This window comes from Lepus europaeus, chromosome 15, assembly GCF_033115175.1.
Source record: "Lepus europaeus isolate LE1 chromosome 15, mLepTim1.pri, whole genome shotgun sequence".
Taxonomy (NCBI): domain Eukaryota; kingdom Metazoa; phylum Chordata; class Mammalia; order Lagomorpha; family Leporidae; genus Lepus; species Lepus europaeus.
This window is the reverse complement of record NC_084841.1, coordinates 348,228-406,930: the sequence shown is the minus strand read 5'-3', so window position 1 is coordinate 406,930 and position 58,703 is coordinate 348,228. Positions and strand designations below refer to the sequence as shown.

The 58,703-nt window shown below is 64.7% G+C and overlaps 1 protein-coding gene across 1 annotated transcript; it reads left to right on the top strand.

Moving 5' to 3' along the window:
* The first annotated feature begins 27,729 nt into the window (after positions 1 to 27,729).
* On the top strand, positions 27,730 to 58,068 carry SLC9A3 (solute carrier family 9 member A3). Its single transcript, XM_062212101.1, has 16 exons — positions 27,730 to 27,937; positions 47,416 to 47,718; positions 49,994 to 50,154; positions 51,633 to 51,711; positions 52,081 to 52,258; positions 52,680 to 52,900; positions 53,124 to 53,326; positions 53,595 to 53,684; positions 53,766 to 53,836; positions 55,132 to 55,261; positions 56,115 to 56,230; positions 56,614 to 56,743; positions 56,830 to 57,012; positions 57,099 to 57,171; positions 57,498 to 57,614; positions 57,830 to 58,068. The coding sequence occupies exons 1-16, from the start codon at positions 27,730 to 27,732 to the stop codon at positions 58,066 to 58,068; spliced, it is 2,502 nt and encodes an 833-aa protein (XP_062068085.1).
* The last annotated feature ends 635 nt before the right edge of the window (positions 58,069 to 58,703 follow it).

Sequence of the window (58,703 nt, the reverse complement as noted above, 5' to 3'; positions counted from 1 at the left end):
AAGCTGACTGTGCCCACATCCTGGGCACCTGACCTGGGCCACTGGGTTGGCCCTGCCTACTGTGTGGAATGCCCAGGGGGACACGTCCACACAGCCAGGCATCCAGCCGCTCTGCCCTCTGCCCTCACTGGCTCATCACTGTTCTTCTTCTTCTTCTTTTTTTTTTTTTAAGACGTATTTATTTATTTGAAAGTCAGAGTTACACAGAGAGAAGGAGGGGCAGAGAAACAGAGTGGGGGGGGTCTTCCATCTGCTGGTTCACTCCCCAGTTGGCCAAAATGGCCGGAGCTGTGCCGATATGAAGCCAGGAGCCAAGAGCTTCTTTCAGGTCTCGCCTGTGAGTGCAGGGGCCCAAGGACTTGGGCCATCTTCTACTGCTTTCTCAGGCCACAGCAGAGAGCTGGATTGGAAGTGGAGCAGCCAGGACTCGAACCAGCGCCCATGCGGGATGCCGGCTCAGCAGGGGGCAGCTTTGCCCACTGTGCCACAGCAATGGCCCCACGTCATCCACTGTTACCTCCTCAGCCCCAAGCACCTGGGCCAGAGCTTGTAACAGGTGAGGGCGATAGGCGAGGGCCTCCAGCGGGCCCTGGTCTGGGCTCTCCAGCTGTCTGCAGCTGCACAGCCCGCTGCCTGGCCTCTCCTCGGTGCTGTGCCTGTGGAGTGAGGGGCTCCCGGCGCAGAGGGCCAAGGGGTCTGTGGGTCTGCTCAGACCCCAAAGCTGCCACACACTCGGCACGGCACGGCGGGCACCCCTGGGATGCACCTTTCCCCGGGCGGAGCCGAGCGGCTGCAGAGTGGGAGCCTGGGAATCCGGGCGCCCCAGGGAGCGGCACTCTGAGCAGCCCTGCCTGACTGCCCAGCCCCAGGCACTCGCCCTGGACGAGGAGGCTCTCTGTGCTCTTTCTATGGGAGGGGCGTTGCTTTCTTTATTTTATTTATTTATTTATTTTGACAGGCAGAGTGGATAGTGAGAGAGAGAGACAGAGAGAAAGGTCTTCCTTTTTGCCATTGGTTCACCCTCCAATGGCCACTGCGGCCGGCGCATCGTGCTGATCCGAAGCCAGGAGCCAGGTGCTTTTCCTGTTCTCCCATGGGGTGCAGGGCCCAAGGACTTGGGCCATCCTCCACTGCCTTCCCGGGCCATAGCAGAGAGCTGGCCTGGAAGAGGGGCAACCGGGATAGAATCCGGCGCCCCAACCGGGACTAGAACCCGGTGTGCCGGCGCCGCAAGGCGGAGGGTTAGCCTGTTAAGCCACGGCGCCGGGTTTTTATTTTTTAATAACCAGGAACACGTGTGGTGCAGGAACAGGATGGTGCCCCAGCCATGGCAGGAAGACCCCCTGCTGTCCCCGCGCCCCACACGGCCCCACCCCTGGACGCCCTGTCTCAGGGATTCCCGTCCCTTCCTACAGGGAGGCTGTGTGTCAAACTGTCCCAGAGCGCTCACTGTCGCCGCGCCAGCACGCCCTGTTCTGTGATGCTGACCCAGGACATCTGGGCAAGGTCCACTCTGCAGCTCCCCTGGGTGGCCCCCCGGCCAGGGCACACCTTGCCCTCCCCCTACACGGGGCTCCACCCCTGTGACTGGGGCCTGAGTACCACTCTGGGAGCTGGGCACCCTGAGGTGACCACACCGGGATACACCCACCGCCTCCATGGCTGCATCCCATCCCCTAGTCTCACAGCCGGGGTGCTCGCTGCTCTTCTCAGATCAGGGCAAATAAGGGACAAGCAGCCCCCCTCTCCCTGCGGGGAGACCCTGGCCATGCTCTGTGGAGGTATCAGAAGGGCCAGTATGCAGGACACAGAGACTCAACTGGGGGTGGGGTGGGGCGGGAGAGACATGAACCCTCGCCAGGTGGCCTCCCAGGTCTCCCCCAACCAAAGCACCATGGGCGACATGCATGTTACTGTGTGTTTTCTTCCTGTTCTTTGTGCCAAGCAGGGGACCTTGCTGTGTGCAGACCCCAGCCCTCGGCAGGAGGTCAGTCCCTGGACAGCCATACCGAGAGGAAGCACACGCACGTGAGTGAGCTCAGGTATGGGGGGGGGGTCCTGAGACCCATGCATGGCTGGCCCCTGCTCGGGGGTCTCATGGCCCCGTGGGCCTGCGTACGTGGCTCTGCACCACGCGGCCAGTCTGCCGTCCACAGAATCGCACCTGCCCGTCTGCTCCCTTCCTGCTTTTCAATTCTGTGCAAGCAGGAACTGAAGGAACCTGATCCAGGTGAGGGAGAGACCTGTGTGAAGCTCTAGGCACCGGCAGACACGTGGGGAACGAGCGTGGGGTGGGGAGGGCACCCCCGACGCTGGAGGCCGAGCAGAGCGGTGGAGCTTATCGGAGGAGGAAGCTCTGCCCACTGATGGAAGGATTGCTTTGAAGGAGCGCTGTTTGCTCCTGCTGCGTTGGCTCTGTTTGCCGACAGGCCTCCCACCGAGTCCCCCGGCCCTCGGAGCGGGTCTGGGCCTCTGCCCAGGACGCTCAGGCTGCCAAGGCCCACCAGGATCAGCCAGTCTTTCTCAGCCCTGAGAACTTGGGGAGAAAACCCCCCAAACGGGGAACGCACCTTGAATGCATCACGTGAGGGAGGCCAGGTGCCTCGGTTTCCCTGCGTGCGGGTGAGGAGCACAGCATCAAGGTCGTCTGGGAGCTCCTCTTCCTGGCCCCCCAGTGCGTCTCTCACCCGCAGGCGTCACGCCCAGCTGTCCTGCCTTTGTCCGGCTTTGTCCAGCTTTGGCTGCTGGCTGCCCTCCCAGGCAGGCCAGCGTCCCCGCCAGCCCCAGCTATCGGTCCTCCCACTCAGCTCCTCCAGGGACCCCAGCGACGCTTGTAGATGTGGATCGCTACACCTGGTCCCTCTGCCTGCAGCGGTGGGTTGGTCACTAGTCCGGGACGCAGGCCGTCTCCCCCTCAGTGACTCCTCCAGTCCCGCAGGTGCCCGTCCTGTCCCTTCCCTCCCGCAGTGCTGAGCTCCCAGGCGGCGCACTGCCACCCCGTCTCCGAGGGCTGTCCTCCGGCCTGAGCTCTGCCCCCTTGGGACTGGCCCTGAGGGTTCTCTGACTTTCCAAGCCAGGCCCTGCGCCCTGACGTCTGGCTGGCTGGGTCTGCGTTGCCGTGCGCGCCCTGACGTCTGTCAGGCTGGGTCTGCGTCGCTGTGCGCGCCCTGACGTCTGTCGGGCTGGGTCTGCGTCGCTGTGCGCGCCCTGACGTCTGTCGGGCTGCGTCTCCTGCGCCTGTTTGTGGAGGGTGCTGCCTCTGTCCACGCCTTCTGGTGTCTTTGCCAGTTTTGACCGTGGACTCGGGCTGGGAGTCTCTCCGCCCCAGCTTCTGCAGAAGTTCAACAATTACCTTCACCGCTGGACAGAGTGCACCACGGCAACCATCCGGCTCGGCAGTTTTTCTTTGTGAGAATAATGCATTCAGGTTCCCTAGGAGGGGAAGGGCGACGCACCCTTTGGTGGTTTGCATTTCAGAAGAAGCTGTGGGGCCTGGACTGCGCCCCAGCTCTGCTTCCGACCCAGCTCCCTGCTGACGTGTCCAGGAAAGCACGGAAGATGGCCAAGGGCTCGGGCCGCTGCCACCCACTTGGGAGACCCGGATGGAACTCGGCTCCTGGCTTTGGCCTGGCCCAGCCCTGGCCGTTGCAGCCGTCTGGGGAGTGAACCAGCAGATGGAAGACCTCTCTCTCTCTCTCATTTTCTCTCCCTGCTCTACAATTCTGACTTTCAAATAAATAAATCTTAAAAACAAATAACCTTTGTTTCTTTCTCTTTGAGCTGCAGGTCACACTTCCTGGCCCCTTGCTGTGGGCAGGGCACAGGACATTCTCACAGCTGCACAGGCCCTGAGCCATGGGCCAGCCTGGAGCCGCCGGTCTCTGTGGTAGGCCCATTTCCCTGCCAGCTCCCGGCAGCTCTGCCCTCTCCGTGGCAGACGCAGCTGACCCTCGGCACCCTCCTTAGGCTGCTCACGGTTCAGGGGTCAGGCACACTTTGGGGGTTCACACAGGCCCCCTGTCCGCGCTGCCTTCCTTTGGGGCGAGCCCTTCACTGTCCAGGCAGTGCCCCTCAGCCACAGAGGCAGCAGCAGTAGACGAGGGAGCCCGCACAAACCTGCACGCACAGCTCTCTGCAGCCTCACCACAGCCACGGGGGAGCCACGGAAGCCTGCAGGGGCACACGTTTTTCTGCCTTTTCCAGACTGGGGGAGGAGTCGGCCCTCTCCCTGGAGTGTTGCACCCGGCTTGCTTTCACCATTTCCCTCTCGGGGAGGCCACTGGCTTCTCTCTGGGCTCGGCTTCCTGAGGCCCCTCCAGCGGGCGGCGCGGGCTGGGCTTGCGTCTGAGGCCTGCGGGTCCCGAGCGCATGCCACGTCCTGTTTCCTGGGGACTCGTCAGCCTCGCAGCCTCCATCTGCTGTCGTCCGAGATCACTGCCCCATCCCTCCTGGGCGTCTCCAGCAGTTCCCAGCCCTGTGGCCGTGGCCCAGTCTCCTGCAGTTACGCCGTGGGCTCAGCTGGCCTGACCACCTTGGCCACCCACACTGTGGCAGAGCCGGAAGCTCTGTGTTTGTGTGAACGCATCGCCTCATTTGTAGGCCCCAACACGGACACACCGTTAAATTTTGACTCTTCGCAAACGGCTGCCAGCGGCGCAGGTGCCGGCAGTCTCCTCCCACGCACACGTCAGCGCCAGTCAGGGCTCGGAGATGCCCCTTAGCCGGTTACCGCGTGGCCTGTGGGTGTGGCTGGGGCACACACCTCCCACGGGTCCACAGGGATCCTGTGGTTTTGGTAAAATTGTGGGAGAGTCTTTGAGACTTCATCTGAAATCTCCCATTTCTTTATATAACTGCAGGCTCATGGATTCCAGTTTCATAATTCCTGACGATCGTTATTTTTTCAAAGACTTATTTATTTCTTTGAAAGGCAGAGAGATAGAGAGGGATCTTCCATTCAATGGTTCACTTCCCAAATAGCCACAACAGCCAAGGCTGGGCCAGGCCGAAGCCAGGAGCCAGGAGCTCCATCAGGGTTTCCCACGTGGGTGCAGGGGCCCAAACACTTGGACCATCACCTGCTGCTTCCAGGTTTGTAAGCAGAGGGCTGGATGGGGAGCATGGAGCTGCCGAGGCTTGAACGGGCACTCTGATGTGGAATGCCAGCAGTTGAACCCGCTGTGCCACGACACCAGATTGTCAGCTTTGGCAGGACGAGAGGTCCCTGGATTCCCTGACACGACCCAACCCTCTCCCTTGGGCTGCCCTGTAGCCGGGAGGTGGGGCCTTTGACACTGCCCGGCCCGGCCTGCAGGTGGCCCTGCCAGGTGTACCCCAAAGCTGCTGGGAGCTGCGGTGTTCCCGGCAGAGACCCAGCCCCTGATAAAGCGCCCATTAAACCCCAGTCCTTCACCGGCTTTTCTTTTCATGTCAGGCCAAGATGGGCGGCTGCTTCTCTTCCGGCACAGGGAAGCGGGCAAAGGCTTTGAACTCCTGTGGGTGGGGGTCCACCCCAGAAAGGCCACGGGGTGCGGGGTCAGCAAGGGACGGCGCTGGGCGGAGGCGGGGGGAGCGAGAGAAGCGGACTGCGTTCACAGCGGCGCCTGGGCCCAGTCTGCGCGGGCACAGCCCAGGAGATGCGCTGAGCCTGTGAGGAGCCCGTGCCCGGCATGCGAGCCTGGCGGTCTGGCCTTGGGGTCTTGGAGCTGCTGGCCTGGCTGATGGGCACCGTGTGTCTGTGTGCTGTGGCCGGCCAAGGCCAGAGCCTGGGATCCCCTGCCCCCCAGAACAGCAGCGGGGTCCCGGTGGTCAGCCTTCAGTGGCCCTCCGTGCGGGCCCCCTTCTTCACCGTGCTGTGGACCCTGGTGGCCGTCTCCTCCCTCCTGGGTAAGCCCCTGCGTCAGTGGGGTCTCTGTTGTCTGCAGAGGGGGCCTCTGGTGGGGCTGTGCCTGGCCTCTCTGCTCACTGCCCGTGCCTGAAGCCGCTCTTCCACGGGGACTGCCCATCCGGCACGGCCAACTTAAGGCCCCCCGCGTGCCACAGGCCACACACAGCCACGCGGCACCACCCCCAGATGCCCCAGATACCCCTCAGCGCTCTGCCCTCGTGGGCCGGGGGTGTCAGGAGGGCGAGGCCGGGCAGGGCTTTTGAGGGGACGCTGAGGCGGGACCACCCCAGAGCAGGTGCACGCATGGCTGCCACCACCAGCCGCAGTCCCCTGCCGGGGCTGTGCTCACACGAGCGGCATAGAGGTGCTGCAGTTGCTGTGGCTGCCAAGCCCTCGGCTCAGCACACTGGCTGGGCTTCCTACATTCGGTCACTGCCTGTCACTTTTCGGCGTCTCGGGGGAAATCAGATCTGGGGCCACAGCCGCAGCTTAGGTGAATGCCTGTCCACTCAGGGGTAACGACTTGGGTGAGGAGGAGCAGAGGGCGTGACGGTCCGGACACCCCACCGGCCTCAGATGGCCAGCCCAGGGGGAGGGGAGGCCAAGGACCGGATCCCAGCCCCACGGCCACTCAGAGCTGCCTGTCCTTCTCTAGGCTTGGCTGGGGGAAGGGGAGGGGAGCACACAAATGTGGGCCTGGCTGTGGCCCCTGCAGTCTCTGTTCCTCACGGAGGACGCTCTCTGGGGTGCCGACTCGGAGCCACAGCACTGGGCAGGTGTCACAGGGGCGCTGATAAGGGTGGCCTGGCGGTGATGTGTCAGTGAGGATGGCGGGGGCTTGGAGGGGTCAGGGCAGGGGGGCTGGAATTGGGAGCAGAGCTGGGATGTGGGCGTCTCCAGCAGTGTCCTAACCACAGGGCCACCTGCCTGCCCCTGTGTGACGTGTCTGTGCCCCAGCTGCTCGGCCTTGTCACTGCTGTCTCCTGCTCCTGTGAGCTGAAGCTGGGTTGGTTGCCACCCACAATGCCGTGGGAGCCTTGTGTGGCGAGGCCCTGTCCTGGGCACCCTGTGATGGGCTGGGCGGTGTCTGTGAGACCCAGCATGTGGCCCTGCTCCTGTGTGCCTGTGTCCTAACATGACAAGGAAAGGGGCCTCGCTGCCCACACTGGCCTGGGCCTCAGGCCTCTGGGGCTGTGGGACCTACACTGTCGCTGAGGCCGCCGGCTGTGCTGCCTCCTGCAGGTTCACAGATGTGTGCTGGTGGGAGGCGGGGCCGCGGGGCGCCTGTCCCTCCCCAGGGTTGAGTCTTCCTTCCCAGGCGATGAGTCTGGAGCAGTGGCTCAGTAAGTGGTCCCCCCATTCGTTGTGGGGCGTCCTCACACGCAGACACACGCGTGTGGTGCCGTGTGCTCCCCACCTGGCGTCTTTCCCCTCCCTGTGTGTGGGTGGCCGTGTTTTGCAAACAAGGATGTGTGACTGGGAAGCACATCCTTAAGCATTCACTTCGAAGGGCTTTTCTCTGTTCATCTCACGAATGCCATGGAAGACTGTGCTCGATGACGCAGGCGAGACAGGCGCGAGGCGGGGGCAGAGACAGGTGCAGGTACAGCTGCAGACGGCAGGCAGGGGACAGGCCCGCTGTGGGACAGGCCACAGGTGGTGGGAACGTGGCAGCCGTCCCACGGGGGCGGAGCACCTGGAGGACACTTTGGGGAGTGGTATTGCAACGAATGCACCCCCGTCTGTGCCCCACCGTGCCCGAACTCGGGGCAGCCGCTCTGCAGGGAGAGTGTGGAGGGGCGTGGCGCGGGGCTCGTTCCGCCTCTGTCACCTCTCTACTCCGAAAGCACAGAGGGGCGGGTGCTCCCCGAGCGATGTGTCCCACATCGGAACCTCTGGGTCCCGTGTCTGGCTCTGCTCCTGGCTTCAGCCGCCTGCTGGTGCGGACCCTGGGAGGAAGCAGGATAGTGCCAGTGGCTGGGATCCTGCCACTCACATGGGCATTTGGGGAGTGCACCGGTGGATGGGAGGTCTCTCTGCCTCTCAAATGAATAAATACTACTAATAATAAAACCCGGAAGGCAGAAATACAGTAATCCAAAGCCCCCAAGACTTGATGTCTGAAAAGTACCCATCAGACCCCAGCACTGAGCGCGCCGCGGGAACGAGGCTGAGTGTCCCCGAGCCGGGAGGCCAGCGTCGTGTCCTGTGTGGGGCCCTGGCCCCAGGCCCTCCCGGGCAGATTCCTCAGCGCCCAGTGGCCCTCACGGCCTCACGGATTAGCCACCTTGGGAGTCACAAGGGCTGAGTTCCAGAAGCAGAATCTGAGCCTGTGCAGCACAGGACGGCGGGGAAGTGCGAGGCACACGACAGCGCCGAGGCCAGAGCACATGGCCTGTCGTGTTCCTGGGCCTGGACAGCAGCTGGCACAGCCAGCCATGGGCCAGAGACGGAGATAGAGACAGAGACAGACAGGAGGGAGAGCTGGAGAGAGACAGAAACAGAGACAGAGGCAGGCGGAGAGGAGGGGCCGGCGCCGTGTGCTGGAGGCGGAGTGAAGCTCACTGCTCACCGCGGGAATCAGACACAGGCGCTCCCCCGGCCCGCACACCCAGGTGGACCGCTTCCTAGCAAACCTCAGTCCAGAAGGGGTAAAATCTAACCATCCTCCAGCCATCCGTCAAACTCGGGGCTCCAGAGATGCAGTCTAAGCCCTCCTTCCCCAGAATAAGCCCCCCGCTGTGTGGCTGTGTGCCTGTCCTCCAGGAGAGCTGGGAGCCCCGGCTGTGCGGGGAGGAAGCCAGTCTGCAGCCCCAGCACAGCGGGGGCTGTGGCTCCTTCGGCCCCTGGAATGCTCCCCGATTTCTGGGTGGGACCTGGAAAGGACTGTCCACTCCCATGGACGCTGGTTCAGAGCCACACTGTCTCCAAGAGACGCTGGAAATACAGAGGCCAAGGCCTGCCCAGACCTCCTGGATCAGAAACTGCATCTTGGGGCCAGTGCCATGGTGCAGTGGGTTAAAGCCCTGGCCTGCAGTGCCAGCATCCCATATGAGTGCCGGTTCGAGTCCTGGCTGCTCCACTTCCGATCCAGCTCCCTGCTGATGCACCTGGGAAGACAGTGGAGGATGGCTCAGGTGCTTGGACCCCTGCACCCACATGGGAGACCCAGAGGAGGCTCCTGGTTCCTGGCTTTGGATCAACTCAGCTCTGGCTGTTGCGGCTACCTGGGGCGTGAGCCTGCAGATGGAAGACCTCTCTCTCTCTCTCTCTCTGTAACTCTGTCTTTCAAATAAATAACAATCTTAAAAAAAGAAAAGAAACTGCATCTTTTTAAAGAAATTATTTATTTTAATGGAGATATGGAGAGAGAGACAGACAGACAGAGAGGTATCCTCCATCCACTGGTTTATTCCCCAAATGGCTGCAGCAGCTGGAACTGAGTTAGGCTGAAGCCAGGACCCAGGAGCTTCTTCTGGGTCTCTCACGTGGGTGCAGGGGCCCGAGTACTTGGGCCGTCTTCCACTGCCTTCCCAGGTGCGTTAGCAGAGAGCTGGATTGGAAGAGCAGCAGCAGGGACTTGAAGGGGTGTCCCTGTGGGATGCCGGGTCACAGGTGGCGACGTTACTCACTATGCCATGATGCCAGCCCAGAGTCAGCGTCTTAGTAGCACACCCAGGGCCGTGGGTCCTGATGTGCTTGACACCCGCTGGACGCCTGCCAGGGACAGCACATTCCTCGCTGGGGAAGACGGCCTCAGCCCCTTGGGACAGCAGCGTGCTGCTTGGGGACAGAGGGTGGCTGCCTACGGCACAGCAAACTCCGGTCACTTTCTCAGCAGCCTGGTACACACATTGGACAACCTCAGGCCATAATCTCCGGGCGTCCTTCATAAAACCACGGCTGGCAGGAGGGGAGAGGCCAAGCGTGGCCAGCAGGGGGCAGGCGGCCACTTCCTCCCTTGGCCACCAGCAAAGGTTCTGCCGCTGCCCGCTCCTGGGAGCAGGCATCATTTGGTTTCTCTCTGATTCATCAGAAACAGGGACAGGAGGTCAGAGTCCACACTGGGGGCAGCAGGTCCTGCAGGGGCCCCCGAGGCTGTCCCCACCCAGACACCTCCTGGAGGTGGCCCTGTGTCTCCTGTCTGGATTCTGTATCTGGCAGGCAGTTCACCCCCCCACACACACACACTCTGTGCTATCTGGACACGCGCCCACCCCATCGCAGCCGACCCTGTGGGACAAGGGGGCAGAGAGGCAGGAAGACGGGATCACGGGAGCAGGTCTCCTGCAGCTCCTGGCCCCAGGGGATCTTGTCACCACCACCCCAGATGCCAGCCCGGGGCCCCTGCCTCTGCCAGGCCCCCGTCGTGGCCGCACGCCGCTCTGGGGTCACCGAGGACACACCCCCAGCAGACAGCTGGGCTCCCTCTGAGCTGGCTCCACCCCAGACAACGCCCACGCATGTCCTCACCTTTCTTCCAGGCATCCCAGGCAGCCGAATCGCCTGTGGGCACTGTGGCTCCAGGTCCCACTTGTGGCTCCTGCCTGCTGGGTACACTTTTTTTTTTTTTTTTAAAGATTTACTTATTTATTTGAAAGACAGAATTACAGAGAGAGAGAGAGAGGGAGACAGAGACCCTCCATCCACTAATTCACTTCCAAAATGACCACATGGCTGGAGCTGGGCTGATCCAAAGCCAGGAGCCAGGAGCTTCTTCCAGGTCTCCCACACGGGTGCAGGGGCCCAAGGACTTGGGCCATCTTCTACTGCTTTCCCAGGCCATCGTAGGGAGCTGGATTGGAAGCAGAGCAGCCCGGTCTTGAGTCGGCACCCATATGGGATGCCAGCACTGCAGGTGGAGGCTTAACCCACTACACCACAGACTACACCCTGCCCGGAGTTCACCGGGTGCAGGCAGTGGGGGAGGAATGGTCACTGACTTCTTGCTGTACGTCCATGGGGCCCCATAGGGTTCTGGGGTGGAGAATTGGGGATAGCTCAAGGGGCCCACCCTGCGCAGGGCTGGGCAGCCACAAACGGGTTCTGACGCCAGGATGGCCTTCAGTGGGGCCTGCGCCCTGCAGTGGCCAGTGGTGGGTGCAGGCTGCTGGCTCTTTGAAGGGAGAGGCCGTTCCCCAGGAGCCTCACCTGGGAGGTGTCGGCCCCCAGCCCCCCAGCTACAGGCACAGCATGCTGGGTGCTGTGGACAGAGCACGGCCAGGCAGCACCGTCCGCTGTGGCCTAGGGAGCCAGGCTTCCTTCGGGTAGTCATGAGGTCACTGGCAGGAAGCTTCCGTAATCTCGAGCCCACCCCTGCACTTATCTGCCTATGCTGTGCTGTGTGTTTCTTTTCTATTTATAGCTGCCTTGTTCTATGTTGAGCTAAACTTTACAACCTGCCCGAAATTCCCTTGAGAAGCAGGCAGGGGTGTGTACCACCATGTGATTTGGTGAAAGGTAACACGTTTATTTCTCCCCATTGTAAAAATGCTGCTGTTTCTTCAAGGACCTGGCCAGGGTCTTGGTTCAGCGTCAGGCCCCGTGTGTGCACGAAGGCACTAGGCGGCACGGGAGGAATGGCAGGGGGGAGCAGAACCAGGGCCAGGTACCTGCTAGGAGTGGGTGTGGCCAGGGCCTGCCCTGCCCAGGACCTGTGAGACCAAGGGGTCTGCAGGGGCCAGGCCGCTGGGCAGGCCTCCGGGGGCCAGGCAGCCTCACGGTGTCTGCTCTCCTTGGGCCTGGGATGGAGACCATCTCCCACACTCCGGGGCAGGGGTATCTGCCCACTGTGGCTGCTTCTGCGGGGGTCCAGCTGCCGGTGAGCCTCCCCTCACGCCCGCCCAGGGCTGAGAAAGCACGCGGCACGGGGAAGCTCTGGCACAGCCCGGACCTTGCTCTGGGCCGGGAGCAAACAGGTGTTCAGTGGTGCGGCCGCTCAGCAAGGAATGTGGCTGCAATTTAGAGGCTGCTGTTTTACAAGGATGGATATAAAGTTTCTCCCTCACGCACTTTTTATTGAACAGCTTTATGGAGGTGCACTTGACACACAGTAAACCACATAAAGTGTTGATTCCAGAGGCCGGACTTGTGGCCGCCCCGGGAAACCTCCACAGCACCAGGGCAGGCACACTCCGGCCGCGCCCGGCCCACAGCCCGGCTCCTCCCACGCCGCCTGCGGCCCCGCTCCAGGCTCCAGGCTCTGTCACTGCCCATTAGTTATCATTTTTATGACTTCTGTGGAAATGCAACAGTACACTAGTTAGCTTTCTTGTCTGCTTTGTCTCACCCGGAATAGATGTTCGGAGTTTTACTTGTGTATTAACTTAGCCTCTCAGCTTTCCTTGATAGGGACTAGCGAGGGGTGTTCTTCAGCTAATTAGTGTATTTCTTTTTTTATTTTTTATTTTTATTTTTTGACAGGCAGAGTGGATAGTGAGAGAGACAGAAAGGTCTTCCTTTTGCCGTTGGTTCACCCTCCAATGGCCGCCGCCGCCGGTGCACTGCGGCCAGCGCACCGCACTGATCCGAAGACAGGAGCCAGGTGCTTCTCCTGGTCTCCCATGGGGTGCAGGGCCCAAGGACCTGGGCCATCCTCCACTGCACTCCCTGGCCACAGCAGAGAGCTGGCCTGGAAGAGGGGCAACCGGGACAGAATCCGGCGCCCCAACCGGGACTAGAACCCCGTGTGCTGGCACCACAAGGCGGAGGATTAGCCTGTTGAGCCGCGGCGCCGGCGTAATTAGTGTATTTCTTGCGAGGACCCCTCCCCCCATCTGACAACCTTTGCTCTTTAATTGGGAGCCTTTGGGCCACGTACACTCAGTGTGACGGGTGCATGCCCTCCGTCCGCTGTGTCTGCTAGGCTGTGTGTTCTGCACGTCTTGTTCCTGTTCCGTCTTGGATCATTTTCCCAGACTCACCTTTGCCTCCTTGTCGTTTTGTGTCTTATGGCCGAGGAAGCACCTTGCTCCACCAGAGCCCACAGCAGCCGACGGGGCACCAGCTCAGAACCCGTCTCTTCCCCACCCGCCTCTGCCGGGCACTTTTCCCTGCAGCCAGGCCAGGGTTTCCCGCAGCGCTGGCACCTGTCAGCACCGTGGGAACCTCTGCGTGTGGCTCCAGGCGGTTAGATCCGGTCCCAGCCCCCAGGTCTCAGCTGACTCTGCCTTGGACCCTGTGAGCAAGCAGGGGCCAGCAGGGCAGCCCACCCTGCACCTCACCCGCGCCCTCCAGGGTGGCCGCTCTCCTGGGCACACCGACACGCGGTGCTCCCTTCCCCTGTGGGTGGTCTGCGTGTTTTCTCATCCCGTTGCCCCGTGTGCATTTGTGCAGGTCGGGCGTGCGTGGCTGACCAGTAGCCAGCAAGCAGACCTGCACTGACATCACAGTGGAGCTGGGCAAGGGGGAAAATTCTAGAAATCAACTCAACTTGGTGGGGGGGGTCTCGCATGTGGGAAACACATCACTCTCCCACCTCCTTCCAGGCCCGGCTGCGTGACTCCTGGGGAGGCGGCTGGGAGGCGTGAGGCGGGACCGCAGTCCATTCCTCCTGCTGTGGGGATGTGAGGACAAGGAGTCGCTGTTCAGAGCGCTGGCTCCCGGGAGGACACTCCCTCTCCCCACTCAGAGAGCATGGCCGCTCCCAGCCAGCCAGCCTCCGCCCTCGGGGCTCCCAAGGCCTGGCAGGCAGGGGCAGGGGCCCAGTCGGGAGCTCTCTGAGGGCGAGACCCTCATTGGTGCACCTCTGTACCTCCGGCACCCTGTAGAGCCGAGCCTGGCTGGGCTCTGTGGCTCAGAGTGGAGAGACTGCCGTGTGCACCTGGGTCTCGAACTCGAGGCCCGGCAGATGCCTTCCGGGTCTGGAGGCTCCTTGGTGGCCCACTCAGAGTCAGGGGTCCCAGGCCTCTGTCTGCCTCCCCAGCACAGATCAACCAGCTGGACACAGAGCCATCTCTCGCTTCCGTCTCTCACTGGGGGCAGCAGCCACAGGGCCCACACTGCGCTAGGTGCTCTGAGCCACCCAGGGATGGCCGAGGCTCCCGGGGGATGCCGACGGTCCTGCCCACGTGGCCCCACTCGAAGGTGGAACTGTAGCATTGGGCTGGGTATCCTGGGGCGAGGGAGCAGATCCGACCCCTGGCCGTGGAGGGCAATGGGTCGCATGGGGGTGACCGGAGCAGCGAGGCCCTGAGCACGGGCAGCCTGGCCCAGAGACAGAGCCGCTCGCTGGGGTCTCCGTGAGCTTCTACTGCAGACACACGCCAGGTGTGAGGTGGGGCGCGGCTCGGCCAGGTGGCAACTGTGGCCAAGCCCATGGAGCGCGACCCGCGTCCTTTGGAGGCTGCCCAGCGTGCCCGGCCTCTTCCTACTCGGGGGGGGGGGGCTCCCTGAGGCCCAGGTCTCATGGACTGCAGGGCACCAACCCCACACAGGTGTGATCCAGAGCCCGGGTCCCCTCCAGCCTGAACCCCCAGCACCACGGCAGGGGCCCTACAGCATCTGCCCCGGCAGGCGACCCACAGGCAGATCTGGGCAGCCATGGGGTGGGCAGACAGGCCAGACCATTCCTCAGGGAACCAGAGTCCCACCCACCCTCGCACCACTGGACATACCGCACCCTGCTGGGTCCCTAGGAGGGACCTGGCACCAGGTCAGGGGCAGCTGCTCCTGGGGCCCCAGCACCGCCCTCCTGCCCCATCCTCCTGGCCCTTGGCCCCAGATACCTGTGGGATGACCCCCTGAGAGCCAGGATCCAGACCCTGGGTGCTGAACTTGCTCTGGGCTGTGGCCACGGCCTGGAGGCAGACCTGACACCAGGACCCTCTGCCACCTGAGCAGCCGGCCCTGGCCCCTCAGACCCGTGCGGATGCTCGGGTCCCTGCGCTGAGCTCCTGGGAAGGAGTGGCCCCACCTCGGGCCCTTCAGGCATAAAAGACCCCACCGCAGTTTCACACGCTCGGCCAGTGCAGTCCCTTGCAAGGGAACCCCCCCACCCCCGCCCCAGCTCTGGGTCCCGGGGCTCAAGAGCAAGGCCAGGGACCACCCTCTGCTGCCCTTGGCCTGCTGAGCTGGTGCCTGGTTCTCCCTCCCAGCTGGAGGACCCGCCAGGATGGAGACATGATGCTTCCCAGCCCCTCCCCCGTCTCCTGGTGGAGGCAGCCGCAGGTGGGAGCTGCGTCCCTGGCTGTGCAGCGCCCAGGACACACGCAGGGAGCCCTCGGGCCTGGGTTCCCCAGAGCAGGAAGTCAGCGCGGCTGTCTGGGCAGCAGAATGACAGGTGTCACAAAGTCCAAGTGTGCAATTCTGCAGACTTTATTGGCAGGAGGGGCCCTCCTGGCCGGCTCCCCCGTCCTACACCCGGTCTGGCAGCAGCACACCGTGTCCCAGCTGCAGGAGCAATTCAACCGCTCCATGGCTCAGCTCTGCCCTCCAGTGAGGGAAAGGGCGAAGGCGGGGAAGCCCCCTCGGGAGGCCCCAGGGCCAGGCCACATGGGCAGGGGCGGCTGGCACTGAGGTCGCAGCCCAGGCCACAGTGAGGAGACTGCACCCTGCCAGTGTCGATGCTGGGGTCGCGCCGCGGGTGCTGTAACCTGGGACAGGCCTTTGATAAGACCGGCAGCCGCTCCAGGCCTCGCCAGGGACGGCAAAGTCACTTTCCCCAACCTCGTCCTTCCTGGTCCCTTCCCAAAGCTGCCTGAGCCATCCGGGAACTGCTGCCGTCGGGCCAGCAGAGGACAAAGTGTCGACACTGCGCGTGCCCCGGCCTGCTGGAGGACAGGTGCCCACGGCCGCGGCCCAGGCACCGGCTCTATGGGCTCCAGGGCCGATGGTGCACATGCGGTGGGGTGGTCTGAGGCCTGAGACGCTGTGCTTGGCTGTAGCCTGCTAGCCCTCTCAAGTGGGGCAGGGGGTGGCACCCTGGCAGACCCTGTGCCTTCAGCTTTGGGCTTCGCGGGACCCTGCACAATGCCAGGGTGCACCGGAGCTTAAGGACAGATACCTGAGCCCTGGTAGGTGGCTCCCCCAGTGCACGTCCCTCGGGGAGTGTGGAAGACAAGTTTATTCCATGCCCAGGGCCCCAGCCCCCAGCCCCAAGGGCCAGGAAGGAGGCTGGGGGGTCAGCACGCTGCTCTCACAGAAGCCCACACGTGCACGTCAGCCCCTCCCTCTGCACCCACTCCCAGGCCACACTGTGCAGAGTCAGGGTCAGGGCCCCCCGAGGCTGCTGGTGCCCCAGCCGTCACACGTGGGGGTGGCCAGGTCTGGCTGAACCCGGTGAGAGGAACCTCCTGGTGTCCTTGGTGGCTCCTGAAGCCCCACAAGGCCCAGACATCACCCCAGAGCACAGGCCCCCGGGGTGCCTGACCTCGGGGCTCTGTCCACCTAGAGAGCCAGCGAGTGCTGACCCACAGGCCAGAGGTGAGCCATGGGAAAGGTTCCTACACAGCTTGTGGGGAAGAGGAAGCTAAGGACTGGTTAGTACTGGGGACTAGTTAATATGGGGCTACTGATCCCAGCAGGTCATCTGGCAGGGGCCGGCCGCACCTGCAAGCTGTCAGCGTGAGGCGGAAGCTCGTCTCTCATGCTGAAACTGGGCTCTGGCCTGGAACCTGTGCTCAGCCGGGTCCCTGTGGGCGGCGGCCACTGCGGTTCCCTTGCTGGGATGCAGCCACCGCCTGCTCCACCTCCATAATTTCAGAGCACATAAAAATGAAACGAGGGAGGAAGTGGAAGTGCGAGCTGGCGGCCGTACCCCGCGGCAGTGCTGGTCTCGTGCTCGCACTTTAAATCCCCAGCCTCACTTCCTTCCCACAAGCAGGGGTGGCTGAAGGTCATGGGTGGTGAGGCGGCTGCCCGTGAGCCCTGCCAGCCAGCAGCGCTGTGCGAGGTTGGCCCCAGCGTCTGGGGGTGCTCCCGTGCGTGCCTCTGCACGGATCCCGCAGGGAACCCTGCACACGCGGGCACCTGAGCGGCCCTCAGTCCCAGGGCGAGCCTCGCCGCTTCTGTCCCAGACCTTCCACACCACGCGGCCGCCTCCCCTCGTGTGGTCAGCTCAGATGTTGGGGGAGAGACTGGCAGCAGTGGCCTCATCCAGGTCCAGCGTGTGCCTGCGTTTGTGTAGGGACCCGGAAGGCCCCTCTCGGGACAGTGAGCGGAGGCTGCCCGCTCCCACGCACCTCCTGCAGCAGAGCTGGTCTGGTGACTCCCTGAGACTCCCTCAGTCTCCCTGGGACCCAGCACGGAGCAGGGAACAGCGGCTGTCCAGCCTGAGGCCTGGCCCAGGGAGGTGGCCAGGAGGCTGCAGCGGGCCATGGATTTGGGCAGGACCCGCTGGGGGCTGAGAGGGCCCAGGAGAGGAGTCGCCCTCAGGAGCTGTGGCTCTGGGGGGGGTCTCAGGCCATGTTTCCCAGCAGAGCAGGGCACAGTGCGGGCCACGCAGCCAGGCTGCACCCTCGCCCTTGCACAGAGCGAGTCCACACGCAAGAGCTGCCCTCTCACAACCCCTCCCTGGGAGGCCAGGCTGGCTGGGATGTGGCTCCAGGATGTGGGGACGGGGAGAGTCTAGGGGGAGGTCAGGGGCCGCCCTTCAGAAGGCTGGTTCACCTGACCCAGGGCTCCACACCTGCGAGACGTGGGGACGTGGCATGTGGTCCCTGCCCTCACACGTGCTGCCCAGGGCTCCTCAGAGACAGCAGGACTGGCCAGACGTCATGCGGTGTCCCAGTGACCACCAGAACGAGACCCAGGCCACGCCCCTCTCCCTGGGCCTCAGTCTCTGAGACCCTCCTGTACCTGTGAGGAGCCCCCAGGCCTGTGCCCTGTCCCTCAACACTGTTCTCCCGTGGCCACCACCACACTGCTGAGTTCCCATGGCCCGTGAGACGTGCCTGTGGCTGCATCCCCCGCCTCCTGGTTTGGGAAACAGGAAGGTCAGACCTGTCGGGGCCACCCTCTGCTCCCTCGGGGCTGCCCCATGTCCCTCTGTTCCTGTCCACAAGGGAGCTCCAGCTGCCTCCAGCCCAGACCCCACCAGACCCGAGCAGCCCGGCTCCCAGCTCTCCCACCTCTCCAGCAGCCACTGCAGAACCCCGCTGCCTCTGTCCTGGCCTGCCCTGAGGCTGACCCCCAGCACCTTCCACAGGTGACCACACCCCTGCCCTGCCCTTGCTGCCTGCCCTTCTCACCTGGGGCCTCACTGATACCTGATGAGGCGAGAGGTGGCCCTGCTACAGCACACAGGCCACCCAGGCTTGGGGTGTCTGAGCCCCTGGGTTTCCTGTCTGCTGCTGATGCCGTGTCCCACCCCCTGCATGGCACAGGGCTCTGCTGACACCAAGGCCAGCTGCCTCCAGGTCCCCACGCAGCTCAGCTGTGACCACTCCTGCTCTAACTTGGTCACCGGAGGCTTCTCGGGGTGTGTCAGCTCCCTGGTGTCCAGGGGTGGGTCCGCCCAGGCCACTCAGGGCAGCAGTGGTGGCAGGACCTGGGCAGGAGCTGTCCCCCCGGCCACGGCTCCCCTTCGTGTCCGGCGTGCCTTGTCCCAGCTTCGCCTGGGGAAGAAGGCTCGTGTCTGCTGCTGACCCACTTGGCTGCAGGCTACGTCAGAGCTGTTGGGGCTGAACGCCTGCCGTATCTGGGTGGCTTCAGATCAGCCCCCGGGAGGCAGCAGCAGAGGGAGCTGGGGCGTCTGGGAGGGGCAGGGTGCTAAAGGAGGAGCAATCTGAGGCTTCTCAGAATCACCCTGGGCAGAGAGGACGCTGAGGCCCGAGGGGTGACTGGAGGGACAGAGGCCTGAGGGGCTGACCTTCAGGAGGGGGCAGGGAGTGAGCACTCGGCAGCTCCAGCCACAGGACCTGGCAGCCTGGGGGCGGAGGGGACCCTGGCTGAGCTCCTCAAGGAGAGCAGGCCGAGAAGGAGAGGGCAGGGTTGTGCGTGGGGCGCTTAGGGGCTGCAGGGGGAGGGCTGTGCATGGGGTGTGGGGGAGGGCTGTGTATAGGGTGAAGGGGAGGGAGAGGGCTGTGCATGGGGTGTGGGGGGAGGGCTGTGTATAGGGTGAAGGGGAGGGAGAGGGCTGTGCATGGGGTGTGGGGGAGGGCTGTGTATAGGGTGAAGGGGAGGGAGAGGCTGTGCATGGGGTGTGGGGGGAGGGCTGTGTGTGTGGCTGATGGGCTATGGGGGGAGGGCTGGGCGTGGGGGTGAGGGGAGGGGAGAGGGCTGAGTATGGGGGAGGGCTGTGCATGGTGGGTGGTGGGAGCTGTGCGTGGGGGTATGAGAGGGAGAGATGTGCAGCAGGGGGCGAGGGGGGCAGTGTGGGGGGGGAGGGGGATGGGCTGTGTGTGAGGGGGATGGGCTATGGGGGGAGGGCTGGCATGGGGGTGAGGGGGCTGTGTGAGGGGTTGCAGAGCCAGACCCAGAGCCCAGGCTGAGCCGCAGAAGCAGGCAGGGCTGCTCCTCCCATTGCAACTGGAGGGAGACAGTGGTTGGGGCAGACACCTGTGTAACCTGAGGTAAGGGAGTGTCCCTATGGTCACCCCTATTGATCTCAGAGCAGAGCTAGGAGAGCAGCCTGGGGGACCAGGGACAGCACGTGGGGACGGCCAGCCTGGGCTGGAGGTGTTGTAAAGGGCTGCATAAACATTAGGTAGTGCAGGTTAATCTATAATTCCATACCTGCACTATCACCAGAGCCATTGTTTGATAAGGATTTAATGAGAAGGGAGACAACGCCTGATAAGAGCCTTCCCTCACTGTGCGATGCCAAGGTCAGGTGGAGGCAGCACTGACCCCTCTGCAGGGAGCCTGGTGCCCCCCCATGTGGCGGGCTCTGGGACAGAGCTCTGGGGACCAGGGTTACTGTCTTGCGTCCTTGTCCACCCCAGACCCCAGGCCGTGGCCAGCCCCTCCTGCTCCTAGCAGGCTGCTCACTTCCGGCAGGCAGGTCTGGACGAGGGAGAGGGCCAGGCGGGATGTGGTGCCTCGTAAACTGGGCCCTCCCAGCCATCACAGGGCCAAGCAGTGCCCGGCAGTGCGGTCAGCGCGTGGGCTGGCGTAAGAGCCTGGCTGGCAGCAGGAGGCGGGGCCTTCCGAGCGGGCAGAGGCGGCCCCCGTCCACCCCGCCCTCCGGCCTCGGCCCCGCCCTCCACTCAGTGACTTTGAGCCCGGGACGCAGGCATGTAAGACGAGGGACATGGTGCCCACCCCGGCACGCGGCCCCTCGGCGGCGCTAATCCGGGAGCGAACATGGAAATGTATTCACAGGCATGCGGTGTCCGCCAGAGAACGGCCTCACGTGCTCCGGCGCCGAGGGCCAGCTCCCGGCGGCGGCCTGCTCTAAAGACGCCGAAGCCCAGTCACTCCCCTGCCGTGTCCTGTCGAGCACATCTCCCGCAAACGTGGCTGCAGGGCGGCCCCCCCCCCCCCCCGCCCCAGCTCTGTGCCCTGCGGTCAGGCCCCTCAGGAGTGCGGCTACTGCAGAGCTGACCACTAGGGACACAGGGACACCCTGGAGAGGCTGCCCTGGGGAAAAGCAGAGTTCTCCTATGCCCCCCTCACCCCCAGGCCGCGGCTGCGCACACGGGGGCCTCACACTCCCCGCACCCCACACGCAGATGCCTCCCGCACCCCGCGCCACTACTGTACCCCCACACTGCGGCTGCCCAAGACAACGCCAGGTGATGGGCGCTCCTGTGTGTTTTAAAGGTCGCTTGGCCAACAAGTGGCTGGAGCCAGGCCAGGAGAAGAAGCCCCCACGGCTAAGCTACCCCTGGTGCCCCTGTGCCTCTGGTGGACAGGCCTCGGTCGATGGCCACTGCTGAGTCCAGTCCAGTCCAGGGCGGGCCAAGCTGAGCCACCTGGGGCTGCTGTCCCCTGAGCCCTAAGATGCCACTTCCAAAATGCTGCTGTGAGGTAGGGGCCCGAGGCCTGACATGTGGAGCTGGTCAGCAGCCTGCCAGCCCCCTCGCTGGACACACGTAGCACTGCCGCCTTCCAAAAGGCCCCAGCGCCTGCGCTCACCACCTGGCTCAGTGCGGGGTGCCCACAGCTGGTTTCACTCGGCCAGGCCCTCCCAGGCGCCCCCTGCCCGGCCATCACCCCCTGCTGTCCTCGGCACAGAGATGGCAGTGGAGTGGGGCAGCAGGGCCGTGCAGGTGGCAGGGCGTGGCCACGTGGTCCTGTGTCTGTAGCTAGCCCCAAAGCCGCCCCTTCCTGGACGTACAGTGGGATTAGGAGCGGAAAGGGATGGCCAGGCCCACGGCCGTGATTCCCAGGGGTATCGGGTGAAGCCCGCGGGGGCCACGCGGGGGCTGAGCAGCCCTCAGTAGCTGTTTTCCGTGTACTTAATACCCCTTCTCTAAACAGGGAAGTGCGGACACAGAACAATGAGCGTATTCATCCGTTATGAGCACGAGGGACTTGCTGAGGCCGTCAGGTCGTGTCGGGCAGACCCCCAGGCTGCCCAGTAGGAAGCAGGTGCAGGCAGCGGCGCGGGGCCACAGCGCGGGGCCACGGTGCAGGGCCACGGCGCGGGGCCACGGCACAGGCGTCCCTCCTTGGTGGGTTTTGCTGGACACGGAGGCCACGCTCATCGGGGCCCTGGGCTGGCCTTCACCTGGTGGGAGGGAGCATCCTGGCCAGAGAGAGCTTCAGAACTGGGGGAATAATGGGACACTGGGATGTTTCCATGGGGAATGTGGAGGTCCAGCTTAGTTAGCTCAGGGGCTCCACGTGGCCCGGTGAGCCCCTGTGGCCAGCAGAGCCACGGCAGAGGGGAGCAGGGGACCCTGTCCAAGTCCAAGGAAAACATGAGCTGCCACCGAGAGGCTGAGCTCTGAAAATATTATTCCTGAAACCAACACCTGCAGCCCACGCTCCTGGCCACGGGCTGTTTGGCCTTCAGGTCTGGAACTCGGGTGCCCACTGGGGTTGGCCAAGGCTGCCCTGGAAGCTCTGGGGGCAGGGGCACACATCAGGCCCCAGGTGGGCCGTCCAGGTGGGGAATGGCCCACGCCCCTCCAGGGCCACTAAACGGTGACTCAGGTTGAGCTGGCTCCCTATCCTGCCTCCGGATTGCACCCAATAAACTTTCTGGAGAGAAGTCGCTATTTGTGTCCAATGCGACCACGTCTCCTTTACAGCCCAATTGACCTCAGCCCAGCCGGGGCTGGCCCAGGACAGCCTGTACCCACCTGGGTGAGTGCTCCAGTGCCTGCAGTCCACACTGCCAGGTCTTAGGAGGGGTGGGGCTCAGGGACGGCACCCGGGATGGAGCAGCCTCCCTCCTGCCAAGGTGGGGCCGTGGCCAGGCCTGAGCCACGTGCCTGGGGGGCCAGGGCGGCTTCTTGGCTGCTGGGGGAAGGCCAGCTGAGGGGCCCGCCTGGCCCTGCTGGGACAGTGGGCTTGGCCTCCTTCCTTGAGCAGAATGAGTTTGTGAGAGACCCGACCGTGTGCTGTGGCCCCGTGACCCTGTCTGGTGGTCCCCGCAGCAAGAGGGCAGGGAGAGGCAGAAACCCTATCTCTGCCCCCATCAGAGGAGTCCGGCATGTTCCAGAAGGGTTGGGGTGTTGACACCTGCTACTGCCTCGGGTCGGGGTGAGCAGGTGGCCTAGGGCCCTTCTGTCTTCTCCATGGCCCTGTGTGTGACAGTGGTCAGCTCCAGGCTTTGAGGGGAGAGGCTGTGGGGGTGGAGGGCCCTTGGCTCTGAGCTTGGGACACTGAGTGCTGGCCCCGGAGCCGTCCTGTGCCGACCTGCTCTGGCCTGAGCGACATTCCGATCTGAAAGGCTAATTTGTGCAAATGAGTGTGCCCCGGCCCCTTCCTGGGAATTCCCCGAGCCCTCACACCAGGCAGCAGGCATTCCTCTCCGTGGAAATTTCCCACCGCCAGTGGGGGGGCTCACCCAGCTCCCTCGTGTCCAGCACTGTCTGGGATGTGGACGTTTCTTTCCTTCCCAGGGAGTTGGAGCCCACAGTGGTCCCGATCCTGGTAACCCCAGAGTGGCTGGGGCCAATGGCCACTGCCCAGGGGCTCCTGTCTGCTGGCCTGAGGTTGGGTAGAGCAGGGAGGTGGACCCAGGCCAAAGATTACCCCATCCCCCAAATAGAACCCCAAAGAACGGCATACGCGGTGTCTCTCAGTGGGAAGAGGCACTGGGGACAAGCCAGTGGGCTCCCATGTCAGCTCTAAGCTTCCTGGGTGACCAGCTTTGCCGTCAGGATTCCCACAATCCACAGTGGCTCATGATGGAAGCGACACAGATGGGTGAATGTGCGACCCGAACGCAGGCTGCGGTCCCCTCCTCATCCCTCAGCCGCTGCCTCTTACCAGCTGCAGGCCCAGCCCCGGGGCAGAAGGAACAGAGCTCCCCCCGCCCCGTCCTAGGTCCCCCCTGCACCTGCAGGACTGTGCCTTAACCTGGCTCACCCGGCCCCAATTCGCCATCACCCTGGAGCGCTGCACACCTAAGAAGTGCGAGGAGTGGCAGACGCGTGGCCGGGGCGATGCTGACTCTCACAACCCACGGGGAGAGCTCACTCATTCACAGGCACAGAACTTCCATTCTTCGGCGAAATCCTTCTGGATTCCTCTGGGGAGAAATGCTATCAAGAATGACTTAACACAGCTACGCCCGCCTACCAAGAGCCAGGGCACTTCCCACCCCCAGGGCTCTGCCCAGCCCAGGCTGGGGTCTCCAGGAGCACCGCTGCTCCCCAAGGGGCGGGGTCTCCAGGGACACCATGTGCAATCTGCACCCTGAGGGGTGGGGTCTCAGGGCCACCGTGCACATGCTAGCTCCCGGGATCCTCCAGGGCACACTGTGTCAACCAGGCACTTAGACAAAGTCCAGAGGCCACCACCCCCCATGGGCCCCATTGTCTTCTAGCCTCTCAGGCCCCACGCTGTTGAGCTCCAGTGCAGGTGAGGCGGGGCCCCTGGCCGCCTGGGACACAGGTGTTGTCAGGCCCAGGGGGCCTGGCCCCTATCCAGCAGTCCTAGCTGTTCCAGCGGCTTCTGCTCTGTGTGCCGTCCCTGTTCAGCAGGTCTGAGGTGCAAAGGACAGGCTGGCACTGCATACCACGGTCCCCCCAGGGCTTCAGGGAACTACTGGGGTGCACCGTGTGTCCCTGCAGGCTGACTCAAAGCGGTTCCCACCTGGGTACGGCCACCACAGAGGGGAAGCAGGCTCACAGATGAAAACGGATCTCGCCCAGCACAGGAGGGGATGCCTGCCACAGAGTCACCAGGAGAAACCACGTGAGACTTCCGGCCCTTCTGGTCCAAGGGGGAAGCCACAGACAGCGGCATGGACAGTGTGTCCACTGGGGCCCTCCTCCCTCACAGGCTTCCACTGAGGCAGGGTGAGGAGGGCTGACCATGGCCACGCAGCACAGCCGGAACGCTGAGCTCCGCCACCTGCAGCTCCTCCTGGCTCCCGGAGGAAGGCGCGCCGACCATGCAGCGGGCTCCGAGGTCCCAGGCCAGCTGCAGCCTCAGTTTGGCCGAGGGGCTGCTGCTGTGGCTTCGAGCTTCGGAGTCCTCCCAGAGGGTTGGCCCGGACACCAGGAGAGGTGGCCAAGAGCTGAGCTTCTGGGGACGGAGCAAATCCACAGGAGGCAGCAGGTGCGATGGCCCTAGCCTGACACTGACCCTAATCGTTCGCAGCCAGGCCATGTCCCCAGGGATGCTGGCTAGAGCCCCCGGGTGACCTGGGAGCCCAGGAGGAAGCCCCAGAGGAGGCCTGAATGATCACGCAAGTGTGAGACGTCAGGGACGCTGGCAGACCCAGCAACGACTTGGAACACGCAGTGCAGGCAGGTGGCAAGATTTGTGACCGCTGCTCGTGGGACCTCTCCTCCGTGCCTCCCCGACACTGGCTATGCCCAAGGGCCCACTTCCCGTCCCTGGTGGTCATCCGTCAGAGGGCATGCCTGCGCCACATGCAGAACCTAATGCATCCAAGCAAATCTTTGCGGCAGGGAAGTGAATTATAAGAATGCTTGGGGAGATTAACCAGGTCTGTGAGCAGGAGGAAACAACCAGGTCTGCGGCAGCAGCGGAACGAGTCTGTTATCCTCAGAGCCACATCTGGGAGAGCGACAGAACCAACAGGCGCTGTGGCCTGGGGCTTGTGAGTGACAAGAGACAAACTTCTGGGGCTCCTGCAAACAGAGAGAGGCCTGGGTGCCAGGTGGGCTTGGGGCCGCGTGGACTCCCCGGCACCTGGGTGATAACTGGACACCCCCCCCCCTCCCAGAAGCTCCAGTTTGTGAGTGAAGCAGCAGTCTGAGCCAGCAATGTGTCCAAAGGAGGCAGAGAAGGCCCCTGGGCTGCAGGGGGGGTGGGGCCAGGACCTCCGGGACCACTCAGCTGCTCTTGGGAGGGGCCTGGGGCTCTCCTGGGATTCGAGCCCAGCTCCCAGTTCAAGGAGGAAGGCAAGCCGGGGAGAACAGAAGGAAGACACAACGGCCAAGGAGATGGGTGGCAGACGCAGCCGACAGGATCAGGATCCGGCTGTGCCAGAGTCGAATAAAACCACCACCCTCTGCATGTGGGAGCCGTGCTCGAGCTTATCAAAGGGACCGGAGAAGAACGCAGTGGGAAGAACCTGGCATTTAGTAAACCAGATCCAGGAAACCTCTCCACCTTTGCTGTCGCCGGCCAGTTGCCCCTGCACACCCCTCTTCCCTGGGTTGCCCGTTTGTGGCGCCTCTCCCCTCGGCGCAGCCAGGACCAGGTTGGGGCAGTGCTGCACGGCGCAGCCAGCTAGGCGGACCCCGGATGCCGCTGCCGCGTGCGCAGGGAGGATGCCGGGAGGGGCCGGGAAGGAGGAGGGGTAGTCCTGGGCTTGATTGCAGGAGCTGGGAGGAGGACTCCTGAGTAGCACTGGCGCCCGCGGGTTGGACCGCAGGAAACCTAGACTCGGTGGCGCCCCGGACCCCAGACGGCTGCGCTCAGAGTCCCTCGAGCTGCGGACCCTGCCGCCCTGCACCCCTGCCGCCCTGCACCCCAGCCCTGGCTATCCCTGCCGGAGCCCCGGCATTGGGAGCCCCCAGCCCAGATCTCACCATTTCCTGGGCTCCAAGGGCCCAGACCCCTCCCCAGCCACGGCTTCCTGAGACCAGAGGGGAGGCTCGCACCCATCTGTCCCCAAGGGCTCACCAACCAGAAACCAGGGCGCGCGGCCAGCAGGCGATGATGGTTGAGTGGTTGGTGGGTGCCCACGGCCCCAAGCCTCAAACGCCTCCACGCTCCGCCTCCTTGCTCCACCGCCGGTACCGCCCGATTTTAAGTGAGGCTTGGATTCTGAGCAGTTTGTTTCAGCGCTCCCAAGAGGCGTTTGCAAACCTCGCAGCAAGTTTTCTTAATTTTGCAGCTCAGGGTTTGGGTTAGGGAGATGCTGCTGCTTTCTGGACTTGTGGTGGTGGTGGTGGTACTATTTCAACATGTTTGAGTGCATTGTGTGGCCATGATCCCTCCACAGAAGCCAGGGAAAGGGGCTGCCTGGGAAGTGTGGAGGGAGAGGGTAGAGCACACAGGGGCGGGAGCGCCCACCACACTGCCCAGGCTGAGTTGGTCTGGCCAGCTGGGCCCTCACGGTGTCCCTCCTCAGACCCCCCACTTTCCGGCTCCCACTGTCCATGACAGAGCCCCAGCAGCCAGCCAGGTACCCCCGTGGGCTCAGTGCCAGACCCCTCGTCAGCACATTAGCCCTGCAGCACCAGCTGCCCAGCCAGGACGCCCAGGGCAGCCCAACTCTGCCTTGGGGGTCACAGGACAGCTCCCATCAGCAGGGAGCTGGGGGGAAGCCAGGAGACGACCAAGCCCCAGCCTCAGCACTGCCGCCCAGGCCCCTGGGTGCTCTGAGTGGGCCCTGCCTACCCACCGGTGTCCCTGCGCTGTTGTGTGCCAGGTGCCTGAGCCCGGGGAGGGAACAGCGAGGGAGCCGGTGCTCCCGAGGGGCCAGGGCGGGAAGGGAGAAGGTGACATTGGAGCTGGCGGGAGAGCAGCGGGAGTCGGGAGCAGCGTGTCTGAAGCGTCCGGCGAGTGAGAGGCTGGAAACTGCGTGAGCAAAAGCGGAGCGCGGAGTTCGCCTCGCAGGCTGAGGAGCCCCAGTGAGCGGCGCGCGAGGCGCAGGCGGCGTCCGTGCGGTGCCCTGGAGGCCGCCGCCCGGGAGCGGGAGGGCTGAGCCGCCGCCCCCGAGCTCAGTCGCCCCTCGCGGGAACGAGCGGCAGCTGCGGTGGGCGGGGAGGGGCTGCGCCGGGGAGGGGCGCTTGACCCTCTGCGCGCTGTGGGTGTGCGTGGAAGGCAGCGCCCGGCTGGCTGCCCCGCTGGCCCCGGTCCCGCGCTGGAGCACAGGGAGCGACCTCGGGAGCCCCGCGGGGGATGCCGGAGGCGCCGGAACGGCCGGTCCATCCGCACAGCGACCGAGTCCGAGGGGCCCAGTACTCGGGGCTGCGCCCCGCCCCCAGGGGAGGCGGCCACCCCGGGCCCGGTTTGCCCTTCGCAGCGCGACCTCGCGGACCTGTGCCTTCCCGGCAGCGGCTCCGGAGAAGGCGCCCGGACCGGCGCGCAGGAGTTGGGGCCGGGCGTCCTGCGCAGGGCGTGCGCAGGCCGGGCGGGCGGGCGACGGTGTCTGCGCTCACGTGTGCGCGGCGGGGGCGGGAAGGCCCCGCCCTGGGGCCGCCGGATTAAAGGCCACCCCAGCTGGCGGGGACTGGGACTGCCGCCTCACCGGCTCGCGCAAGGCTCCACGCCGCCCACGCGCGTCCCACGGCCCCGCGCAGAGGGACCCCCCCCCACGCGACATGCGCGTCGGGCCCCGGCGCTGAGCGGCAGAGGCGATGTCAGGGCGCGGGGGCCGCGGCCCTTGCTGGGGGTTGCTGCTGGCGCTGGCGCTGGCGCTGGGCGTTCTGCCCTGGACGCAGGGCGCCGAGCAGGAGCATCACGGCGAGGTCCAGGGCTTCCAGATAGTCACGTTCAAATGGCACCATGTCCAGGACCCGTACATCATCGCGCTCTGGGTCCTCGTGGCCAGCTTGGCCAAGATCGGTAAGCGGCCCTGGGATCCCGTCCGAAGAACCAAGCCGGGCGCGGGCCTCGGGCTCGGCCGCGCCGCCGCCGCCTGGTCTTGGGTATCCGATGGGGAAGGGGCGCGTCCCGCGGAGTGGCGGCCGCCGCGGGTTGGAGCGCAGCTGCAAGTCCGGAGTCGCCGCCGGGTGCCGGGCGGGTCTCCGTCGGCTCCTCCTGCTGGCGGCCAGGCCCCTGTGGCCGGGTCTCCCGCAGGGTCTGGGGGCTTTAAGGCTCTGGGTCTGGCCGGGTTCGGCGATGTTTCGCTTCCAGCCCAGAAGCAACCCCGGGAACAGGGCGAGCCCCGCGCGGCTTGTCTGTCCGCCCTTTCTGTTCCTGAGCGGCTCCCGGGTCCGGGAAAGTGGGGCTTGCAGGGACCTCCGGGCAAGGTGACAGCAAGGTCAGCTTTCTTCAGCGCGGTAGAGATCAAAGTTTGCAGGGAGGGTCTTCCTGGAGGCGCAGGCTGGCTTGATTGAGCGGTGGAGGTTCTTGCTGGGTGGAGCCAGGGAGCAAGCAGCCGCCCCCGGGGGAGTTCCCACGGGGGGTCTGGTGCAAGGAGGGGCGGCTTAGGGGTCCCCTGCCAGCCTGGGGGCACAGGGAATCGCCGCTGGGGTGGGGGAGTTCACTGCTCCTGCAGACCTGGCCCCTCCACTTCCATCCCTCTCCCCCTCTCCCTCTCCAACGCTCCCAGCTCCTCCTGTCTCCTTCTTTGTGGCCTCCTGGCCCCCTGACCTGGCCGCTGGGTCTCCTCGTGAGAGTGGGGCTTGTGGCCTCGCCACCGTGCGTGCAGGGCCAACCCTGGCTGCTACCTAAGGCTACTGCCTGCTGAGGTCCAGCCTCCACAGCCTGCCGTGGGAGCAGCAGTGGGGAGGGCTCAGACAGTGGACGGGCACTCGCGAGTCAGCCCCACTCGAGGGGACCGGGTTCTGCCTGGCCCCAGAGCTTGCCGTTCTCTAGGAAGGGCCAGGTCCTCAGGTCTCCCAAGCACGCGGACTGGACCAGAGTGGATGTCCAGGCGGCTGTGGTGGCCACCCGTCCCCCTCCCCAGCACCACATTCCTGTGCACAGTGGTTCTAAGGACACAGTCTCCTTTGCAATGTCCCCGTCCTGGGGCGCATCTGCAGAGGGGCCAAGTCTCTCCCACCCTAAAATGTAAGCCAGGACCCTTGCTGCCCCCCCCACTGTGTGGCCGCCCCTCCTGGTGTCTCAGCAGCCTCAGAGGCCCCCACCTCTTCCCTCCCCAGGCCCTGGCTCTGACCTGTGCCCCGTCTCCACCACCTGGCTGGCCACACCAGCACCGTGGCACTCTCCTGTTCACCCAGGAGTATGACTGCCCAACAGGGGTCCTGGCATGGTCACCTTCCCACACCCCCTCCCTGTGAGCCCCCCCCCCGCCCCCTCCTCGGGTGACAAGCCCCAGCCTCACAAGCCCCAATGGTGTCCCTGTGCACACCCACCCCCCTCCCTGTGGCTCCCCCTCCTCCTGCCCCCTGCCCTGTGAACTCTGCACCTGACCTGCCTCCTCGCAGGTCTCCAGAGCTGCTCCCCACAGCCAGAGGCCCCAGCGCCATCGCCCGGCCAGGCGCGGCCACTGTGCGGCTGATCCTGAAGAAATGGGGGATCCTGGACTCCATGAACTCTTCATGTCCCCAGCCGAGGGCTTCATCCTGCTTGTGGGGCCGTTGTGTTGTCTGAAGCGGTCAGGGGTTGACCTAACAGGATGGCTGGGTGTTTGTGATCTCCCAGCATTTGGTCAGAGTTATGTAGAGAGGGGAGAGATGGAGAGAGAGAGAGAGAGGGAGATCTTCCATCTGCTGGTTCACTGCCCACATGGCTGCCAAGGCCAGTGCTGGGCCAGGCCAAAGGCAGGAGCCGGGAGCTTCATCTGGGTCTCCCTCCTGGGTGGCAGGGCCCAAACAGTTTGGCCATCCTCTTCTGCTTTCCCAGGCCATTAGCAGGGAGCTGGATGGGAAGTGGAGCAGCTGGACTCAAACCGGCGCCCCGTGGGTGGCCGACACCACAGACGGTGGCCTTCCCTGCACGCCACGATGCCAGCCCCTGTTCCAAGTCTCTGGGGCGGCACCTGCGCACCCAGTCTGGCTCTGGGTGTGTCCTTCGGGCAGCTGGGGACAGAGAAAGGCCGCAGAGCTGGAGCTGCCCGTTCCAGCTGCATGGCCCAGAGCCTGTAGAGGGGCAGGTGTGGGTCTGGGCTCCTAGAGGCTTTGCCGTGAGCTCCCTGCTCTGTGCCCTTGGGCCCCTGGGGTCCCCACCTGGCATGGGGTCTTCAGGAGATTCAGAAAGGGAGGGAGGGGCCGCTAAGGCTGGAGCTCCTGTCCGTGGCACAGGGCTGGTGGGCAGAGGGGCAAGGACGTCCAGGGTGCCTGCTCCCTGGGGTCTCCAACCAGCAGCCGCACACGGCAGGTCACATCCTGCCTCATCCTGTTTGGTGAGCTGGTGACCCTGGGCCAGGCAGGAGAGCTGAGGAGGCCAGGGGAGGCGCCAGGGCAGGCTGAGGAGGAGGCCAGGCTGCGGGGGTCCGTGGGGGAGGCTGAACTGGCTCTCCGCAGGCCTCAGAGGACTTTGGCCCCTACTTGGGGCTGTCGGGAGGGCGGGACTTGGTCAGCACTGGCCATAGGGCAATGGACGGAATGGGGACAACCCAGAGCTGCTCCTGGGAGGACAGCAGGGGTCCCAGGGCTGTCAATCGCAATGCAGAGGTGGGGGCTCCTGGCCCAGTCTGTCCCCCTACCCCCCGAGCCCCTCGCTTCTGTCCACTGCGCTGACCTCATCTGTCCAGATGGCCCGGTCCTGCCAGCTGGGGTGGCTGTGAGGACACTGCCAGGGTGAGGCACTCAGACACCTGCGGCCTGCAGGGGCCACCACGCAGCAGAGCTCGTGGGTCCTGCCAGAGAGAGTGACCCCCACGGCACCCCAGGCAGAGTAACCCGGGGTCTGGAGGGCACACCGAGGCTGGGGCTGTGCCAGGTGGTGAGTGGGTGAGGGTCCAAGGCCCATCCTGGACGCTGGCCCAAGGCCCGTGGTGCCTGGTGATTTACGCCCTGGCCGGCAGGCATGGAACGTGGGTTTGGATGGTGGCTGCAGACACGCACCCCAAGGGCCGGCCGGCATAGAGACTAGCAGGGATCCCTGGGGTGTGGGGCAGCGGAGGACAGAGGCCTTGGACAGGACTTCTGTGACCCCTCAGGGTAGCCGTCCAGCAGGAGCCCGCCTGGGCACTTCCCCAGTGTTGGCCCTGGGCGTGTGGCCTGCCAAGGTGGGGACCCTCGGGGTCACGGGAAGTGCTTGTCCCCAGTTCAGGGGAGTGGCGGTTCCAGGGGCTCCAGGTTTGGGCCGCTCCCGTGGGGTGAGGGTGGGGCCTCTGCTGTCTGCCTCTGTCTCTCAGTGCTGTCTGTGATGTTGCTGCTGAGGCCTTGGCCCTGGACCGTAGCCTTCTCCTTGGATGCGTGTACAGTGGCCTTTCAAGGCCCCTGTCCTGGTGCCCGGAGGTCTGCTCCTGCCTGTGTGGCTGTGACCTCTGTCTGGACCTGTGATGTCTCCACGTGGCTGCCCTGGGTCACAGTCCTAGGCTGTGGAGGAGCCGGGGTCCAGCGTGGGAGCTCGAGGTTTGTATTCCGTGTGCCCCGGGACAGGAGGCCCTGTGAGACACCCTGCCTGTCCCATAGCTTCCCCACGGCTCCTGCCCCTGCTGCTTTCCCACCTCCTCTGCTCCCCCAGAGGGCGAGGGAGGGGCTCTGGGCCCAAGCACGAGTGGCAGGAGCGGCGCATCGGCGGGCCTGGAGCCAGGGTCAGCAGCAGAGGTGGGAGCCGGACGTGCCCAGCGTCCCTGGGAGGCAGGGACTGCTGGTCTGGGTCAGCAGCCACTGGAAGCAATCCACGCCGCCTTGCCTGGGAATCTCCCGAGGAGAGGGCAAAGGTCAGGAGCCGAGCCCCGGGCCGTCCTGTCCAGGCAGGGCCCACCCGCACCTGTTGGCCCTGCTGGGCGCTCACGCTGCTCGGCCTGGCACTCTGGGAAGGGATGTGGGCTCTGCTCGCCCAGCAGGCAGCAGGGTATTTCCCTTGCCACGGGCTCCCCAGGAGCTAGACTTGGGGTCCCCACCTCTGCATTGCCAACCCCATTCAGGGGCCAAACTCCACACCTGCGGTCTCTGTGGTGAACCAGGCCCAGCAATTCACCTCCCCGGAGAAGAGGCCAGAGTCTCCCTGCAGCCAGCTCGGTCCCCACTTGGCCACGGGCGTGGGGCCTGCCCCTGTGACCTCTGTGCCCATGGCGTGACCGCCAGGAGCCTCCTCTTCAGCATCAGGTCTCCGGGTGCCAGTCTTAGGGTGCTGGGTCTCGGGGTGTCAGGTCTCAGGGTGCTGGGTCTCAGGGTGTTGGGTCTTGGGGTGCTGAGTCTCCAGGTGCCAGGTCTTGGGGTGCTGGGTCTTGGGGTGCCGGGTCTCAGGGTGTTGAGTCTCCAGGTGCCAGGTCTTGGGGTGCCGGGTCTCAGGGTGCTGGGTCTTGGGGTGCCGGGTATCAGGGTGCTGGGTCTTGGCACTAGGTCTGTGCAGAGCCCAGAGTGGATGGTTTCTCTCTGGCTATGTGGGTGGCTGGAAGGTCCTTGTCCATTGCGTAGGGACACACTAAGAAGGGGTGACTCCAGGGTGAGGGGCTGAGCAGTCCCTTGTCTGTCGCCCCAGGTGGCACCTGCCCCTAGACTCTCTGTCCCATTCCCATGACCTCTGACCTCTCAGCCCACCCCCACTTCCTCCTTCTCCTGTGCTGTTTTCTCTCCTGGAGCCGAGCCCCACCCACTGCACCTCATCCCCACACCCGGCATCTCCCGCCTCACCCTCTCTGAGCTGGGAGTGCTGCTCACCCCAGCGCCCAAGACTCCGCTCCCAGCACCCGGTTCTTCCGGCTTGGCCAAGCCTGTGTGGCAAGGGGCCGGGGCGTCTGCTTGTTCTTCTGGACTCTGAGCCTGGAGCCTGGCGGGCCTGTGGCTGCAAGGACCCGATGTGGACAGATGAGGGAATGAATGCACGCATGGAGGCGTGGGTGTGGGTGAATGAATGAATGAGCAGGTGCGCGCTGCGTGGGAGAGGCCTGGCTCGCCCCATCTGTAGGGTCCTCCAGATGCTGGGGCCCAGGCCCAGGAAATGGCTCCTCAAGCCTCTTGGTGTCAGAGCCAGGGGGGCACACCCTTAGCCATCCACCTCGGCACCAGGCCCCACCCACAGGCCTCTCCTGACACAGCAACTGGGCCGGGCCCCCAGGATGGTGGTGGCTTTTCCATCTGGTTTATTTCATTGGTATGGTGACAGCTGTGTCAGGACACGAGCCCCTAACAGTTCAGTATTCAGTCAACAGATGTAGTGTCAGGATCTGTAGGCACCGCTGCGGGTGAATCCAAGCTAAACCAACCCAGGCCCCCCCAGGAGTTGTGGCGGGAAATGGCCACCTGCTGATCCCTGCCCCTCGCAGCCCATGTGCAGAGGGGCAAGGGGCAGCGGGGCGCTGATGAGCGCTGGCCGGGCCCCTCCCGGGGCTTGTGATGTGGGCACAGGCTTCTGGCCTTGTCCACCTGTGCTCGAAACATTCGGGGAGTGCGCACCCGAGAAGCCGAGCGTCCACACTGGGTCTGGGATGAGTGCTCCCAGCTGCTGTGTGGGGCGTGGCATGGGGGGGGAGGGGCACCGTGCCCGTGGCAGGACAGGCCGGGGGTCGATTCTCTGCCGTCCTCGGGTCCTGCCTTGGGCTGCTCCTGGGGGCTCTGCCATGGAGCCTCATGCGTCCAGGGCGCACGGAACCTCAGGCTGAGGGCTCTGGGGCAGCCAGAGGTGCAGACGGGGTTGGTGAGTCAGCCTTGGAGGGAGGGGGCCAGGCAGAGCAAGAGGACCTCCCCAGGGGAGGCCCAGCCGGGGGCTCGTGCAGGTGGCGTCAGGGCTGGAAGACCGAGGGCAGGCTGAAGGGCGTGGACTCTGCCCAGGCACGGGAGAGCCTTTGGGGAAGGTGGTGCCGCAGGGAAGGGCATGACCCTTCCCTCAGGCCTGCCAGCCTGGGCTCCCTAGGACGGCGTCCTGGGTGGGGCGTGGGGAGGGCCGAGGGCAGGGACAGCGTGTCCCCGGGTGCCGGGGTCGGGGCGGCTGTGTGGTCTGACTCTGGCCAATCAGGAAACCTCTGTGAATTCGCCACCTGCTGGGCTGGGATGCCAAAGTCCAGTGGGGTCTGAATGGAGGCCAAGGCTATGTCTGGCTCCCCAGGGCGGCCGTGAGGAGTGGGACCCCAGCTCCCGCGGGCCCTGTCCTCCCAGAGGCTGCCCGAGCTCTGGGGACCTGGCCCCCAGGCAGTGCCCAGGGAGTGGTGGCTGTGTTGTCACCAGCAGGGGGTCTCAGCGGAGCTGGGAGGGAGGGTCCAGGCTGTGCAGACCTCAGAGGGGCTTGCACCTGACAAGGGACCAACCCCAGGGTCCTGCTCCCTCGGCTGCCCCGGGCGCCTCTTCCCACCCCTGGGTCCTTGTCCTGGGTTTCTCAAGAGCCGAGTCACTCGGCCGGCCGCACTCAGAAACGGCACAGCTTCGCAGATGGGGGAGGGACAGGGAGGCGCAGCCCCCTCTGAGGGGGGGGGGGGGTCCCTGTTCCAGCCCAGCCCGCAGAGCTGGACCTGCTGTGTGGCCAATAGCACCGAGAGGAGTTACCCAAGGCTCCCCACCCCCCAGCAGTGAGGGGCACCGTGGCCAACACAGCATCACCAGCGGGGCCGTGTGTGTGCCGGGTGACACATGTGTGTGTGTGGAGGAGGCGTGTGCGCACGTGGAGGCAGGTGTGGCAGGCACGGCACCAGAGGTTCCTAAGGGACTGAAGGGGTCTATGGCCGGGGCCCACACTGTCTCTGGGACTCAGCATGCCTTGCCCGGTGGCCTGCAGGTGTGTCTGGGGCTCTCTCCCCTATCCTGCGGCGTGGGGGATTCTGGGTCTGTGAGGGTCCTCGGGCCCCAGACGTCACCAACAGCTGTCACTGTGGGTCCCGCAGGAGCAGCTCCTGAGTGGGAGTGTGGCGGCTCTGTGCACAGCAGATCTGTCCAGGAGCCCTGTGGGTGTCTGGGCTGTGGGTGCAGCTGAACCCGTGGAGGCTATGGCTTAGCACCTCATGTTTAGCTTATAAAACAGGCACACAGATCAGCGGTCCCCAGGGATAAAGCAGGATGACTAACCGCACACCGCTATGGTGCGCTCGGTGGTGTGGGACTCTCCCTGCCACACCTGGGCCTGCCAGCCGGGGATCTGGGTAACGGAAGCCGCTGCAAGCGTCAGGTGGGGCCGCCCAAGGCCACCAGCTCCCAACCCCTGGCCCCTGCTGCTGCCCACACCCACCTGGCACCCGCTTGCACACCACACTGCCCCTCCCTGGCCTGGGCCTCAGCTCAGGAGCCCCCAGCCCTCATGGCCTCTGCGGGGCGGCTGTCAGGTGCGGTGCAGGGGCCCCTCTGAGCCGTGAGGGTCCAGGAGAGAGGCGGGTGTGTCTACCCCGGGTGAGGGTGCTGTTTCCTAGAAGGGATGAATTCCCAGTGACCTTTCAGACTTGGGGAACAGCCTAGAGATGGCCCAGCGTCCCTGTGCCCCACCCTGCCTCTACCGCGGCCCCCGGCGTCTGCACAGGACCTCGCTTGCTTGAGTGCCCCCCAGCGTTGGCTGCGCCCTGGGTTTGCCCAAAGGTGTCAGGGTCACACAGAGCAGGGTCACCCCGCCCTCTGACCCCTGGCCCCAGATGTTCGTGCGGCCTTTCCAGGCCGGGATCTCAGGGACGTGCCCCGTTTGCCAGGCTCTGGCGTCTTCTCATTTAGATCTTCGCCACCTGTGTGTCTTTGGGCCGTTTGTTCACTGCCTTGTTTTCTCGTGCTGGGCTTGTGCGTTTTGGAAATGCGCCCTTTCCAGGTAAAAGCTTTGCAAATACTCTCCCAGCTTGTGGCTGTCTTTGCATTCTCTTAGCATTTTAATTCTTTTAACTTTCATGAAATCTAGTTTACCAGTTGTATCTCTCGTGCATGGGTCATGTTTTTGGCATTTTATCTGAAGTTCACTGCCAAGCTGGAGGTCACCTGATGGCCCCCGCGGGTCCTTCCAGAAGTCTGGTGGTCTCGTGTTCCACACCTGGGCCTCCTGCCCCTTTCAAGTGAGTCCTCTGGTGAGCTCCGTGGGGCCTGTGCCTAGTTTTGGGGGCATCGCTGGGTGAGAAGCCATGGTAGGCTCCCTCCTGCACTGCGGCCGGGCCGGAGCGCTGTGTGGCCACGGCACCAGAGCTAGAGCTGCAGGGGCTCTGCAGAGTCGGCTCCCAGGCTCTGTGCTGCGTCCGTGATGCGTGGACCCTGGGACCTCTGCCTGCCACTCACACTCCAGGCTCGCTGCGCCGTGGCCAGGAGACTCCTGCTGGCACTGCTTTGAATGTGGGTCACAGCCTGAGCGAGAGGTTCTCGTGTTTCCCTCCAGGGAGTTCACCTCTTAAATGGCTTCCATCAGAATTCCACGTTTTCCTGGCACAGGGCTCTTGCGCACTCTGTCAGACTTGTGCCCGAGTTTGGGTTATTGCGATTCCTTTGTGGGTCTTGGCGCTGAGCTAAGTGGGTGTGCTTTCGGCGTCAGCTTCTGTATGTTTTGTCACCCGTGGGCCACCCATGGTTTCGCTGATGCGTGTTGGGTATTTGGGGCCTCTCAGCCAGGACCTCACCTGTGGGTGGGTGCATACAGGAGTCCCAAGGTGGGCTTACAGGACCGAGGGCAGGGCCTGCAGAGAAAGGGGATGGACAGGCCTGGCAGGGGCTGTGCTGGGCCCAGGTGTGGGACACTAGGAGTCACGGGGGGCTGGCAGCATGGGCGTGCCGACAGGAGGCACACAGGAGGCCCTCCCCAGGGCCTCCGTGCTACTCCTCCAGGCTGTCGCTCTTGCTCTGCCCACTGGGCACTGGGCACTGGGCACTGACCCCTCAACTCTCGGAAGATGGGAGAGCCTCCAGCAAACCCCTGCCCGTGCTGCCTGCCAGGCAGAGCCATCTTTGTCCCCTGGGGCTGTCGGCTTCCCTCAGGGAGAAGGCCAGCCCTGCCCACTCCCGCTCTGGCCCACTCCCCAGCTGGCAGGGGAGGCTCAGGCTGGGGGTGCGGTCCCAGTCTGTGTCTGTGCTGTGCCTCCTTGGGAGCAGCCGGCTCGCCTCGGGGTTTCTCTCCCAAGGGGGGTTTCTGACTGTTCTGTGGATTTTGGTTTCTGCTCTGGTATTTGGAACTTCTGAGGGCTTCAGCCCCTGGCGCCCCCTCCCCTGGGAGCTGTTCCTGGCGGCCAGATCACTGGCTTCCCCTCAAGACTTGCCAGGGCCTGTGTGGGTGAACCGAGCTGGGGCAACTGGGGTGCCCCGGGGTGGGGGCTGCTTGTGTGGCTGCCCGCCCGCCACTGGGGAGCCAGCGCTCCGGGGGTCTGATTGGCATCTCAAAGCAGCCCGGGGGCGGGGACTTTCATCTCAGCCCCTGGAAACCGAGGCTGCCAGAGATAAGCCAGGCCCTGGACACAGAGCCGTCCTGTGTGCAGGGAGCGTGGACTTGTGACTCTGCAGATGGGGCCGCCTGCTCTGTGGTGGCCGATCACCCTGTGGGGTGGCCCCACAGGGAGGTGGCCAGGGGCTGCTGGCCTGACCCTGCCACGTCTGGGGTGGACGATGGGGCCTGGGGAGCTGGCACAGCCTGGGCGAGGCTGCGCCCTGGGCCTCAGCGCCCTTTGCACCGCCCCCAGCTCTGCATGCTTCGAGACCTGGCGGGGGGACCCTGGGCCCTCCCTCGTCCCCGCGTGGGGGGCTTCTCTGCCGCTGGCCCCTGTGCCCTTGGCACGTGGCACAGACATCCAAACTCATCGTGCCTGTGGCTCCCTGCCGCTGCCCAGGCAGCAGCTCGTGACTCAGGCCCGGCTGGGGGTCACTCTGTGGGCTCCCGGACGGTGGGGGCCATGGCCACGTGAGCGGCACAGGCTGGGCTGGTCTGCAGTGGCCTTGGGACATTGCCCACACATTTTATCTGCACAAAAGGAGCCCTCAGAGCAAATGTCCCTGCTGGAGTTTTCTCAAGCCGGGCTGAGCCTGCCCCCCGCAGAGACCCTGCTTGCACGCCTCTGGGAGGGCCCCTGTGTCCCCGGCCCACCCCAAAGCTGTGTCTCCTCCGTGGATTTTCCATTGGCTCAGTCCTTGGGGTGGTGCTCCTGGCCCCCGGCCACCCACACCTGGCTGTAGACCCCGGCCAATGTGGCGGCTGCTCTGCAATGTGACAGGTTCCTGGCCAGATGTCACCGGGAGCCCGCCCCCCGGGGGTCTTTGGGTACGTGCGGGCCGTGGGCCTCTGGGGCCCCTGCTTCTGGTGGGGTCCCCTGAGGCCGGAGCGCCCTCCTCCCTGCTGCCCAGGTCACCTCCTCACCCAGGCAGCTGAGGTTCCTTCAGACACTGCACTCTCTCTCTTTTTTTTTTAACAGGCAGAGTTAGAGAGAGAGAGACAGACAGAGAGAAAGGTCTTCCTTTTTTTTCTGTTGGTTCACCCCCCAAAATGGCTGCTATGGCAGGCGCGCTGCGCCGATCCGAAGCCAGGAGCCAGGTGCTTCTCCTGGTCTCCCATGGGGTGCAGGGCCCAAGGACCTGGGCCATCCTCCACTGCCTTCCCGGGCCACAGCACTGTACTGACACTGACACTGCGCTCTTCAACCCGGAATTCCCGTGGGTTCTTTGGACGGCTTCTGTTTCCGGGGTCAGCAGTCTGTGGCCCGCGGGCTGTGTTGGGGCCAGCTGCTTTCTGCTGTGTGGCCGCAGGCCTGAGTCCTGTGCGTCCCGGATGAGGCGTTCACGGCCCGTGTGCTCCTGGCCGACATGTCGCTACCCACTGCGAGCACAGGTGGCGCCCCGCCTGCACCCTGGTCAGCAAGCCTGGCCCAGTTCCGGCTCCCTGCTGACGCGCAGCCCGGGGGCAGCAGCCACGGCTCCCCTGCTTGTGCCCCTGCCGCCCACGTGGGAGGCCTGGATGGAGCTCCTGCCCCTGGCGCTGGCCTGGCCCGGCCCAGCTGTTGCAGGCATCTGGGGGGTGAAGCCGTGGCGGGGAGAGGTGTCTGTCTCTGCTCCCCAGCAGACAGGTAGACGCCATCCAGTTCATCAGGACCTGTTTTCCCTGGTGTGCTTGAGCAGCGTGCTACAGCAGCTTTGAGGCCGTTCTCTGGTCGACCCGGAGTCTCCGCCCGATCTTCGTCCGGGGCCCTGTGACGGACGTCACATCTGGTGGTGGTGTCGTTGCACCAGGCAGTCCACTTGGCTGGGCTGAGGGGCCCCTCACCGTCCTCCTAAGCTCCCGAGAGCTCACACGGGGGCCAGGCTCGCTCCTTCCAGGAATGCATCCCACTCGCCAAATAGCCGCAGGAGACAGGGACCTTGCTGTAGGCTCGTCTCCTCTCCGGGCCGGGGCCCCTGTGCTGGGTCTGCCCCTCCAGGGCTGCTGCCGGGACAGCCCCAGCCGGCAGCCCCGGGCCCAGGAGGCCGTGAGGACGCCGGGACTGGAGCCAGAGGCCCCGCAAGGGCGGGCTGTGGCACAGTGACAGGCGGAGGGTCGAGAGGGCAGCGTGGTGTGGCGTGGCCGCTGGGCTCCGGCTCCTGGGGACCTGAGCCCTTGCTGCTTGCCGTGGCTGATGCGCACAGTCCTGGGGGCGGCTGCTGCTCTCGGGGGACAGCGTCGGGGACCCTGCTCTCCCACTGCCCGCACTGGGCCGCTGCCCACAGGGGTTCTCACCTGGAGGCTTGTGTCAGGAGGTTGGGTCCTGGGGCAGCCGCACTCAACACTGGTTAGTTTCTCCCCTTCTCTCTCTCTTTCCACTTTAGGTTTTAAAGATTTTAAAATTTATTTTATTTCAAAGGCAGAGAGAGAGAGGTCTTCCATCCTCTGGTTCACTCCCCAGATGGCTGTAGCAGCCAGGGCTGGGCCAGGCTGAAGCCAGGATCCAAGAGCTTCCTCCTGGTCTCCCATGCAGGTGCAGGGGCCCAAGCACTTGGGCCATCCTCCACTGCTTTCCCAGGCCAGAGCAGAGAGCTGGATGGGAAGTGGAGCAGCCGGGCCTCGAGCTGGCGCTCCTCTGGGATGCCCGCACTGCAGGTGGCTTTCCTGCTGTGTACAACGCTGGCGCCAACGACCAAGTTTTAAAATACAAAACGCGGCAAGGTTTGCTTGCATTTTGTAAGCAGGCAGCGTTTAAAATGCCTGATGGGTAAGCCGAGGCCATCAGAAGGGGCTGCCATTCTGGAAGCCACGAGACACGGAGCACAGGCTGTGGCTGCCCTGGCCCCAGCAGGCCCCGCCTTGCCAGGGAGGAGCTCCCCACATGGCCCTGGAGAACCCCAGAGCCCTCCTCACCGGTCAGGCTCAGGGCGGCCATGGTGCCGGCTGCAGAGGCTGCTGGGAGGTCACCACACACGCCTGGGCCTCGCGCCCGGGCGGGGCTGACTCAGCTGAGATCCCTGCCCAGAGCTGCTCAGAGCAACAGGCTCTGCTCCCTGTGTGCAAGTCCGCGGGAAGCCCTGTGCGGTGCCCGTGTCTGCGTGTGCCTGTGTGTCCCTGTGCAGTGCCCATGTGTCTGTGTATGCCTGTGTGTCTCTGAGCTCTGTGTGCGCACTGTGTGTCCCTGTGCGGTGCCCGTGTCTGCGTGTGTCTGTATGTCCCTGAGCTCTGTGTGCGCACTGTGTGTCCCTGTGCAGTGCCCGTGTGTCTGTGTGTGCCTGTGTGTCTCTGAGCTCTGTGTGTGCACTGTGTGTCCCTGTGCAGTGCCCGTGTGTCTGTGTGTGCCTGTGTGTCTCTGAGCTCTGTGTGCACACTGTGTGTCCCTGTGCAGTGCCCGTGTGTCTGTGTGTGCCTGTGTGTCTCTGAGCTCTGTGTGTGCACTGTGTGTCCCTGTGCGGTGCCCGTGTCTGCGTGTGTCTGTGTGTCCCTGTGCAGTGCCCATGTGTCTGTGTGTGCCTGTGTGTCTCTGAGCTCTGTGTGTGCACTGTGTGTCCCTGTGCAGTGCCCGTGTCTGCGTGTGTCTGTGTGTCCCTGTGCGGTGCCCGTGTGTCTGCATGTGCCTGTGTGTCTCTGAGCTCTGTGTGTGCACTGTGTGTCCCTGTGCGGTGCCCGTGTGTCTGTGTGTGCCTGTGTATCTCTGAGCTCTGTGTGCGCACTGTGTGTCCCTGTGCGGTGCCCGTGTCTGCGTGTGCCTGTGTGTCCCTGTGCAGTGCCCATGTGTCTGTGTGTGCCTGTGTGTCTCTGAGCTCTGTGTGTGCACTGTGTGTCCCTGTGTGGTGCCCGTGTCTGCGTGTGTCTGTATGTCCCTGTGCAGTGCCCGTGTGTCTGTGTGTGCCTGTGTGTCTCTGAGCTCTGTGTGTGCACTGTGTGTCCCTGCGCGGTGCCCGTGTGTCTGTGTGTGCCTGTGTGTCTCTGAGCTCTGTGTGCGCACTGTGTGTCCCTGTGCGGTGCCCGTGTCTGCGTGTGCCTGTGTGTCCCTGTGCAGTGCCCATGTGTCTGTGTGTGCCTGTGTGTCTCTGAGCTCTGTGTGTGCACTGTGTGTCCCTGTGCGGTGCCCGTGTCTGCGTGTGTCTGTATGTCCCTGTGCAGTGCCCGTGTGTCTGTGTGTGCCTGTGTGTCTCTGAGCTCTGTGTGCACACTGTGTGTCCCTGTGCAGTGCCCGTGTGTCTGTGTGTGCCTGTGTGTCTCTGAGCTCTGTGTGCGCACTGTGTGTCCCTGTGCGGTGCCCGTGTCTGCGTGTGCCCATGTGTCCCTGTGCAGTGCCCGTGTGTCTGCGTGTGCCTGTGTGTCTCTGAGCTCTGTGTGCGCACTGTGTGTATGTGACTGTGCTGTGTGCTAGTGTTGCACTTGTGTGTGTTACGTGTATCTGTATGTGTGTGACTGCGCATGTACACATGTGTATCTGTGCCTGCATGTTCACACATGTGTGTACATGTGTGTGCGCCTGTGTGAATTTGTGCTCTGCATGTGCACTGAGTGCATATGTGACTGTGCTGTGTGCTAGTGCTGCATTTGTGTGTGTTACGTGTGTCTGTGTGTGGCTGTGTATGCACACATGTGTGTATCTGTGTGACTGTGTGTACACATGTATGTGTGTATCTCTGTGTCTGTGTGAGACTGTGTACTGCGTGTATCTGACTGTGTGTGCATGTGTGTGTATCTGCGTGTGTCCACGTGTGTGCGTGTGTGTGCCTGAGCATCTGGCCACTTGTGAGTGAGACCTCCCGGCCCTTCCTGCCGACCCGGGCTGTGTGACGAGTCCCCCGCTTCTCCCGCCCATGCTGCCCACCCTGGTCTCTGTGAGGCCGAGCCCATGTGCGAGGCCAGGTCCACGTTAAAGTAAAACCAGAGGATTTGCTGTGCCGCTGCCCTTGCGTGGACTCAGCGGAATCTGCCCATCCCCCTGGACGGCTGGGACTCGGGCTTGACCCAGGTCCCGCCAGGCCGTGTCCCTCGGGGCCGAGCGTGCCCCCGGGCAGCCCAGCGCTGGTCCGGAAACGGGCAGTTTCGCAGCAACCTTTGCCTCGCATGGGGCTTTGTAATGAGCACTAAAAGCCACCTGTCGTTACCAGCGCGCGGCCACGCCATTCGGTGCTTAATTGGCTGTGACCCTCTGGGCCTCGGCCACGGTTCCCATGGCTGGGTGCCCCTCGAGTGGGCGGCTCTGTCCTTACCGCTCCCAGCGTCCCCGTCCTCACTGTGCTTTCTTCTGGCCTCTGAGGAGACCCAGCCCTGTGTCCGGCTGCTGCTGTGTCAGGCTGTCGGCCACGCCGGAGCCAGCCACGGGCCACACCGCCTCCATTCTCACGCGTCAGAGCTCATCTCAGTTCTGGGCTTAGTCTGGTGCTGCTGAGCATCTCAACAGGCATTCCAACACGGAGCCTGGGGCGCTGTCCGCCCTGACTGTGACGGTGTACACAGTGGCTGGTAGCTGTGGCAGTGTATACAGTGGGCTATATGCTGCGACAGTGTATACAGTGGGCGGCTGTGACAGTGTATATAGTGGGTAGCTGTGACAATGTATACAGTGGGCTGTATGCTGTGACAGTGTATGTAGTGGGCGGCTGTGGCAGTATATACAGTGGGCTGTATGCTGTGACGGTGTATATAGTGGGCGGCTGTGGCAGTGTATACAGTGGGCTGTATGCTGTCACAGTGTATATAGTGGGTGGCTGTGACGGTGTATACAGTGGGCTGTATGCTGTGACAGTGTATGTAGTGGGCGGCTGTGGCAGTATATACAGTGGGCTGTATGCTGTGATGGTGTATATAGTGGGCGGCTGTGGCAGTGTATACAGTGGGCTGTATGCTGTGACAGTGTATATAGTGGGTGGCTGTGACGGTGTATACAGTGGGCTGTATGCTGTGACAGTGTATACAGTGGGTGGCTGTGGCAGTGTATACAGTGGGCTGTATGCTGTGACAGTGTAGCTGTGGCAGTGTATACAGTGGGCTGTAAGCTGTGATGGTGTATACAGTGGGCAGCTGTGACAGTGTATACAGTGGGCTGTTAGCTGTGGCAGTGTATACAGTAGGCTGTAAGCTGTGATGGTGTATACAGTGGGCTGTATGCTGTGACAGTGTATACAGTGGGCAGCTGTGACAGTGTATACAGTGGGCTGTAAGCTGTGATGGTGTATACAGTGGGCGGCTGTGGCAGTGTATACAGGGGGTAGCTGTGGCAGTGTGTACAGTGGGCTGTTAGCTGTGACAGTGTATATAGTGGGCGGCTGTGACGGTGTATACAGTGGGCTATTAGCTGTGATGGTGTATACAGTGGGTGGCTGTGGCAGTGTATACAGTGGGTAGCTGTGATGGTGTACACAGTGGCTGTTAGCTGTGGCAGTGTGTACAGTGGGCTGTATGCTGTGACAGTGTATATAGTGGGTAGCTGTGGCAGTGTATACAGTGGGCTGTTAGCTATGACAGTGTATACAGCGGGCAGCTGTGACAGTGTATACAGTGGGCTGTAAGCTGTGATGACATATACAGCAGGCTGTTCGTTCTGCTCTCCGTTTTCCCTAAGGCCTCACACATCCCCTCCCCAGACTTCCATGCCAGACTTTCTCAGGCCCAGGGCCCTAGGGAGTGAAACACAGTGGTCCACCCGCCTCCCCTGGGCTCCTGGGGGCACCCATCTCCTGGGCTCCTGGGGCACCCATCTCCTGGGCTCCTGGGGGCACCCATCTCCTGGGCTCCTGGGGCACCCATCTCCCTGGGCTCCTGGGGCACCCATCTCCTGGGCTCCTGGGGCACCCATCTCCTGGGCTCCTGGGGGCACCCATCTCCTGGGCTCCTGGGGCACCCATCTCCTGGGCTCCTGGGGGCACCCATCTCCTGGGCTCCTGGGGCACCCATCTCCTGGGCTCCTGGGGGCACCCATCTCCTGGGCTCCTGGGGCACCCATCTCCTGGGCTCCTGGGAGCACCCATCCTTAGGCTCCTGGGGCACCCATCTCCTGGGCTCCTGGCAGCACCCATCTCTTAGGCTCCTGGGGCACCCATCTCTTAGGCTCCTGGGGCACCCATCTCCTGGGCTCCTGGGGCACCCATCTCCCTGGGCTCCTGGGGCACCTATCTCCTGGGCTCCTGGGGCACCCATATCCCTGGGCTCCTGGGGCACCCATCTCTTAGGCTCCTGGGGGCACCCATCTCCTGGGCTCCTGGGGCACCCATCTCCCTGGGCTCCTGGGGGCACCCATCTCTTAGGCTCCTGGGGGCACCCATCTCCTGGGCTCCTGGGGCACCCATCTCCCTGGGCTCCTGGGGGCACCAGTCTCCTGGGCTCCTGGGGGCACCCATCTCCTGGGCTCCTGGGGGCACCTGCCTCACCTGGGGCTTGAAGGAGGTGCCTGTAGACAGGGATGGCCCAGAGACCCCCAGATGCCCTGGAGCAGCATGGCCTCTGCCCTTAGAGTGGGGGGACAGAGGACGGGGAAGGCCCACAGGTGAGTGCCTGTCCACACAGCGTGCCGTCGGCCTGCCCAAGTCTGCTGTTGGAGATGAATCAGCACTCAGGAGGGACAGGGAGCGTCCAGGCCGTGCCAGGAGCCACTCCTGGGTCAGGGTGTCTCATCTCCCGATCACAGGCGTGTGCGTGGCCCCACATGTCAGGCTCGTGCAGGCCGAGCAGGAGGCTGACTCACCGCCATAATGGGCACCTTGCACCCACGGGTGCTGCACCTGTGCAAATTGCCGCTCGAGCCATCGGAGTCCTGCCGATCGCTGCCTGAGAGGCAGTCCTGGCTCGGGGGCCGGGGGAGTCCTGCGAGACCCCCGGCAAGCCCAGCCCCCGTGCACTGTCACAAACCATGGAGGTCTGCAGCAGAAATCAGCCCCCGGCCCCCAGAGCCAGGGCAGGGGAGGGGCCGGCCTGGAGGAAGTGGAAAGGACCCCCACGCATACACACACACAGGTGTACATGTGAACACACAGACACGCACACACAGGTGCACACGTGGACACACACAGACACATGTGCACACACACAGGTACACACGTGGATACACACACAGGTGCACACGTGGACACACACAGACACATGTGCACACACAGAGGCATACACACACAACACACAGACACACATGCACAGGCACAGACATGCACACGTGTGTGCTTAGCCACAGGGCCCAAGTGCGGCCCCAGCGAGCAGCGAGGAAACTGCTGGCTCAGAGTCCACCACGGTCAGCTTCCAGAAGCTTCCAGTAAGGGCGAGGGACAAAGGGAACTGAGAGGGAGGGAGTGCATGGGGGAGGGGCTCCCGGAAGACCTGCACCTGTGCAGCCTGGAGCCCCCGCCGGCAGCAGGTACTGGGTGCAGAGGCGGCTCAGGGAGCTGGGATGGAAGTGACGGGGACCTGCCGGCGCCGAGGTTCACCCGTGGTTGATAGAACAGCCTCCCGCAACTGGGCTGGCCCCACAGGCAGCGGCAGTCAGGGTTCCAGGGATGTGGGAGGCCAGGACACTGTCCGGCCGAGCCCTGGTCAGAGCTGCAGGCCGTGTCTGCAGGTGTGAGGAGCAGAGCCGGGATTTTTGGCTCAGAAGCAGAGCAGTGGATCCCAGCACAGTGGATCCCCAGGGAGACCCGGCTGGGCAGCTGCTGCGGGCTGGGGCCCCTGGTGAGGAACAGCGCCAGCGAGGAAGGAAATGTCCCTCAGATCTGGCCACAGCCACGGGCAGGCGTGGAGCCGTGGGCAGGCCTGTGGGGGCGCCTGGCTCTGGGCAGGGCCCACGGACACAGGCCCAGCTCCGTGGCCATTGGGAAGGAACAGGAGGGGAGGTGGTCAGCCACTGGCCCACCCCTGAACCTCTCAGTGACCCCCGAGAGACAGTGCAGGTCCCAGCCAGCCCAGGGCCTGCCAGAGTCCAGTACTACCCTGGGCCTGTGGCCATCGCACCAAATGCAGCGGACATGGCCATCCCTGTGACCTTTGACCTGTGACCTGGGAGACAGCTCCCACGTGTGCCCCCCACAGGACCCAGAGCCTGGTGCACATTCCCAGGCCCCGAGCGGGGAGCCGGTGTGGGGGGCACCTCCCAGAGGAACACCACCTGCGCTGTCCACTTGTGCTCCGTGAGGCTGCCATGCGGGCTTTGGCCATCGTGGCCGTGGTGGCCATCGTGCTGCCTCCCAGCACTGCTGCCCCCCCGGAGGGGGCAGAGCCGTGACCGGACACCCGGGAGCAGGTCCTCTGTCCCCACAGCGGTCTGGCTGCAGGGTCAGGGTGCCCGGCTCAGGCCAGGTTTGGGGAGGACCGGTCAGGAAGCTGCAGGGGGGAAGCTGGGCAGGGAGGAGCCTAGTGGGTTGAGGGCTGGGCTGGCTGGCGCCTCCTGGAGGTTCTGGTATGGCTCCTCGCACTCCGTGCAGGGCTGGGGCCTCGGCTGTCCCGGGGGACGCTTGGTATCCGAGAGGACTTTGGCCAAAGCCCAGAACAAAAGCAGTACGTGCACTGCACTTTCTTGGGCTGAAGGAGTCGCCCACCTGCCAGCTGCCTGACCCCCGAGAGCTTCATGTGGGGCTCTCTGAGTCTGTGCAGCCCAGGGCGGCGAGGCTGGAGGCTGGCTGGGTTCCGCTGGGGAGACCAGAGACCTGGGGGCTGCACTCCACAGCCCCCCGCAGGTGGCTACAGTGGGACAGGCAATGGTTGCCCTGGGACAGGGCTCCCCAGCCCTGGCCCCCTCGTGGGGGGCTCCGCCTGTCCCCTCAGCCACCTCCTGCCAGTCCCGCTGAGCTCCCTGTGCAAGAGTGGGGGCAGTGTCTGAGGATCTGAGCCTCTGGGCTTGACCCGACAGGGAGGGGAGACGCCAGACGGGGCAGGGTCCCAGGCACTGAGGGAGGGCAGTGGAGGGGAGCCCAGGGAGCCCAGGGGCTCAGGCGCCGTTCCTGACGCGCTCCCCTCCCCCGCAGTCTTCCACCTGTCCCACAAGGTCACCAGTGTCGTCCCCGAGAGCGCACTGCTCATCGTGCTGGGCCTGGTGCTGGGCGGCATCGTCCTGGCCGCCGACCACATCGCCTCCTTCACGCTCACGCCCACCGTCTTCTTCTTCTACCTGCTGCCGCCCATCGTGCTGGACGCCGGCTACTTCATGCCCAACCGGCTCTTCTTCAGCAACCTGGGCAGCATCCTGCTGTACGCCGTCGTGGGCACCGTGTGGAACGCGGCCACCACCGGGCTGTCGCTCTATGGAGTCTTCCTCAGCGGCATCATGGGTGAGTCTGGGGGCCGTGCAGGAAACAGATCCCAAGGCGGGTGCAGCGAGGGGCCCACCGAGCGCCCCCTCAAATTCAGGACTGGCCGGGCAGGTGGGAGCCTGCTCTTCCTGGGAGCGTCAGGGACTGGGGTCTGCCCCAGGGGGCTGGCAGAAGCCCCCAGATGAGGGCCATGGACCACAGGCTGAGCTGCCCACGCCGCCCAGGATCCCGTCCATTGAGCCCAGCACTGCAGGTCCCTCCTGAGTGTCGGCGGCCACGTAACAGCCTGGGTCACCCCACCTGCTGCAGGTACGTGATCCTCCTTGGGACTGCGCTGGCTCTAACTGGTTAGCTGAGCAGGCTGGCCAGGCGCAGAGGCCCGGGGCCGTGTGCACAGGCAGGCCGGGCTGCTCCTGCACTGTGGTCGTGGACAGCCGTGGCTCATGCTCGGGTGGCCCAGGCAGGGGGAGAAGCTGTGTAGATGCTGCCGTCTCCTTGCCCCAGGTGCAGGGCGAGGCCCCCGGCAGGGCCAGTGCCTGCTGGACCGCCAGACGGAGGCCAGAAGGGCTGCTGCCCGGGGAGGGGAGTCCTGCCGACCCCTGGCCACCTTGGGACTGCTGGAGTCAGCACATTTCCAGAAATTGCCGCAGACCCGTCATGCCCTGGAGCAAGAGCTGGACCTGCGCAGAGGCACTCAGAGGGGACTTTTGGTCTTCAGATTTCTTTCTTTATTTTCAGTCAAAAGGCAGAGTGACAGGGGTTGGGGTGTGGAGAGTGAGCAAGAGAGCGTCCATCTGCTGGCTGGTTCACTTCCCACATGGCCACAACATCCAGGGCTGACAGGCTGAGCCGGGAGCCGGGAGCTCCACCCCGCCCTCTGACGTGGGTGCGGGGGCCCAAGCACTTGGGCCTTCCTCCACAGCTTTCCCAGGCCATGAGCAGGGAGCTGGAGCGGAAGGGGAGCAGCTGGGACCAGCACTGACACTCAGATGCGGCGTGCAGCATCACGGGGAGGCCTGGCCCACAGCGCCCCTCAGAGGCGGGCCCAGCAGGGCTGCGTGTGGCCTCAGCCTGAGGCTCAGCTGGGGTGGAGAGACAAGTCCTGCCCCCAAACAGAAACCCCAGGCCCTGTGGAGTCTCAGTGGCTGCACTGCTGGCCCCACGGGGAGCACAGGGACCCGCTCACTGGCTCCCAGCTGGGCCCTCCCACGGGCCCCGGGCCTCGGCCTGGAGCGGGGTGGGCAGGTTCTGGCACAGCCCAGGCAGAACTATTCTGGGCTGCGCTGACCGTGGGCATCCTGGAGGACAGCCAGCTGTGAGCTTGGTCCCCGCCCTCCCTGCACCTTTCCAGCCCTGGGCAGGCCCTTGCACCCCCTCGAGGCCGAGCTGTCTGCTAGGCCCACGGGATGGGCAGAGGACTCAATGCTCTCTCTGTAGCCAAGAAGGCGGCAGGCAGGGCCCCAGAAAGCTGGCCTGAGGAGGGGGCTGTGCACGGCCTAAGGAGGGGGCCGTGCACGGCCTGAGATGGGGGGAGTCCTGCACGGCCTGAGATGGGGGGAACTGTGCATGGCCTGAGATGGGGGAGCTGTGCAGGGTGTGAGATGGGGGGAGCTGTGCACGGCCTGAGATGGGGGGAGCCCTGCACGGCCTGAGATGGAGGGAGCCCTGCACGGGCCTGAGATGGGGGGAGCCCTGCACGGCCTGAGATGGAGGGGGCTGTGCACGGCCTGAGATGGAGGGAGCCCTGCACGGGCCTGAGATGGGGGGAGCCCTGCACGGCCTGAGATGGGGGGGCTGTGCACGGCCTGAGGAGGGGGCTGTGCATGACCTGAGATGGGGGGAGCTGTGCAGGGTGTGAGATGGGGGGAGCTGTGCAGGGTGTGAGATGGGGGGGCTGTGCACGGCCTGAGATGGGGGGGCTGTGCAGGGTGTGAGGTGCAGAGTGGGGGAGGGGATGTGCACGGCCTGAGACGCAGGGGTGCAGACCTGCCTGGAGCCCTGAGAGGGAGGGGCCTCATGTGGACCTGCCTCCCCCTGCTGTCCCCGACACCCCGAACGCCCTCTCTGCCCATCTTCTGTTGCCCACCTGCCGGCAGGCCTGTCTCTTAGCACTTTCTGCACCCATAGCCCCACCTCAGGCCAGGCCTGGGTCGGCCCTGCCCCTGCCTGCTCCCTTGCAGCGCCCTGCGACTTCAGAGGGTCACAGTGACCCCACAGGGGCTCTGGTTCCCTGGCTGCGCCCTCCCTGGGTGCCCCCGGCCCCGGAGACCCGCAGCCCCCACTTACCTTGCAGGAGAACTGCGGATCGGCCTCCTGGACTTCCTGCTGTTCGGCAGCCTCATTGCCGCCGTGGACCCTGTGGCCGTGCTGGCCGTGTTCGAGGAGGTCCACGTCAACGAGGTCCTGTTCATCATCGTTTTCGGGGAGTCGCTACTAAACGACGCCGTCACGGTGGTGAGCAGTGGGCGGCGTCCCAGCCGCAGCAAAACTGACTGGGCGTCGCCGGTGTCCCTGGCATCTGTGGGCCGCAGGGGCCTGGCCTCGATGACCTGCTGCCTCCGACGCCGCGAGGCACAAGGCCTGGTGGTTAGCAGCCCCCACGCCACGCCTGGCCCTGGTCCCCCACACAGAAGGAGCAGTTTACGTCAGTCTCTCACTCTGTCTGCTCCTCAGACCTGCTCACTCCATCCCTCAGAGCCAGGGGCCAGCACTGAGACCCCAGGGCAGGGGTCTCCACTGTGGACCTGCCACTTCCTGCTTTCCTTAGAAACAGACGAGCAGGGGAGGCATTTGGCCTCGAGGTGACGGACACCTGCGTCCCCTCGGAGCACTTGGCTTCCTGGCCCAGCCCCGCTCCTGTGCCAGCTTCCTGCTCTGCACAGCCGGGGGCCGCGGTGAGCTCAAGTGGTTGGGTCCCTGCTGCCGTGTGCGAGACCCGGCCGGAGCTCCCGGCTCCTGACTTCAGCCTGGCCCAGCCCCAGCTGCCGCAAGCATTTGTGGAGTGAACCAGCATGTGAGGGCTTTCTCTGTCTCCCCCTCCCACGGGAGTCCCATCAACCTCCTGGGGCTGCCCAACAGAAGCCGAGGGCACAGCTCTCAGGGCCCGGGCCTCGGCCGCAGTGGCGGCAGGGCTGGCTGTGCCTCGGGTGGCTGCTCTCCGTGTGTGTCCCTCTCCTCCGACTCAGACCCTCAGTGCCTCCGTCTGGCCACTTCGCCTCTTTCAAAGACCCTATCCGGGCACGGGGCTCCTGCACGTGAGCTCTGGGCCGGGAAGCGAGCCGGGCTGCCGTGGGCTGGGGCTGCATCAGCCGTGTCCCCCAAGGAAGTCGTGCAGCTCCACGGCCCCGACCCGTTGTCCCCTGCAGCCCGGGGCCCCCGCCCTTCCAGCCGCGTGCCATCCGTGTCCCAGGCTCCAGGAGCCAGGAGATCTGCCCTGCACCAGATTTCTTGTGTTTGGCAGCAGACATGAGGCTCCCAGGAAAATTCAGAATTAATTGGACTTTAATCGAAAACAGAGCTAAGGCTGCTGCGTGCCCTGGGGCCCTGGGGGTGGCAGCGCTGCGTGTCGTGCAGGGAGAGCTCCGGGTTCCCTGCCGAGGTCGCAACGTCCCAGCTGCCCTGTGAAGACCCCGTAGGTGACCGTAGGACCATCACAGCCAGACCACTCCACCTTTGCACCCTCAACCCTTCAGGGCAGCCCTGGGGTCTGAGCAGACCCCAAACTTCAAGAGCCCAGAGTCGGGGGCCACAGCCCCCAGGGTCTCAGCGCCATGGTCCACATGTGTCTGGGCAAAGGGGTCGGGGCTCTCAACAGTCTGCATTGCCCTGGCAAGGTGGGAAAGGCCAGCTCTGCCCCTGGGGCGACCGCCTCTGCCGCCTGCTGGCCCCCCCCCACAGCCGCAGCCCGGGGCTGACCAGACGTCCTCCCGCAGGTGCTGTACAACGTGTTCCAATCTTTCGTGACACTGGGTGGTGACAAGGTGACAGGCGTGGACTGTGTGAAGGGCATAGGTATGTGGGTGTGGGTCCTGCCCTGCCTGTCCATCAGAGGAGCACAGGAAGCTCCCAGAAGTCTCTGCTGCTCCTGGGGTGCGAGGCCCTGCAGGCCTCTTCACTGTCAGGGTTTCCCATGGGCCCCAGGCAGTCAGAGGACAGCTGAGCTGGGCACCCTGGGAGGTCCTGCTGCCTCCCCAACCCTCACGCCGCTCCCCTGGGTGGGCAGGCCGCGTCCTCTCCCCTCCACACTGAGGACAGAGAATTAAGCTCTTGTTTCCCAAGCCCACAGCCCCTCCGCGGGGCGGTTACCAGGCAACTGTGGGCAGGAGTGGCGGGCAGCCTCGCCCACGCTGCCGGGCTGAGCCGGGCCTGCTGTCCCCGCAGTGTCCTTCTTCGTGGTGAGCCTGGGGGGCACGCTGGTGGGGGTGGTCTTCGCCTTCCTGCTGTCACTGGTGACACGCTTCACCAAGCACGTGCGTGTCATTGAGCCCGGCTTCGTCTTCATCATCTCCTACCTGAGCTACCTGACGTCCGAGATGCTGTCCCTGTCGTCCATCCTGGCGTGAGTGCCCCTGCAGTGTGCGTGCGGGCCAGGGTGGCCGAGGCCCGGCCCTCGCCGTGGGGGAGGTGCATTCCCAGGTCTCTGCCCATGGGCCCCGGGGCCTGCTGGGTGGGGCAAGGCTTCCAGGAGGCCCTTGTGGGGCGTTGGTGCCCCGGGTCTGCCCTGAGCCCCCAAGCGGTCAGGACCAGGCTGTGGACGGACCCCCAGGCTGCCCACTTGGGGCCCAGAAACAGGTCTTTGTGGGTTTGGGGGTGCACGCCCGGCTGTGGGCACCAGTCCAGGGTGCTAGTCGCCAGAGGCGCTACATCCACTCAGCACAGGGCTGACCCTAAGGCGGGGCCAGGGCCCCAGGATGGCGGGTCTGGGCTCTGCTGCCCCGCCCGCTGGTCCTGAGCGGCCCCGCCCGGCCTGCCGCCCCCAGCATCACCTTCTGCGGCATCTGCTGTCAGAAGTACGTGAAAGCCAACATCTCGGAGCAGTCGGCCACCACGGTGCGCTACACCATGAAGATGCTGGCCAGCGGGGCCGAGACCATCATCTTCATGTTCCTGGGCATCTCGGCCGTGGACCCGCTCATCTGGACCTGGAACACGGCCTTCGTGCTGCTCACGCTGCTCTTCGTGTCTGTGTTCCGGGCCATCGGTGAGCTCCGGGGACTGGTGGGGCCGCCTCCCGTGAGGGTCCCAGCACCCCCACAGACTGGGGTGTGCCCTGCCTGTCGGGATGGACGATGCTGGAACTCACAGGGAGCCTGTTGGGTTCCTGCTAACTCTGGGCAGGGCAGCGAGGCTGGGGAGGGGGCCCACGGGGCACAGAGACACGGCCAGCTGTCCCGACCCCAGGGCTGAGCACCGCCGGCCCCCAGGTGTCATCCTGCAGACCTGGCTGCTGAACCGGTACCGCATGGTGCAGCTGGAGCTGATCGACCAGGTGGTCATGTCCTACGGCGGCCTGCGCGGGGCCGTGGCCTTTGCCCTGGTCGCGCTGCTGGACGAGAGCAAGGTCAAGGAGAAGAACCTGTTCGTCAGCACCACCATCATCGTCGTCTTCTTCACCGTCATCTTCCAGGTGCGGCGCCCCAGGACGGGGTCTCGGGCTCGGGACCTAATTGGGTTTTGTAATTTTAGTAACTAGGAGCGCTATGTAGGCCTCCACGCGGCCACCGGGGACACAGCACCATTTGTCGGGGCAGCGGCTCTCGCGGGAGGGCCCTGGGCCAGGACTTCTGGCCGATGCTAGGGGCTGGGGGCTCCTGCAGGGCGGGGCACGGGCAGCCAGGCCTCAGGCTTGCCCTGCCAGGTGGGGCGTGGGCTCAGCAAGGCCCCTGTGTCCCCAGGGCCTGACCATCAAGCCGCTGGTGCAGTGGCTGAAGGTGAAGCGCAGCGAGCACCGGGAGCCCAAGCTGAACGAGAAGCTGCATGGCCGGGTAGGGGCCGGGTCCCCGGGGCCGCCGGGGGGCTGGGCTGTCCTGCTGCTGGCCAACACCCAACCCCCTCTCCTCCAAAAGGCTTTCGACCACATCCTCTCGGCCATCGAGGACATATCCGGGCAGATCGGGCACAATTATCTCAGGGACAAGTAAGTAAGAGGCGTCGGTCGCGGCCGGTGGCCCCCCTCCTTCAGCCCCTGACCCTGGTGATGGGCTGTGGAACCTACAGGACGAGCAGGGGAGCAGAAAGCCACGTAAAGCAAACGTCACGGAGCTTCCGGAAGTCCCTCTCTCTGGCCGGGTTATCAGCCTGGTCCTGCCTCTCAGGGCTCCTCTACCCCACGAGTCCAGGGCTGAGGTGTGCCCCAGACACGCAGGTGCACACAGGTGGGAAGGAGAACGCCTGGCTCCACGGAGCTGCTGGGGCCTGGATGGCCACTGTGGCCAGTTCATCCCAGGTAGCCACGTTACATGGGAGCTGGAAGTGGGAGAAAAGAGCTCATTCCCCTCCTGTGAGCAGAGGGAGGTGTGCTCGAACCTGGCCCTGTGCACGTTTGGCCAAAAGACAAACTGGATGCTAGGACACGATAGGCCTGGGAGCCAGCAGGCCTCGGCCTCCTGCACGCCCACCAGGGCTGTCCCTGCCCACCAACAGCAGGTGCTGGCCTGCCTCATGTCTGGTCCTCCACGCCCACCAGGGCTGTCCCTGCCCACCAACAGCAGGCGCTAGCCGGCCTCATGTCTGGGCCCTCAGAAACCTACATCAGCTAAGGGTCTTGGTCAGGCCGAAAACTTGACCTGGGCAGAGGGCAGTGAAGGAGCTGGCCCTTGGGGCGACAGCTCCAGCTCCCTGGGCCTCGCCCCCTCTGCCACTGAGGGGCTGTGTCTGGAGCCCCCAGCAGAGCATCTGAGCTGAACAACCTCACTCTGGCCAACTTGGCTCTGAGGGGAGTGGTCCTCCTGGCCCCTGCTCCTGGGAAGGTCACACAGGCTCCTGGCCAGGGTCCTGTGCGCGCCCCCAGACCACCTCCTGAGGATGAGGCAGACCCCTGGGAATGCAGAATCCACGTCTGTGTATGTCCAGACAGTGCCATCCAACCGGGGAGACTGTGGAATGAGAGCAGAGAGAGACAAAGGGAGAGGAATGGAGCGAGACAGAGAGACGGGAGGGTGAGGACAGACACACAAAGCCCTCTCACCCGCTGGTTCACCCCTGCAACGGCTGGGAGCGCAGCCCCCGTCTCCCATGTGGGTGGCAGGGACCCACCGCTGCAGTCTTGGCAGGAAGCAGGACCCAGGCACTCTCACATGGGACGGGGGTGTCCCAAGCAGCCCCGTAACTGCTGGGCCCCGGGGTTGTCACGTCCATCCGCCCAGGAGGAGAACGGGTCCTGGGTCGAGGCCGCCGGCTCCGCCAGCTGACGGCTCTGTCCGCCTTCTCCAGGTGGACCAACTTCGACCGGAGGTTCCTCAGCAAGCTGCTCATGAGGCAGTCGGCCCAGAAGTCTCGGGACCGGATTCTGAACGTGTTCCACGAGCTGAACCTAAAGGATGCCATCAGCTACGTGACCGAGGTGCCCGGGCCCCTTCCCTCGCGGGGCCGGCTCAGCCAGCTTCCTCCTCCTCTCCCCGGATCCCCGGTCCCAGGCCAGGTCCTTATTTGCCCTCCCAAGAGACAGCAGAAGACAGGGAGGCGAGGCCCCCCAGTACCCCGTGCACACACATGCATACACTACAGAAATGGGTATCAACAACTGTGGATGGCTTTCAAAAACGCACCAGGATAAACGTATCTTTTCATTTTTGGTGAACATTTAGAAGTAGCCTTGTAGGCCCACACACACACATGTGCACACGTGTGATCACACGCATCACCACAAGGGAGCGAACGTGTCTGCACACAAGCCACGTGTGAGTAGAGTGCTGCCACACACATGTGACTCTGTAAGCCGTCCATGACCCACGCCCCAGTCACTCAGCGCTGCTGGGGGCGCAGTCCTTCCCGCACCACCAGTCTGTGTAAGGTCAGAGAGGAGCCGTGAGTCAGAGGCAAAAAACCAGAGCCCGTCCCGGTGACCAGCAGAGCCCTGGTGGGGCAAACCGGCAGTGACGGCGGCACACACCTGCCTCCCTCAGCCCCGCGCAGAGCAGTGGAGCCGGGCCGACTGGCCCCCAGGGCCCCCATGCGGACTCCCAGCCCGGTGGGGGCCGTGGGGGGGCCTCGGTCCTCTCACACAGTAGTCCCAGCGCCCGGCTGTCCCCTGGCGGCCTTTGGGCTCCCTTTCTCAGGTGTCTCCAAGGTGTCCCTTCACACAGCCATGAGCTCCGGGCCCCAACACCCCACTTCTTCCTGGCTTGGGTCTCGGGTGGGGCAGGAGCCCTCCCACACGGGCAGGGATGCGTGGCTGACGGGGCCGTGTCCCCCAGGGAGAGCGCCGAGGCTCCCTGGCCTTCATCCGCTCCCCGAGCACTGACAACATGGTCAACGTGGACTTCAACACTCCGCGCCCGTCCACCGTGGAGGCCTCCGTCTCCTACCTCCTGTACGTGTCCAGGGGCCTCGCGGGCCCCAGAGCCTGCTGCCGGGCGGGGGTCCTTCCTGACAGGTCCCTCACCCAACCATCAGGCGACCGAGAGCTGTAAATGTGGCGGGGCAGGGTGCCCAGGGGGCCGGGTGCACAGACCTTCACGGCCAGCTGGGTGGGCCCCTGCACTGGTGCAGGAAGCAGACAGGGAAGGAGGGAGCTGCAGGCACATTGCCAGCTACGAAGGCGCCTGCAGGGCCCCTGGCAGCTGTGGCTGGTTTGGCTGTCTGGGCGCTGGGGAGAGGCAGTGGACAGCACCGTGCCCACCCCCGGGGGTCTCAGGGCTGGGGTTTGCGGCCTCCTGGGAGTGGGTGCTGCGGGCTCAGCGTCCCCTTGCACAGGAGGGAGAGTGCCAGCGCCGTGTGCCTGGACATGCAGTCGCTGGAGCAGCGGCGGCGCAGCGTGCGCGACGCAGAGGACGTCATCACGCACCACACGCTGCAGCAGTACCTGTACAAGCCTCGGCAGGAGGTGGCGCGGGGCGGCGCCGGGCAGGCGGGGTGGGGCGGGGCGGGGCGGGAGCAGCGGTGACGTCCCCTCCCCCGCCCCGTCCCCAGTACAAACACCTGTACAGCCGGCACGTGCTGAGCCCCAGCGAGGACGAGAAGCAGGACAAGGAGATCTTCCACCGCACCATGCGCAAGCGGCTGGAGTCCTTCAAGTCGGCCAAGCTGGGCCTCGGCCAGAGCAAGAAGGCGGCCAAGCTGCACAAGCGGGAGCGGGAGCGGGCGCAGAAGCGGGTAGGCGCGGGCGGCGTTCGGGGCGGGGGCAGCTGGACAGCAGGGACCCCGCACTGGCTCTGCAAGGCGCCATGTCTGCTCCTCAGAGAAACAGCAGTGTCCCCAACGGGAAGCTGCCGCTGGACAGCCCTGCCTACGGCCTCACCCTTAAGGAGAGAGGTACGGGGAGGGGGCGGTGTCCCTTTCCCAAGGCTTCACCCTCAGGGAGAGAGATGGGGGAGGGGCGTCCCCTGGGGAACCCTGGTCGCCTGCAGCCCACTTGCCGCCTCATCCCTGCCCCTTCCCTCCCTTTCCCTGCTGGCCCCCTTTTCTCTGACCTAACTCCCCAGAAGGCTAGGGACAGCCAGGGCAGGTGGGCGGCACTCCATGGCTTTTTGTCCAGCTCACCCGGCTGGCCATCTGGTGGCCACGACGGCCCCTCTGGGTAGGGTGGACCTGGGTCCTCCTCACCCCCGGGAGTCCCCTCACCCCTCACTCCCCTCCAGAGCTGGAACTTTCAGACCCCGAGGAGGCCCCCGACTACTACGAGGCTGAGAGGATGAGTGGGGGGATCGAGTTCCTGGCCAGCGTCACCAAGGACACGACCTCCGACTCCCCTGCAGGTGAGGCCGAGGGCAGTGTGGACGAGGGACCGAGGGCCTGGAGGCCGTGCACCCCACCCAGCAGGTCTGCCTGGCCAGGAGCCGGCTGGGCCTGTGTCCCGGGTGGGTGAGGGGCCGCAGCCTGAAACCTGGCAGGTGACTGGAGCCTGTGGTGCCGGCCGTGGCCTGCAGTGGAGGTGCTCCGGACACTCACCTGCCACTGCCCTCTCTCCTAGGAATTGACAACCCTGTGTTCTCCCCGGACGAGGACCTGGCCCCCAGCCTCCTGGCCAGGGTGCCGCCCTGGCTGTCTCCCGGGGAGGCCGTGGTGCCCTCCCAGAGGGCCCGCGTGCAGATCCCCTACTCCCCGGGCAACTTCCGCCGCCTGGCGCCCTTCCGGCTCAGCAACAAGTCGGTGGACTCGTTCCTGCTGGCGGAGGACGGCGCTGAACACCCCGAGTCCACACACATGTAACCACTGCCTGCTCTCCCGCAGCTCCTCTCTCCCGCAGCTCCTCTCTCTCGAAGCTCCTCTCTCTCGCAGCCTCCCTTCTGGAACTGTCCTCGGCACCCTTGCTGGGACTCTGCTGCAGCCGGGAGGTGGTTCTCTTCCCAAAGGGACAGGCGCGGGTGCAGAAGGAACGAGTGCAGTAGAGGCGGTGGCGCCGGGGGCGGGGAAGGGGCGGTTCACCTCCATTTCCCAGGAAGCAGGAGCTCTGTTCTGTCGCTCTCGCCCTCTCCCTTTCTTTCTTTCTCTCTGGCGGACACCTGCGAGCAGCAGTTACCATGGCCTTGCAGCCCGGCAGGCCCCGAGGCAGGGAGGCCTCCGGCCGCTCCTCGCTCGGCCCTCCCAGGAGCACCCCCATCCGCTGCCCAGAGCGGGCATCCGGGAGGGAGCTGCTCGGGCGGGCCTGGGGCGCGGGCCGGGGTCCCCCAGCGCCTCCACGAGCCGCGCGAGCCTCACGCCCGCCCCAACCCCGCAGGTGACACGGGCTCCGACACGCCGCTGACCGGACGCTCGTCCCCGCGCCGCCGGCCACCTGACTCCGAGAAGCTTCCGAGCCCCGCTCCGCCCACGCCCGACGACGAAGCGCCGGACGCCGCCCCGTC

Bases quoted from the DNA above. Each gene is read 5' to 3' on its own strand.
- SLC9A3 (XM_062212101.1), top strand. From the start codon at position 27,730: ATGTCAGGGCGCGGGGGCCGCGGCCCTTGCTGGGGGTTGCTGCTGGCG. The intron at 51,712-52,080 runs GTATGTGGGTGT...CTGTCCCCGCAG, and splicing joins GGACTGTGTGAAGGGCATAG to TGTCCTTCTTCGTGGTGAGC. The intron at 56,231-56,613 runs GTACGTGTCCAG...CCCCTTGCACAG, and splicing joins GCCTCCGTCTCCTACCTCCT to GAGGGAGAGTGCCAGCGCCG.